Source organism: Myzus persicae, unplaced genomic scaffold (genome assembly GCF_001856785.1).
Source record: "Myzus persicae strain clone G006 unplaced genomic scaffold, MPER_G0061.0, whole genome shotgun sequence".
Classification (NCBI taxonomy): domain Eukaryota; kingdom Metazoa; phylum Arthropoda; class Insecta; order Hemiptera; family Aphididae; genus Myzus; species Myzus persicae.
The window spans coordinates 288654-360742 of record NW_019102150.1 but is presented as its reverse complement, the minus strand read 5'-3'; the positions used below and the strand labels follow the sequence as shown (position 1 = coordinate 360742).

The window sequence follows — 72089 nt, the reverse complement described above, 5'->3', positions numbered from 1 at the left end:
TGTACCATAATAATAATATTATATCACATACGGATACCATATTTATTATGGTAGGTATGTGTACAGTTTAATTATTTTAAAGTCGTACTTGGCTTACGTGACTTACAGCATATCATGTCATAATTATTACGTTGAGTTCTAAACTTAAAATATAACATTTTTCATCGATCCATATAATGCACTTAAACACCCCCAACTTCTCCTTCCATCCTTTGAGATTTATATCGGGTGTTATATTAAATTAACAACTATATACTGCAACAGGCTTTTTTCATAATTTTAGATTATATAAATCTGCTACTGGCCATTGTTTTAGTACGTATTGACAAATGACCGGAAACGGCTTTTATAAATATTGGATGCCATACAAGATAATATAAATGTATTGTCAATACAATCCACTCTTTCAATATTTAAATTGTATGAATTGACACAATTTATTGATGGTTATAACGTTATGTACATATAGTTTGTATTCAACTATCTATTCATATAAGTTTCGATAGGTACGAATGAAATAATTTTATATCTACCTTCTATACGCGTTTTATATCACGACTCCCGCTTTTGTAATCTTGAAATGATATTAATAGTTATAATAATAAACTTTTTGTTTAATACTTATCCATGAATATAGCAGTGCTTCCTAAAAAAAGTGCCATGAAAACTTAAACTTTTTATTTTAACACTGTCATGACAGGTTTTAATGTTACTTTTAATTGGATAAAATATTATTCGATATTGAAAGAAAAATAACATATAAATATAATACTACTAGATAATATAAAGTTAATGATATCTGCGTTTATTTACGTATGTGTTTCGTAGTGTCCTACTAAGTACTTAGGTTTTTTCAAATAGTCAATGCTTATTCAAAATGTGCCGCGATTTAAAATAACTAATAATAATGTGCCTCTATGGAAAAAGTTAAAGAACCACGGATGTATAGTCGTGTAGATAATATCGTAATGATATTAAACATCAGAAATTTAAAAGAAATAGGAGGAAATTTTTAATTAGGTAATGTGTAACATTCGAAAAAATAAGCTGTTTTGAAAACATAGGAAGTTCCAGTATATTACACTCAATACTTATATTGTGTTTAAGGATATTAAACATTAATATTATATTGTGTTAGAAAATGCATATAATGATCATTCACACGGTGTTGCGAATTAATTTAAATAATTTTAACCTATAATTTTATAGAACTAGGAAAATACATTTTATAATGGTCATACTTTATAATTTTGTCTACATATTAATACGTAGGTATATATGTGCATAAGATTGAAGAGGAGAACTACAACGACCTCTACTCTTTAATCTTTATATATGCGTATATAGCAAATAATTAGTTACTTTAATTATGTTTGTTATTATATTTTATTTTAATCACGTAACTTTTTTCATGCCGATAAAGTACATCCATGTTTTCTAACAGCATTATAGTTCAGAACCTTTGACTTAAAATAGTTACAGATGATTTGGTGATAACTACTGTTATCAATATGTAATAGATTTAATTATCTATGACACGGGGTTGTGTGCAAGGATAAACCACAGTATCGCACAAAATGAATCGCAGTGAAGTAGTAGAACCTAACCTAGTACCTACTGCCCAAAAATGATTGAGATATTATGTTATCGGTATCCATAATTCAAGTGTTTTTTTAAGTTTCTACAACATTCAATAAGTTTATATCGTAGAAAATGTTGTAGGCAGGTATTTTTTTTTATTATTATTATTATTTTAAAGCCCATAGGTATAACAAGATCATTGCTTGTTGTGGTTTATTTTTTTCTAAATTATTAATTATATATTTTTTTCAACTATAAAAATGTTAGTTATTAAATATATATGAATCAAATTTAAACTAATTTGTACTAGTTATAATATATTTATTTAATAACATCACTTTTTATAAGTTCGTAGGGTCTAAGTGTGTCGTAACGGGGTTCTGGTTTGTTTTATTTTCGCCGAGTTTCTGTGTGTCTCTGTGAACCCCCATTGGGTTCCGTGAATTTATTTAATAGATATATGATACCCAAATATTTGACATATTATGAGTATTTATAATGCTATGAACAAAAAATAATATTTTCATGTGATCTCGCTGTTCTTGATTTAGATACGGATAAGCGTTTTGAAATAAAATCCATTTTAGATTGACTAAGTTTAAAAAAAAATACAGTACACTAGTTAAAAAATAATTATTTTTGTTTTTATATTAAATATGCATGATAGAATTGATAAGGATAACGTATATTATAATATATTTACATTTGATTTTTAAATTTAGATAACATTTTTTAATATATGTATAGGTACAGTTTTTCCAGTTAATAGATATTTTTGAGTACAAAGAAAAATAAAAACCGGCAAAAAACTATTCAAACGTGTTTTTTTCCGGTCCTTCGTATACTCTGTCTTGTGATTTCTTTTTTTTGTGCTTTGAAAAAATCTGATTTTGTTCCTTTTATGCTCAACAAATTTACTAATGCGTATGTTAAAATAAGTAGGTTGCGTTATGACTATACACGCGGGTCCTCGTTCTGTTCGTCGTTTGTATGTAGCCCATTTCACTTAGATAATATGCAAGTTTTTTTATACATAATTTACAATATTTGTTTGAAATGTTGAATTTCAATGAAATACAATACGAGTAATTTTATATAAAAATAAAATGAAACTGATAAATGCTTGAAGATATTCTCTTAAAAATGGGACAAATGAGTAGATACTGAAAAAATTATACACCCCTTCAGGCAACGTCTAGGGATCAAAGAAACATAAGTTTTCTCTTTTTTCTGCGATCGTTAATTTCACGGGCGGTCAATTTTATTATTTCATTAAGAAAAAAAAACGAAATACATACAGGAAAATGTAGAAACCATACAATCAAAATAAAAGGTTGGTGTAACCACCATCAATAATTATCCAGGGACCAAGGACTTCGAAACCTTTATCAGAATTTATTTTTTGTAACATTGGCTATGCCTGAAAATTACAGTTCATTTATGTAATAACTTTATTATTCATAAATTGAATATTATATTTTCAATAGATATTTCATATCATAGGAAACTACTATCATCGTAATAAAGATAATAATAATTTATTTTTACACATACTGCTGACCTAAATTATTGTATTATTCGATCGTTAATATTATATTGCTATAGTCCGGCTTAGTGCATACAAGTACAAAATATATAGATTTTCCGGATTCTCTTATGTGTTTGTTTTTTGTGTCGTCGGGAACTAAACATGTTTTTAGTGGGTTACTGTTGGCGAGGTCGTATAATATATATTTAAGTCTGCAGAGCTTTGCGAATTTGTTTACTTTAAATGTTTGGTTACATGTGGCGCTATAAGTTCTCCGTATATAATATCTCCGGCTGTCTATTGCGTCTACATCGGATAATACGCAAACTGCCCTTAGGCTGTACGTAGCAAACGGTTGTTTGCAAATGTCTACTAGCTGTATATTCTATTAAGCAAATTAATATTTTAGTACTTAATGTATTGGAATTGAGAGAAACATAATCTAGAAGAAATCAATTTATTTCACAGTTTTCATAAAAGCCGTTCTATATATTCCATCCAGCCGTTTGATTATATTTATATGTTGGTATGTACTATATATATAAAATAAAATATATACCTACTGGATCGGTGGCGAGCAACCGCCCTCGTACACGGCTTTATATGCGAGTATTCTGGAAACATAATCCAGGCCATAAGACCCCCTGGTTGGGTTAGGTTATGTGAGGCAAGCTGAAACACAAGTTTCGTATTTCAGTTCCCACGCCCACAGAGCCAATGATGTGAGCAGACGCATTTCTTTGCCTACCAAGTTCTTTATAATAAAGTACCTATACCTGCTTATTTATCATATTAAGTCCACTGCCGATGTTGCTGGATATTTTCGTCAACGATTGAATCCCGTATTTTGAATCTTGACCTAATATTATTTGTGTATTATTTTTCTTTTTCAAAACTAGTAACGAAAAATATAATACTTACTTTATATGTAGTGTCGTATTCCGTGGATACACTTATGTTGTTTTAAATAATGTGATTACACGTTTGTGGTAGTAACACAAACTAAAATTGTCCTGTAAATACGGTGTGTCTACTTTTTACTAGTTTACTCTTTCTGCAGTATACTATACCAACACTGATTTGCTGATCACTGCGATATTATCGTGTTCTGCTGTAGGCGAAGACAGAATCAAACAGACGTGTTTATTGTTCGAATGTTGTAATCTTATATATAGTGGCAATTGAGTATAATATTATATTATAACCCAACCAAATGCCCTCCTTATTTTCAACGAAATTCTATTGATTTAACTCTGTAGTTTTAATAATAATATATAGATACTATATATTATTTTCTTACATTAATTATTTTGCTTTTGTACCTTCTTTCTAATATATTTTTTTCAAATTGCAATCAATGATTTTTTCATATTGTGTTTATCCTATTTCGTATGTACATATAATAATATACAGATATGCATGTATGTTAGTGCGCATATAGGCGAAGTTAATATGTAGGCATATTTAATGTTGTGTTTAAATAATCCCACCTACCTATGTATTTGTGTTCACGGCGATCGACTTGAATGTGTGTTCAGTGATGTCATCCACATACTCTGTGCATACATTATGCTAATACTCGGCCAAATGTCATCATGGAGTCCATTGTGCAGAGTGCGGAGTTCGGAAATTCACCAGAACATAGACTGCGGCGTACATGTATGTGTATTCAATCAGTGTTTCTTTGCCCCATCTCGAGTCAATAAACCTTTCATTGTTATTTCCAAAAATGTATTTTAATGTTACAATCGCATCCGCTAGACATCATAATTACCATTATAACTAATACTGTAAGAATTAACAAATCCGCTTTATCGACAAAAAAAATTAGCTTCTTAGTCTCAGAAGACGCTCCTATTATGTATGTATGCAAGGCATACGTAGGGTAAAAGTGGTAAAAACATTAGTATAGTTATAGAAGAATAATCAATTTATTGCCTAGCGTATAAACTATTAAGTACTAATAACCATTCAGCCAGTGTCCGTGATATTTAGAGTAATTTTACATAAATTTACTGAAAACTGTATTTACTTATTCCATTTTCTATACTGTGCCCACTTGACTACTTGGTATAGTTAAGGTATTTTTAAGATACTATAAATACTCAAATAAATATTCTTGTGCACAATATGTACCCTCATTAGAATGTTTCAGAGTAGTTTTAAACTGTTTTTTTTTTTTTTTGAAATTCATTAATGGACGCAAAAACTTTCGAGTACCGTAGAAAGGTTTTTACTCTCAATATTTTAGTACTTAACCACTCAGGATACCAGTATACTTATACAATATACACAACCATGTACAAGGGTGTAATATACAATATCATCTTCAAAAACTATATATATTTCCTTTATATTTGTAAGCATAATATGTATAATATAATATATATTTAAATCGAGTGCTAATTATCTCAACACAATAAAGATTCCCACACAGTGTTGATAAAACTACGGATCGTAATATGTAACTTAATAAAATGCAATTATAATTTATTTCATAAAGATAGTTTTAAGTTTGGATTGTATGTACTCATAATAATTGTACCAATCAGGATTTTAAGTTAAAAAATACTTCAAACTTGAAAGTAATTTAATTAATAAAGTAATTTTATTTTAAACATACATAATTCGTTAAATTTTACATTTTTTCTCCGAAATTTATTTATGCTACATTCTCGAGATTTTCAGCATGAATTGAAGTATTAATTTAAAAATTAAAACAATCATGTGTCATTTATTTAATTATTTTATACTTGATAAATTTTACAAATCAGTGCCTGATACGTCTCTTTCCTTATAAAGCATTATTAAATAGAATTCTTATCTATGAAACAAATGCGTATTTTTTTTTTTAAATATATATACTAAAACAACCAGATACGAAGTCGTACATTTTGGTATTTTATTGCTCTGTTTAAATCTTTCTTATCCTTATTAAACACAATGCCACAAATTCATTATGCCTGCCACAATAAATACATTCCCACTACACAAGGGGACTGCTTGTTTGCTAGTTTGTTGTTTTTAGAATACTTTTTGGACTTAGTCATTTGCCATTGTATTTGTATACTGATATAATATTTATCTAGGTTCATTTGTATTAATAATTTTTAAATACGTAATTTTCAAACTCTTGGGCGTTCGAATTCAAATTTTACTTATTTAATATTATAGAAAACTACTTGCTTAGGTAATATATATATTATGTATTATCAAAAATCGTATGAACAAAAATTCTTTATTTTTATATTCATTTTCAAATGTATCATGAAAGTGAAATGAACTATTTTCTGTTACATAACATAATACACATCAAACGGATCTTTATGGAACATAAATGTCTTCTTTCGGCATTATACGAGTAGAAACTAACGAATTGATTAAATATCTAACTTTTAATTGAATTTAGTCGAATATTGTATATTAGTACATTGCATATGCTATAGCCATATTATAATTTATATTTATATATAGTATCTCTTATCGTATCGAGATTCGGTTTTACATACTCCGCTTTATTCCTATAATTTTATTTTATAATAAAAAAAAAAATGTTAAGTCTCAACTCGATGTATTGTTACATATATGTGGCCTATATAATATACATATGCAAATATACGTATATATCATATTATATGGTGGTGTGTAAACTATCAAGAGACATAGTGGGTGGGTGTACCTAAGCATATATATTTCGTGTTTCGTAACTCATCATAACTCTTCGGCAAACGAATGGAAACATTCGCGAATATAAATATTGATGTTATTTAACTTTGGATAATTGGATACTGTTATACATCGGCGCTCTTGCGTGTTGAGGGCGTTCAATTGGCCATCGCGAGCTTGACATGTTACTGAGAATCCCTTGTGCACACATTCATATAAATTTGTACCTACCTCCACAGGTATATTATGTATACACCGGTGAAGAAATGTATTACACGCAGTAAACCCATCACCCACGCAGCGTGCGTGTATCATATTATTTTCGGATAATATGTCATAAGTTTAGTTGACGGTGGAAAAAAGAAGAGAAAAATCGCGTGATTTTTCAGCTTGCTATGAATATTGTAATAATTCACAGTGAATGCGCCAGGAGGTACGTTGAACATTGTATGAGCGTTTAAGACGAGTTAATTCAGATTTTTCGTCGGGAAAACAAAAAGACGTTCGACGAGGACGACACGCGCGTGTATCTCTGTTGCGTTTGACACGCACATCATCAATCCGTCCTGGTTGAAATTGTTATTCGGATGACTGTTTGTGCTGGAAATATAAATCGAAATATTTCGCATATCATATTATTTCATGTACAATTAAACCGCTCGTTTATTCCACTCAGCGCAAATATACTACACAACGTCAAATTCGACACGGCCCGATGTGATCTTTTTTTTTTTTATTCCTCGCGATCGGCAGTCGACCATATTGTATTATATTGGTATGCATTATAGTAGGATAACAAAATAATAATATATTTATCGTTGTACAGAGGACATACAAACACATGGTATCTTAGGTACAATACATATTATTATAAATTATATTGTATTAACTTCATAGTGTAATTCTTCTTGGCGTCTCCCCTCGTACATATGCGAGCACACATTATCGTCTTCGATCGCCGGTTCTATCTCAACATTTTCTTTACAACGATTCTCGAGGCCCGTCCGAGATTCGGTTCAACGCACATCATTTGAGTGCCTGCAGTTGCTTAGAATATTATCATTGTGCCTGTACCTACCGTGAAATCGAAATATATATATTTTTTTTATTATAAGAACACCATGGTGTACCTGTGTACTAATGAGAAAATATACGAATGGGCAAACAATAGATAGGTAGACTAAATATATGCCTATAATTCTAGATGGGGCGGAAACAAGGATGATCCCTAATATTATATTCGTTTTCTGTACACTTAGTTACTGTAGTATTATTTGTTTTTCTTAATATTTTACATATCATCGTTGCATTATAAATTAAGACTTACACGGCCCTGATTTACACACCGAGAGCAATAAGGTCATAACTTATAAAAGAAATATTCTTTTGTAAAACGATTTAAAGTTGTTATATAACACAAACGAATTATATTTAAATGTGTGTTAGAAATTTTAACACGTCCCAACAAATTCACAATAGAAGAACAAGTAAGAAATGTTCTATTTGATTGATTTGTGAATTTTGTGAGAGTCTTAAAAAACATCAAATTATATATAAACTATAATACTTTATTGAGCTATGAGTTCACGGCCTAAATAATAACGAATAAACATATTATTCATAATTATTAAGCATTATTATTATTATTAATTAATTGTATTTAATTATTTTTTACTCTCGCGACTCGTGATTGGCATTGGGTAGTTATTCTCGCCTTGGAACTGATGATTGTAATATATTTTGTTAGTCGGTTTAAAGTTCGTTTGGTTTTCTGTCGAATGTAGAAAATAGTTTTATATAATATGAACGTTTTCTCGGAACCTATTATTTAAAATGTATTGTTATTTTTGTAGCATAAATTATGGTTATATACGAACCATTTGTATTAATGATTAATCAGTTGATGATATTTTCTCATAAATTCAACCTAGCTCTACACGTGTATATTTTTTTGACAATAATTCTTCCATATCTATTGCAAAATCGTAACATTAACTTCAAAACAAAATCGAATTCCTTCGGTTGTTGTAACATCCCTTAGCGTTTTCTTATAAACGTATAAAACCACTGTTTAATGGCGGTCAGCCAACTTTTATTTCCTTTGCCATGTTTCTTCGATTATTACAGTTATATATAGACCATATTAGATTGTAATGAAATGTCTTGATTGGTTATTTTCTGCCCAAAAATATTATACACTCGCGTTGATTGCATTACATCAATATTGAACAATATTAAAATTGTTTACAACAGCGTGCTTGTTAAATGTTAATTTCAATGTTTCATTAATTTTACCGAGAAGGTTGCATATTACTCTCCTATTAGATTATAACGAATAATGACTAGAGTAAATACATAATTTAATTTCAGCGTTTAAATCTCGCCGGAAGGTTTGCCGTGCTCTTATGTGTCAGATGGAAAATTTGATTTGTCAAGAAATGAATTGTATTTCTCCTATAATAATATTCGAAGTGTTATATTATATATTAATATATTATACACTGCAATATGATGCACGCGTGTGTTCGTTTTATTCGTATTATTCGTATTATTGTTATAATTATTATTATTATTATTATTATTATTATTACTATTATTATTACTATTATTATGTTTTCATGACTCGAATATCGCATGATGTAACATAATAATATGACCTGACAAAACCCTCGCAAATTGTTTAATGTTTTGTCACTGATAGGTTAGTTGATATACTCGTAATATCCTCGCTGTAATTAAGTTTACGTGGATATATATATTTATATAGAGTCATACGCTAGCTGGTAGCTATATCATATATTATCATATCTGCCAGAAATGGAGAGGGTCGCCACGAGATGTGTTTGGCCACACGGTAATAATAGAATTTTCGTACGCGTTGTTTGTACAGTTTTCTTCCCACCACCTGCAACCCCTCCGAGAATACGCTCACCCCCGTCCCGACGCTTTTATTGCGGACAAGCCGGTCACGTTTGTCGTTCAGGAAAAAAAAATGTGCGCCGTGAATATCGATGAGTTCCGGGGGAAATTCCGGAGCGTTTCAATTTGACGTATCAGACGTTTTTATCGAGACCGGCGGACTTTTGGGTACACACATCATATATATTTTAATACACATACATGGTCGCGTACAGTGTTCCGAAATGACCTTGTTATGTTCTGCATCGGTATGAGCGATTATTATTATATTACCCTTCCACCTATATACGCAAGTTCGGAGGATCGACGGAAATTCGGCCGCCCGCTATCTGTAATTTTTTACACTTAATATCTGCATTTTTATTTTACGCTTCTCTTTTAACTGGGTTTTAATTTTTATTGGTTAAAATGTTTTTTATACCACCGAGTTGTACAACAGAATCAATTCGTTTGTATACCAAAAAATCCATGTTATAAACCCGTCACCCATCTTACCTGCTTTTTCGTTCAACAGCTTTCATTGGTCCTGTTTATAAATAAATCATTTATTACAGAGAAACGCTAATATTTTAGTATACAATATTATGTTCTTGCGTAATATTTAAAACTAGGGAAGATACCTTTAGTGAAACATAAATTAGAGAATTTTTGTACGTAAATGATTTTGTAAATTCAGCGAGAAATGTACAAAAGTTCTGAGAAAAAGATTTTATAAAAACTATTTTATTGGTAAAACTTTAAATGTTAATACAAAATAAAAAACAAAAAGCGGTCTTGCGAATTATTAAAACCAACCACTTTTAAACGTGTATTGGTACATTTCACGAAACTATTAGCAAAATTATAAAGTCGTAAAATTTAATATCTTGTGATCAGCGCGTTCGGCTCGAGATTTCGTACGAATATCAAATGAAAAATGCACCACATCATTGTAACAACCAGTGTTTTATGGACCGTGTGGAGTTTTCCGGGACTAGTCTGGTGGCGTAGTCTGAAAACAAACGAAACGACGCTGTTCCGTGTCGGCTGTTTTTACGATTTTCATTTATGCATCATCTATTACACATTTACACCTATATATTATAATATTATCGTATTGTGTATAGCGTATATAATATTATTTCATGTGTGTGTCTCGTGTAGTAGTGCAGTCTGAACTTGGCCATAGAGTAATAGACACAGGCTGACGGACGGATAAATAATGTTTACTGTTCGTCCACGCCTATTTCCCGGATATCTGTTTACAGCCGCGCGTGTTCTGGCCCGATGTGGTGTCGCACGTCAGACAATCATATTATTATGTATGATAGTAAAATTATAATAGTTTCGTTGTCGCAGTAATACAATCCGGCGGACTTGTGTTTATGCATTTGGTTACGCGACATCGCCCCACAAATATAAATAACATTATTCATTATTATCGACGACCGTTCATATCAACCGTACGTTGTTCGTGGTAAACATATAATACCTTATGTCCTTATACCTATTGCCTGTAGAAGTAGGCACATCACGCGATATACAATTCTATATAAGGCGAATTCGAACGGATTTGGAGCGATTCTATATCAATATGTATATTACACAATGACACACTTAATACATTGTATTAACGATAAAAGCATAACGGAAAGATGTATTTTTGCAGACTTTCGTGACTTTTTTAACGCATGGAAAATAAACTATATCGGTAATAATCAATGATGAATAGATCAATAACCACCATTTTAAATTCTTAATATGCCAATATTATATAGAAATGTTCAATAATAATTGTCAAAACTTGGTAAGAAGATGGTACGGTGTGTGTGTTCATGTAACTCAATGAATAAAAATAAAATAAATAAAAACTATTTGATTTGTATGTAACTTCTGACGTAGAATACCATGCACATGCGTATGTAAAGACTTGGGAAAGATAAACATCAAACATTTTTTTACATTTTTTTTGTGTATAAAATATAATATACGTACATTTATAAGTATTTATTTAGTTTTTTTTATTAGGGATAGTTATATTCCAATATCTGCTTAGAAGTCGTACAAATATTATTATTATTAACCCTCTGGGTGCTGTAACTAGTGAGATATTACGACTAATAGTGAATTTCTGCTTCTGCGTTTACCCTGCATTGAGTATAGTCGATAGAGGGGATACATATATGAAAAACGAATGGTGAGTTAGGTTAGGTCGTATTGTGTTAGAATGGCGAACACAAAATAAATGCTATAGCCAGGCGTGGAATAAAGAGTGAATATATACGTCTTAATGGTTTTCGGCTTTTTGTCACACAAATATATATATATGATATGATCGGTAGGTACCTATTATACAATATTATATAAGACCATCTGCCTTGTATTTTCGGGCTACTGGGAGGAATCCGCTCTTCACAATAGAAATACCTTAAATATTTTTTTTTTTATACATTTTGTTAAGTGAAAAATGTTTTCCAGCAAATTTCAAGAATAAGAATATGAAAGAAGGTACCTAGATATTTAATTTTATTGTATTCAACACTGAACATTTTGTGTTTTTTCTATATATTTTACAATCAATGATGGTTATATGTATATTTTTGTGTAAGATTTAACTGCATGCTAAATGCTAAATTATTTTTTTTAGTCTTTTACTTTTTTGTTTATATATATATTGTTTTGGTATTCTACCCAAATGCATCCAACTAAGTTAATTTGATTTTGAGAGGTAAATTGGTGAATATTATATTATACTAAGTGAAATTTTGGCATCGATATTATGAAAGGTAGGCGTACAAACTAAAAACTAATGTAGGAATTAGTCCTAAGATAAATAATACAAGTATTTCCCCGTAGACTACACCAAATCGATAAATATGCGCTGGGGTAATAGCATTATTAAAATATTTTATTTATAATTCAAAAATCATTTTAAATATATAGGTAAATACAACAAAGAGGTTGTTATAATTTTTTTTTTTATATATATATATTTTTTATATTTTATTTTAAATGCAATTGTATAATATAGTGTACCGTGGTTGATATTCTATAATATGCTTTCGTTTTTTTATTTTTATTTTATAACTTATTATTTAAATACAAATATAATATTATGTTTTTTTTTTAAATACCCATGAATAATTTTGAGTACCTCCATGTAGTAAAAACTTGTGTGTTTCACTCGAATTCATTCTTTATATTAAAATAAAAAAATCTTATTTTTAAATATTTTTTATTTTCAATGTTTTGAATTGATCAGTAAAAGCTAAAATCTATTTTCTGTAATCAAGTATACCTTTTACCCAGTCATAATTTGTCTTGCACTTTGTGTATATAGCTCAGGGTTTATGGTTGTAGGTTGTAATATTTTACTATTTTATTAAGAAATCTGCAGTATAATATAGTTTTAGTAAAATTAATTTATTGTTAGAAACTATAATGCAGTTGGCGTGAAAATATTATGAAATATAAATAAATATTGCACTTTACACTTTACACTTTTTAACGGGTATTGGTATAGTCAATGAGAAAGTCAAAATATCATCGCGCGTTCTCATTTTGTCCCGTAACATTGATATCCACCAATTTAAATATCCGAAAAAAAATCTGTGACCCCTTCGTTGGATAAACCTAAATGTAATGATTCCCCAGAGAGTAAGAGCATATCGCTTTATAAACACGAGACGAGTTTGGAATTTTGTGGAAATAGTTTCATTCCCCGTTATCTCGATGAATAATTCCTAAAAAAGACCGAAGTTGGACAGTATTTCTCTACAATCTGTGTTAGTGCTTTCTTAATTAAAAACCATCGTTCTGTAATAAGTTTACAACTCGATCCAAGCTGTGACGGAAAACTGTCTTTAAGGCCGTAGGTATATATGCATATTTTATATTATGTCCCATGAATGCATACAACATCATGATTTCTTCAAAATATTGAAAATTCTAAACTGATTAGATTTTATAAACTAGCCATTAATCATTAAGCAAGTCATTTCCAGGCACTCATAATGTTTAATCATATTATATTCGTACTTTCTATAGACCAACACATTTTCATAAACAAATACTCATTTATTAATCTGCAAATCAACGAGTTTATACCCTTATTTGGATTACATTTACATACCTATAATATAATTTTAAAAACTACAAAAACTTTTAATTTGATTTTTCTCATTTATTATCTTTTTCGTAAAATTGTTATTTATTGACATTTAATTCCAAAACGCAAATAATAAACAGTTCATAAAAACTTAATTTAATTATTAAAAAAAATCAGCAGCAGCTGTAGGTAAAAATTATTAAAATGTGTTACATACGCATGATAATCGTCATTAATGCAATTATGTTTTTAGTATTATATTATTTTATCTTGGATAACGTTTATAGTTTTGTAACTCATTGATCATAATTGACAGCAATTGCATATCGTAAATTAAATAATGTTCGAGTGCAACCGGCTTAAAAACAAATGGACTTTTACGCAAAGATTTCTAAAAACTATTATCTTGCAATCCGTTTAAAAACCTTATAATAACTTAGTAAATGTAGAATCACGCACATCTGGAGTTGAAATTACTTGGTTTAAATTTAAACTTAAGAAAATGATAGTATATCTCCTACATATGCTTCGATTGATATATTTTTTAAGACGATGCTACCTATATATTTTACTAATCGTATAGTATAACGAAGCGTGCCTATGTCGTCTTGGTAACGTCGTTTCGAATGAATATCCACGAAAATATACATTTTTATATTGCTATAGTATAATATATTATACAGTATAATATATTTATTTTATATCATATTGGTTTAGGTATAAGATACGATGTTTACTCCTTTATCGTATCTCCTTGTTGTTTTTCTATTATACGCCGGGAGGAGAGCAGTATTTTTTCGACGGGTGTACACACGCACTAACGACTTTATAGTAGGTAAATATACAATAAGTTTATTCCAAATAACACGATGTACGTACCATATTGTAACATGTGTGCGCGTGCTTCAATAATTTTAAACGATTTTAACATCATACAGTGAGTATAATGTAATTTAAACAGTCATAATATTATTTCGAGACACCACAGCGTTGGTATTATTAATAACAAAAGCTGCACAGGAATTATACTCGTCGAGTATAAAGCTGAAAATCCTGGCAGTGAGAAACAATGGAAAAATATTATGGTATTATTTGATAACAACCCTAAGTGTTTATAGTATATATATACTATACACGGGTACTTACTACTTACCGCCAACTTATCAATTCTGAATTCATTAACCGATATAGTTGATTTCGTTAAAACATTTTACGACCATTGTACAATAGTTTTAAATCGTAATTTTCAGCATAATATGTGCTTCATACGTATTAACATCTGTGGTGTGTGTCTACTTATAATTTTGTACACACTTCGATGTCTTGCTGATTAATTTGAATATAAATTATTGACCAAGCGTGTTTGAGTTGACATGTTGTTAATTGGTGTATTAACATATTATATATTATATGAGTATACATATATTACTTAAGAATATGTTTCTTAAACAATATTCGTTTTCAATAATAATATTACGATGTCGCTTAAAATTGGATTTGACATATTGCACATTTTAAATATAAATTATCTTCAAATTGTTCTCGCTAAGCAGTAAAATTTATAATATATTGTACCTACTCTTTTTTTTAGTTCTTTTTCGTAATTTATACATTAAACAGCATTTAAACATTTTAAATTGTTAAATATACTTTGTAGGGAAATGTCGTATTTCGTTTTGTTTAGTTGCTTTTCTTATACAAAACATTATACTTAACATGAGATCATTAATTTTATGATCCTATAGAAAATACACAAATACTCTTAAAAGTTTGGGACTTGAAAACTTAAATATTTTGTACGAGTGTATTGATAATCACACAAACACACACAATCGTACTCGATCAACGATACATACTTAAAACAAATCAAAACAAAAAACACGCGGCATTTGCACAGAATTCAAGATTATAATTATTTACTAGTCGTTTAAATGATTTAGATTGATTCGATGTTGTGTCGAGTTTGCGTAAAATATTAAAATTAATTACGCCGATGTACTAAGTGCAAAATGTTGATGAAGGGGTCAAAATTACTTTTTTGTGTAAACGCGAGAACTGAAATATTATTAGAGTTTTTGGTTGGAGAGATTGCTTTGTATAATCTGTACATGTGTACATATTAAATAATATGAATCACAACTGGGACGAACTTTATGTGTTTTAAATTACCTCGATGAACGGCTGCTATGGCTGGTACACCGAAGAAACACGCATGACAAATGTTAAAAGTTTGACAACAACGATTTTACATGAATACAAATCATAAATGTGTCTTGTACAGTGCAATTAACGGTTTTCTTATTTTCAATAATATACACACGTTCTATTGAAACAACTGATGAATAATAATCTAAACAACTATTACCTATAGTTTTTGTACACTGCGTATACAATTATTTAACAATTTGAACAGTTGTCAATCGCAATCAAAAAAATACCACCTATATATGCGATTCTCTCACTTTATTTACAATCTATACGTTTGTACATGTGTTGTTTATTCGGATAATAACGCATCAAAACGGTGAACAGTGCGATGAATGTAATATGAACGGTCATCAGTGCCATTGCACTGACGAACTCAATACTTAAACGAAAACAATTATAGAGGAATGTCAGCGTACACCGTGTACGCCGTTTTTGCGGTAAGCTTATACGAAATCTATTGTTGATGATGATGATGATTATTATTATATTATTTTATTGTACGATATTACATTTCATTTTAAACAGATTTGAAAATAAAACGGACAAATTATTAACACCACGATTAAATATCCCTGATATTTTCTTGAGCCACAGTTTTACTTTTATAATAATATGTCTAAAACTTTAGTCTCGCAATAGGCTTGCCCCAAATTTCATGTTTTCAAATAGGTGATAAATAATACTATTACTTGATAATATTATCTCGTAATATTTAATTGTATTGGTAAATATAACTAAAATATAAAATTTATCCAATTAATGTTATCATGCATCAATAACATTAATTTTTATCAGACTACCCATATCAGTTTAGAGATATATTTTATTGGTTACATGATTATAATATATTACGTCTGGTTTAAATTGCTTCTGCCGTCAGATTAATGTTTTTACCATACCTATAGTTATATTAAATTTTTAATACGTTAAAGGTTAAATTTCAGGAAAAACTTGCTTATGTGACTTAATTCAATTGTGGGTTCCTTTCAATTTTTTCCTTCCTGATTAAAGTCTTCGAACTTGTGTTATATTTTTTTTGGCATAATAATTATCATTATTTTGTATAATTGACACACTAACCAATTCAAACAATATCAATTATAAAATATTTTAAAATGTTTTTTGTACCTACTCAATCGGGGTTTTTGTTTTTTTGAGAGGTAGATGGTCAATTTTAGGTATGACTTATTATCATCAAAATGCCTATAGGTGTATGATATATTAGATTTTAAATGTTTTATTAAAAAAAAAAAATATTTATATCTTCTCTTAAGTTTTTATTATTATTATGTATTACCTTCTACTCGTCAAGTAGCATATTTATGCAGAATTATGAGTATCTATTATTTTTTGCTCACTACATCATAATTGTTTAAACATGAAAAATATATCATACAATATCAATATCACATCAAGCACCTTTTATTATTTCCAGTTTCATGTGGTGTTTTAATTTAATTAATTAACTAATATGAGTTAAGTACGCTTTTGGTATAACCATTATCCGTGTTGCACTATAATTTTCTTTTGCATAATATGTCCTTATGTATAATAAGATAGAGTCTAAAGTGCTTATATACTAACGAATGTACCTAATGGGAATTTAAAATTTTCATTTTTTTTTTATAAATTTAAAAAGTCTGTTTAACGAGTCGAACGTATTAACATAAACCTCAAGAAAAAATTTTTAATGTATTTTCGGAAAATAAAATCAATATAGCCATATTTTGCTGCCCTGAATCTATAATATTATATTATACGCCTAAGGAGAAAGGCATGTCCTTCAGGATTATCATATTGATAATCTTGCCGTAACTTGTTTTCAAACATGTCATAAAATATCAATATTGATGATAAACAAATGCATTATGTTATACATTCATTAATATTCTCATCATTACGAATAATTTCTTGTCCCTTCTGGTTTTTCCCTTTTTTTTAATAAAAGTTTTCATTGCTTCATTTTACCTACAGCCTTATGTTTTTTTCAGTGAATAAATAAACTTACAATGTTTTTTTTATTTTTTGTCTTTGATTATTGGAATATATTATGTATTACGCTGTATGCGACTCTCCGCCTTCTCTATTTTTATGGCTCTTTTATTGTCGTATAATAAACTTTTCGAGACTTAAATTGCGGGACTTGTTCCCTTACCACATGAATTATGTTTACAAATTTATGATTATAAACTCTAATTAATGTAAACATTGTTATGGTACATACTATACATAAGGTATATCTTATATAGAAATTATTATTCAACAGATAAGTTGTCACGGAATTTTTTTTCGAAATGGTCCACTATAATAATCTACTGAATCTACTTGTAGTGTACAAGTCTACTTACAATATTAATACATTATTTATTTAGGTAACACATTTAATTTGTAGTGGTGTATGCAGAAAATATTATACATCCTTCAATTTCTCTATTATAATTAATTTTATTTCAAGTTAAATAAATAATCTAAAAATTAATTCTAACGATTGACGAAATTACCAACACTGATGTGCATACACTTGCGGACTATACCGATAGTTACCGCCCGTACTATATAAAGCCGATAAAATAAGTTATCCATACCGTAGTAACAGCTGATCCATTAAATAATTTTAATAATAATCATAATAATTTTAAAAACCATCAACATCATCATATCATACCATACCAAACCAAACCATATCATAATAATGAAACAATAAAAAAACAAACCTCCCCGTCGCCGGTGGTGCGATCACGGTCGTGTTGTTGTAGGTGGCGGCGGCTGTGACTGTGACCGCATTAATACAACCGGACGAGGTCGGTCCCGAGGGGGTGTTCGAGCAATCCGTTTCGGAGATGATGGACCACGACAAGGAAATGACCAAGGACGTTGCGGAGATGTTGGTGGCGGCCGAGTCGCTGGGTTGTGCGAAGGCGGAGGACGACGTGGACCCCGCCGCTGCGAAGGCTCAGACCGAGAAGCTCAAAAGGGCGCTGGCGGCCATGGACGAAGTGCAGAGAACCGCGGCCGACGTGTTCGACCGGTGCTACGACGATTTCCTGGACCTGTATCCTGCGTGGCGCATGTACCTGCTTTGCAAGGACCCCGAGCACAAGAAAGCCCTGTTCAAGACTTACAGGACGTTGTTGGGCCGATACAATACGGGCCGAAAGGCGCTCATCCGGGACCTGGGAGTGCTCATGGCCCTCGAGAAGGCACTGTTGCCGTCCAACGTGTACGCCGACCCCGACCACCGGATCAAGCAGTCGGCCGACACGGCCGCGGTGCTCGACAACTTTTGACCCGGTCTCGTTTTGTTCTGATTTTTTTTTTTTTTTTGTGTGTGTGTACCTATATACTATAAATTTGCAGTACTTCCGTCATAATCGATGTACGCCAATAATTTACGTAACACTGTTATGATTTTATGTAGACCCCGAACGTCGTGTGTAAACTGATATTGTAACATTATATTATGTATACATAAATATTGAGCGTAACATAATACTCATCGCCGGTACTTATCTAATAATAATATTATATTTATATTTAGCAGTACTATGTATATGTATATATATGTAATATGTATGTATGGGATATCGTCTTTATCATTTGTCCGGTTCACCTATTGTTTTCGCCATCTCATTCCCCTCTTCCACCCGCACCATTGCGCACAGTCCCTGGTCCGGATGTACTTAAGTCTTTTTTTCCTTTCTCACTTTTTTCGTCATTTCGCCGAACTCTTTGAATTTTTCATCGGACCTTCAGCGATACGCCGATAATTATTATTTACTACCTTCGCCGTATATAGGTATATATATACCGCGTTGGTACTATATTCTTTTCTTTTTTTAATGACTTTAAACTTTTATAAACTTTTCCGTGCACCGTGGCGTGGCGTGGCGGCATAAAGAATATAGTTTAAGCAATTCAATTCGCCGAGAAGATTTACGACAGACGCTGTGCCGACAAGAGCAAATAAAAAAAAAAAAATGAAAATACGGCAATATTTCGTTATCATTAGTTACAAATTGTATTCGTAGGGTATACTGTAAGTAACGATTTAATACACTATACCTATGTAAGTCTCCGACGACGTACAAACGTTAAATATTAAGCCCGCCGAATGTATGATGTCTTATAGATTTCTTTATACCTAGCTAGGATTGCAGTGTATTGATTTTACTATGATGGTTTTTTTTTTTATCCGAACACTTTTTATTTCTGATGGACGCTAGGTTTGCTGTATACAGAGAAGATTCACTCGGCGTGTTCGGACAGTGTACTTTTAGGATGTAATTTTTCGATTTCCTCTATAGTTTTCCCTGGGACCATGAAGATATGTCGGCGACCAACCATTAATCGTATTTCGATTGCCACGATTTTTTTTTCAGAATTGTATATCACATTACACCCAGTATAATATATAGAAACAGGCGGCGTTATGCGTAGTGCCCGACTCTTCCGGTTCTGTATCCTGCTCTGTTTTTTTTCTCTCCCACTTTTCCGGACTTTTTTATACCACGCTCGATATGGAAAAAAAACAACATGTATATATATATATTTATATTTAACATTTAATCCGATTCCTAGTGTAATGCACACAGGTAAGTACGCTAGTCGTTCGCATATAATACGTGCATGCGCTCTTCACAACAACTTGACGTGCCGGAGCGTTTTTCCGCCAATTTACCTAATTGTTACGCGCATTAAACAAACGCGCGCCCGTCCCGTATTCGCCGTACCGTAAATAATACAGGACAAGTTAAATAATACGCGCAACCCGCGTGAACGTCAGAGAAAGAGGAACGTCTGCGACTAGAAATCCCGAGTGCAGGTCGATCCGGTTAGCGTGTTTCGACTCTGTCGGCCTTTTTTTTTGGGGGGGGGGGGGGGGGTTTCGTAGTAATGTTTTTTTTTTTCACAACCTTATGAGTGCAGCCGTCACCCGAGCCGCTATTCTATAATAAAATATTATCTATGTACATCGTGTGTGCACGCGTAATATATTATTAAAAACGGTGTCCAATAAATGTCTAACCCGGATTCCTCCGAATATATATGTGTAATATGTGTAGGTAATGTGTATACGGAATGGTAAACGTTTTGCGAATATTTCTCGTTATCCGTCTCCATCGGCGTGTAAAATACCTACTCGTAATTCGATGCGTGATATGCACCCATCATGATATTGAAATCGAGTTGTCGACCATTTAACGGCGTGTTGTTATCGAGATTCAACTCGAGTAGCTTCTAAATTAATACACTTTTGTATACTTATGATAGTGTGGGGTTTAAATGATGTGGGGGTATGATGATTTGAAAATTATACATAACATATTAATATTATGGTTATCAAGGTGAATTCATTGAAACTTTATAAATTGTGAAAATTGTAGTAGTTAGTACTATTATCCTACGAAGGTTAATTATATTGATTTAGATGCGTCAACATTTTCAAAAAATTAATTGTATGCCTCCATCACTAGGTAATCCTTAATTGAATAAAAATCTTATATATTTGAAAATATGGTCCTTTTATTTAGGTATTATACGCACATAAGTTTTAAATGGAATACATTTGGGTGAACACCGATTATGCTCGATGAATCATCCTGTATATTATATAATATATGCACTTCCACTTGATAACTTGTCTGTTATTTGGTTCTTCGTGACATGCGATACCTACGTCAGCAAAACAGATGACGGCTCGCGCACTATCTAGATCTACTCGACGTCGTTGATGTATATTTACATTTATGTACGTAATATGAACAGAAAACGACTGTGTGCTTATTATTTTTTTTATAATTACAATCACTGCTCCACTAACACGGGGTTTCTATATTATGTTCTGCTGTTGAGACTTTTTTTTTCGTAATTTTGTTTGTCTGACAGTGGTTGTATTGGTTTTGTTATCTGCCTGTCGTGTATTCAATATTATAAAGCCAAAGCCCAAAAAAAAAAAAAAAAAACGGTTTGTGTGCGCAAGTATTTTATTGAAATAATAATAATACAGTGACATGGCCCGTGTATACCTATGTATTTTAGTTTTCGTTTTACGTTCAAATCGTTTGTCATACTTTTGAACACTACTTGTAAATATTGGTATTTCGAAATATTGTTCTCTCCCTCACACTGTCAGTATAACAGCTTTTGTATTTTTCTTTGGATGTATTAATAACTTTAATATACTTTTATGTATTTGTGTGTGTACAGATGTTGTATAGTTGTGTATGGATTGACGGATAGAATTCCGTCAAAAAGATTGAACGTATAATTAATTTGGTATAGTATAAATGATAATTATTATTAATCCTTGAATATAATATGGATGAGATAAGAATTTTTTTTGTTTTGTTTCCGTGTGGCTCTCGACTCTGGAGAAGTATAATTTAATATGCCACCCACTTAAGACTCCATCTCGTCATTTTTTTTATCACTTGATGGCATTTAATAAACTATACCGAGAACCGTGGTCTGTGATCAAGTTGGTTGCAGCTACCAACAATTTAAAATCAAAAATCAACCAATAAAGCTTATTTTAAGAAGTAACTATAAATAATTATCAGTGACTGTGGCCACTTGTAGCCTCGATTGTGCATTCAACACGACTTATACTACATTACTTACGAATACGTAAAGCTGCAGTTAGCCTACACGGATATTTTGTTCGATTTTCGCATACCGCAAGCCCGTTCGTCTAATAAAAATATATTGCGGTGCGTGGTGTGGGTGACGATTTTTTGCTCCGCACATTTTGCAGTGGGCGAATATCATTATCACAATGACGTCAAAATCCGACACTTTCAACTATATACGGTATAACTAGGTTTTACGATAAGAGTTTTGCGGTGAACCCGGCCGAGTAGGTAGGCATGAGCGGTTGCGGACGACTTAAATGTACCACCTACCACACGCATACATTTTCCACGCCGTATAGTCTGGGGGAAACGCCAGTTTTCCGCCAAAGTCCACGCTCTCTTGCAATCGTTATTATACGTCGCCGTGCAGAATAATATTATAATATATAATATACCGCCTTGACAATTATTATGATTCTGCGCCGGACCCGGGCGGAATACCAATAAGTGTATATCATTATTGTGCAGCGCGTTTTATCTCCGTACCTACCTACATTTTATATGTATAATATTATATACGCATCTCGACAGTAACATATATGTATCGTAATCGTGTGCTACATACGCCGTGTGTCTAGTCTTCTATAAACGATATATAATAATACGTGTACACACGCCTATCCACCACATAGATACGGCCGTGATGCGTATATGGCGAACACACCTACATATGTGGACGACACGAATAAAGTTTATTCCCTTTAGCGTACATGTAGTGTGTAATATTATTTAATTTTTTAAGCATATCATATTTTATAATAATGTTATGCATACGGTGTGGTATGTTAAACGCACCGTAATATCACGGTAAAACTATTTTATCATCATCTCGTGGGTTTATTATAAGAGTATAATAATATTATGCATGCTCAATATCCGTAACGGTGTCCGAATGCCGATTTAGCCTCACTTGCATGCATTCAACGTTTAAAATTGCATTTCGACGATTACAACTTGACGGTGCGCGGGCAAAGCACAACATTACGCTCTCGGGAAACGAAAAATACGCCTCATTTCTGCGTGTCGACCGTAAACGATTTTTCATTCTTCATAATCAACTATACCAAGTTAGATACCTAGTAAATTATACAACAATAATTTATCCATTTGGCGGTATGGCATACTTATATGTGCAAACGTGGTATTGAAACATACAGTATACAGTGTAATAATCGAAAACTTACCGAAATCGATTTATTCCTTTTTTCCTTTGTTTTTACCCGCGCTACGTCCATACAATCGTCCTAATAATAATATTATATCGTATACCTATTACGTTATTGTATGCAAATACACTAATTATCCATAGATTCAAGTCAAAAACAGTTTTGTACCGAATATATACTTAAAAACCCCGCCGAACGTGCGGTACCTCGAACAAAATATACAAATCTCTGTCAGAGTGATTTCTCATTTTTAACAAAACTTTTAATTTAATTTTTTTTTTGTAACTTACGGTTTTCGAATTATAAAAACAAAGTTAATGGTTTTATTGAAAAGTCTAACTAAAAGTTCTAGCTATACTAGAATAGCGCCGGCAGGATACTATAATTATTTTGTTGCGTATCGTTTTTATTTACATTTTTAACTAATTTCGTCGGCAAAAAAACTGAGTTTTCCGTGAGATCGATACACACTTGCGGCGTTGCTCCCGATTTGTCCCTGCCGGCACGGCATTGGCGTGTAACGACTATTATTTATTACCTAGTTCAAAAGTACAGAACTCGGCGCAGTCGCTTATTTTTCGCTTTTTTCTCTCTGAAATATTAATATTACTTTTTTTTGCAGACATTTACGATTAATGCAAATTGTGTATTTACATTTAACGGTAAGTTAATTGTCGATAAATTTCGTTCGTTTGGGTTATTTTTTAACGTTTAAATTATTGTAAAAGTATATATTGATGTATTTCTACAAGCAATAATAATTTTAGTACTGTTTATACGCTTCCCATTCATGGTTGTCTATTTGACTCTTATTTCGCAATACTTCAAGATAATTTTGTCTGCGAATTCGTGATTATTTTATGTTCGTACCTAATGTATTGTGGTACCTACTCTATGTATTTGCATTTCGTTTTTTATAATTTTCGGGCACCTGCAATGGTATAAACAGTTGTTATTTAAGTTTAATGTTTGTATATAGACATAATATTATGGCGAATAAAAGGTACATACAACTACCCGCATATAAAAATTATCATCCATAGCGGTCGTATTTGTACGTACATGTTGGATATAACGATGAATTAACATGTGTTTTATAAAAAAAATAGTATGGAATATAAAAGATTCGATTATTATTATTATAACGCCCGGACCGGACCGGTGCTTGGAATACGCCGTAATAGTTTAACCGTTCGGCCCGAAACAAAAAGCAATTATTATTAGCGGTGGACTTACCGTCACCCCCTCCCCCCACCCCACCGCCACGACTCACCGCCGCATTATTATTACACAACCCCTCGAGGACAGCGGGTCGCGCCGAGCAGTCGGTCGGCAACTGTACTGTAATATAATATAGTATAATGCCGTCGTCGAAAAAGCGCAGTAAAGTTATGTACACGTTATTATAATGGTACCCCGTGTACGGCGTGCGTCTTGTATAAGTAATAATAATAATTATACGACGAAAATAATAAAAAATAAATTTAACAACGATTAATTATATCGTAGAAAGCGTAGTGTGTACTATAATAATAGCTGATATTTTGTTGACGAGACGCGCTATTGTTGACAACTCGTGCTTGCTCCTCGGGATGTGGCGTCCGGAGGCCGGGTGATGTTTTTTAAAATCATTTCGGTTTTCGACCCACCTCTGCCATACCAGTTACAGTAAGTGTTTGTTGTATGACAAACACATTGTAATAATAATTATGTGACCATTCGAAAACATTTTTTTTCTAGATTGTTGTTTCTTGAAATCCGATTTTTTGGGAAAAATTTTTATTTTGCAACAAATAAATGGACATCGGTTCACTTTTTAATTTCGAAAAACAAAAAGTGGAAAAAAGTTTATTTGCTGGGACAAACGTTGCGAGCGAGATACACGCCCATACAAGTATATGTAGCAGCAGTGAATTCAAACAATCTATTTTTATTATATTGTGCTCTATATAATATCGCGTATTTGCAGTGTCACGACGAGACTTGAAACGAACTGGCGTGTTATAAGTGGATTCGACCCTTTCATTCAGGTTCAAGCAAGCAAGGGCCCTTTATATATGATATTTTGTTCAAAGTAATTTCGACTCGACTGTTTGAATACAAATTGAACAGCTATATAATAGGAAAACTGAGATATTAATATAAGCGTATAACGATTCTATAAAATAGTTATAGGTACCAACGGATGATTTTACAACATTATAATGACCACTGTTCGGTGGTTAATTTATTTTGATTAATTTGAGAAGCATCCGATTTTCTATGTCAAAACGAGTATAGTTCCGCTGCGAGAAAAATGCGTAAGGTTATCGAGCGGGTCAAGTGCACTTGGACGTGTCACTGCGAGACCTAATTTCTGTATAAGATAAATATTGTGTTATTGTACACGCATACCACAATAGTAATTGTCACGGGAAATACAATATAATAGTATAAATAAATCGGAAACACTGCTTGCACGCGACCACTGGGGCATTATAACAGAGGAAAAGCTTTGGAGCGTCAGAATAATGATTATTGTTATTAATTGCACTCAAATACGTATTTTGTATCAACGGTTGAGCCATTTGAGATACTTTTAGGTTCTGTAACTTCGGACTACTTAAGTTTGTGGCTGCCAGTTTTCGATTTCACTAGAGATACTCGCGACTGGGTCGTTGAAATCTGTTTCAACTACACAAAACTTGGTGGCGACAACAATATTCATTCGATCGCTGTTAGGAAGGGAGAGTAGTCCGTTTTTTGTATGTCCAGGGCTTGACGTTTATTTTCCGTGACCGTTCAGAGTAGCATTTACTGCGAACGGCTGCTGCAGCCTTTGTAAACGATATAATACGCGTGTTTGAATCGTCCGGTATAAAGAGGACGTCGTACCCGCATATTTCGTATCCGCCGTATACGGTTATATTTTACACTACAAGGGGCTCGTAAAGTCGTTATATAACATATTAAACGCCTGAATGATTTTAAAAATTTAAATTAACTCTTCTCATAACTTCAAAATTAAAATATCCCTAACTATAAAAAAAACTTAGTGAAATTCAAAGCTGGATTATACTGAACTTAAAATTTGGAATTATAAATATTCGAATTTATCACTATCGAACCGAATGCATTTTCCGTGTAAATTAAATACGAGAACGCGGTTCCAATAACTGACACGTGACACGTTACCGTCAGTCTCGCCCAAATCGAGTCCTCGTCAAGTTACAATCTAGAAAACAAACCCAATGTCCTTTCTTATCTGCAGTCTCTTCTACGCATCATACAGTAATATAGCTATAGTATTAGAAAATATGGCAGGTAAATTTGCTCAAAATGAATTCAGTGTTTAAAGTATATGCATACCAAATATTACCCGTGCTATATTAAGATGCGATTTCGTTTTGATTTCGAAAAATATGCCGGCAGACACGACGTACCTCTATATATTCGACCACCTGTCCTACTAAAACTGTAGTACTTGCGAGTGTACCAACGACGACAGTAAATTGTATGTTTTAATATTATGCAGTACAAAACGATACGAATAGATACGCATTTTGTTGTGGGGCGAATGTTCGAATTTATGTATGCGAGCGGCGGACGGACGGGACGTGGACGATTGAATATCTGTCCGTTTTCTGCCGTCCGTATAATTTCGTTTAATTCGACGTATTACAATATCGTAAGCCTTCGTCAAGCCGGAGGTCTCTCCGGGTTTAATGCTCGGAAAAGGGACACACGACCCGGACACTATTTATACATACATGCTTATATATATATATATATGTTTGTATCTATAATATCCAACTGTAATTGTATAATGTCCTATAACGGCGTTACGAGAGTTTATTGACGAAAACGTACTTTTTGCGCCGACGATTATATTAATCATCGATACGCATTCCACCCGCGTGCAGCGTGTGTATACATACTATAAAATAATATGACATCAGGATGTTTATTGATTGTGTATAATATTATATAGTAATTAAATCGTTGAAAATGTTTTTTTCTTTTTTATTCGTGTAGACTAATGTACCTACATCATAATAAATATATAACGGTATACGTGGCCTCGGAATTTCCACGGTTCATATTTTTGTTTTTTTTTTGTTTATGTCTTCCGCGTTAACACCCCTACAAAAATATTATATTTTATAATACCGCAATCGGTATATAAATGTGTTGCACTGTCGTATATGATATATTACGACTAATATGTCCCACTCGTATAATATGAGATCTGTGTTTCGCGAATGCGTTTCACCTACGGCGGTTGAATTATTATCATTGTGTGCACCTACTTACTAACTATATTTATTACATTATACTCATGGGCATTTCGATTTTGTTTTTGTCTACAGGTATTGTTTCGTCCAATAACTTGTGGAGCGCAAGACTGAGACACCAAAGACATCTGTTGGACAAGACGCCGATCGCAGAACCGTACATATCCAATGAATACACCACGAATCCGGTGAGTGTTCGAATCTGTTGCGTTCTTTTTGATCTCGAAATCAAATTTATATTATATTATAATGTGTGTGTAAGAGCCCCGAGTGGTTTGTATATCGGGATTGGGACGAGAATAAGTTCTGGGAAAAGTTATTATAATACAACCCGTTCCGTACAGAAACTCTCAAAACCCTTCAATTTTCTTCTATGACAGCTGTATGCATAGGTATTAGTATTAATATAATTGTACAATTTCGAGCAAGGACTCGTGTTATGGTATTTTAATCATAAAATTTACACGTCGATTCGTTCGCTCAAAGTGCATTTAAATATATTATACATTTATATATCACGTCATTTCGTTCATTGCGTCGATTGTTGATTAATTTTGGGCACTCGATACAATTCTCAGTGGATTAGTATATGTTACCATCATTACATATAATCGTGTATGCTTTGGGCTCGTTCCAGACATTTAAACGTTATCATTTTCAACAATGAATAGGGGATGAAATATGACACTGATTTTTATTCGATGCTAACAACAATAGAGGCTTATTTTCATTGATATAGTAAATGTGCTCGTCGTTTGTGCTGCGTTGAAATGAAACTTGTTTAAAACTTGGCAACGCACGGACGTATACAATACATGCTATATAAGACAGTATATCGACTGTTCGCTGCCTTCTTCAAAAACCCCACAACAATGTATTATTATCTTACTCACAAAATTAACAAAGAATAATAATATTTTGTTTTTCGTGTATTTGGATTAATGCCAAAGCTGACAGTTGTGTTATCGATGAGAAAAGAATTAACGTTTCTATATGACGAATTCGGACTTAGTGCACGATATAAACTATTCGGATTTCGAAATGGTTATTTATCTTTATTACAATGTTATTATTTCCGTTCAAATGAATTCATAACGTTCGGAAAATCAGTTGGTTTAAAATATCTGAGAGTGAGTACCTACTACCTATACAAGTAGTAATATTCAAACCATGTATTAACACAATAACTATCGCCAAAAACGTTTTTGTTCACCTTAATGTATACCTTTAAAATAATTCTACCCCCTCCCCCATATTATATTATTATTACGCTCATGTAAAATTCTTCGTATCAATTAACTTGACGTTATGACTTCCCTCGCAATGATGCTATTATGTTTTGAATAGTGTTTAATTCCGTTGAAATACAAAAGACGGATTTTGATTCCGTTTTGAAACAACAGACCTTGTTGAGTTTTATTTATATAAAACGTGTTATGCATACACATTTCCATTGTAACCCAAGAATGTATACTATTCCCCAAGTCCCGCTCGGAACGATAATAATATGAATGATACTTAAAACAATATCGTACGAGGAAATATTAAAATGCATTTTTGAAAATCGGTACACAATACTCAACCACATATTGTTGTTGTCGGTGGTTTGCAATGTCTAAATATAATAGTGTGGATTGTCGTACTAAATTAGTTGTTGAAAAATAATACCATTTAATTGTATACGCGTTGGCCGCTGATTAATTTTGTTGGAAAGTCTGAGTAAAGGAGTTATGACAAAATGTAATAACAATAAGAGTTTGACTGTACCGGATAAGTACTTGGTTGTACATTCGAAAAAAATCGTACGAATTCGTTTCGATTTCGACCATACTATCTGTGTATAACGATCTGCTGCAGTATATTATGTGTATTATTATTGCTTTAGCGTATGATAATAAAACTACGTGTACCAGTGGCTTTCTTAAATTGAAAAACATTGCCAAGTCGTCATCGATTCAACACATTTCCATTGGTAAAAATGTTTTTTTATTATTATTATTATTATGTGAGAATGCATTTCGAGTAGTGTAATACAGTGGCGCATATACATATAAATTTATCCATCTATGTATAGTGTGTGTGTGTGTGTGTGTGTGTGTGTGTGTGTGTGTGTGTGTGTGTGTGTGTGTGTGTGTGTGTGTGTATGGAGAGAGAGAGAGAGAACGCGAGGTACCCGTGTGAGCATATATCATTTTTTTATTTTATTTTTTACTCGACAGACTCGCGTATATTATATATATTTATTACACGTGCGTGCGTGTGTATTTTCTGTTTGGGGTTTGTTTTGTATATAATATGATACAACGACGAAGATAGTATAATATTGTATACGTGTATAATACGCTGTGTGTGGACGGCACCGGCAGCGTGCCCGTACGAGTTGAACAGAAGTTTTTTTCCACTTATTCGATTTACTGCAACGCGCGTATGCTGCACACCAGCTTTACGGATATCGTTTTACGTTCATAATAGGATTTGTGGCGGACGCGTAGATATAGATATGACGATGCCGAGAGATAGTAAAATTGAGAGAGAGAGAGAAAGGCGAAACTTTTCACGCGCATATACCGTCGGCTGCAGTGGCGCGTTAGTGGAATTAGAATTAAAAAAATGTATATATATATATTATATATACATAAATAGAAGTTGATAACCATGTTCTGCAAATGACGGGAGAAGTGCCCATCTACCGCATATATACGTATTTTCTTTTTTCGCGTGACCGGCCGAACCGTTTTCTATAGACACACACATACACACACATATATATATATTATATATTGTTTTTCCTCCTATACAATATAATAACACGTAGGTAGGTATGTGTTTAATATATGTATATATATAACAATAATACACCATTTGATGCGGTGTGTTCATTTTATAATTTTTTTTTGTGCCCCCGAGTACATTCTGTTGGCGCAAAATGACGGTATTAATTACGAAAATTACCCAGAGGATTGCGTGTCACTTTTGGTATTATATGTATGCCGTCGTGGTTGTACGCAGTAGTGTCGTACACACCATTTATGTATGTGCTCGCCAAATCAAAATAATAACACGGGGAACAATCTCATCGCCACCATACATATATGCATACCTTCGTGTGTCTGTTTGGTGACGGGTTTAATAATAATGATAATAATAACAACAAGCGTGTAATGGTGTGCCCACGCGCTCACGAGAACCGCGACTGAAATAATACAACAATAATGGTCTTATATTTTAGATTTAAAAGTATTTTTGTTCGCCTGTGTATTTTTTCCTGTCAATTGTTGTTTTAATATACTGTTGATGTTGTTTTTGTGTCGTCTGGCGCCCGATCGAATCGAGCACGACGGTTGACGATATTATTACGAATGTCAGTATAGAAAGAATCTGAACTATAAAACTATCGTTAGTGCTCGTACGGCTCACTTCATCGGCATTCCTCGCTATATGTACAATTGTACGACCATCATGAGTCATGGCATTCAGAAAACGCCCGAACTGCAGTCGTCAATCGGTGTTATAGAATTTAGCCTGTTGGGTACGTTGATAACGTTTTAAGAGGCCAAATAATATTCAATTATATACTATTTTTGATCTTTTCTTTTTTTTTTATTCGTATGGTTGTAGTACCACACACATTTACTTGGTGTACCAGTTGAAATTCAAAATTTAACCTTTTGTGAATTCTTTGCTTACTTTGGAGCACAAAATGATCATTGCAATTTATAGTGAACATCATAGTGTTTAATATCATAACATTTATAGTGCATATTTTCTAATCTAAAATTATAAAATGTTTCGTGATGTTGATACGACTGAAGTAACGATTTTCAAATGGGTTATCTCGGTCTCCCAGAAAATGTCATACCCGAGCAACCTGATGCCGTCTCAGTACTTTGAAGTATTTAATATCATCAATATTGTACTTGCTGTCTAATACCAGTGTTGCATTTCTGATCTTATTTATTATCACTCTTCTTGCCCAGATACGTGGGATTATAACGTAACGATCGTATGGTCCAAAAAATTGGGCATGAGCAAATAATAGCGCGTGGTGATTATTAATAATGTAATACGTATAGTGACCACTGATAACATATAAATACATTCAATGGATGAACAGATTCTACCAATAATAACGGGATGCAGGAGGATCAGAACATTTCCCTTGGCATAGAAAGTCTCTTTATAGTATTTAATTCGACTCGCGTACTTATATAGTAGGATTTACAGCGATATAATATGTGTGGTGCCATCGAAGGACGTTCGTCTCTTCGACTTTTTAGCTTTTATTAGGTATATATTTTACGGCACGCTTTGAGGACATCAAAACAATATAATAATATATAATGTATTGATGAAGACGCGTTTTCTTATGGTAGCGTGTACTCGTTATTTGTTGTGTTATTGTTTATGATGTATTGTCTGCTGTGTATAACATTCACCGAAAAAGATTCGGAATCGATCGGATGCTGAGCAGCTCGCCCGCCGTTTCTGCGTGTCTCTATATATATATAAATATGTATACGAACGGGCAGAGGTTCGTTCCAGTTCGTTACGTTCTTTTCCGGCGTGTACGTTCGACTCGTGGGTTCAAGGATTACCCGTTTAATCAGCTGCTTTATAGTCTGTCAAAATGTCTATCTCCGCTACAGTCGGGTTGTTACATGCTATATATACACAATTCGTCGTAGTATATCCGTCGCGTAAACATTGTTGATGGAATTTTTTTTATTATTATTTATTGTGCAACGTATGTGTAGGGGGATACGATATTTGTTGTACACAATCGATAGAACGAAAAAATAAAAAAAACTATAATATTATATTATATACATCTGCAGATAATAGTCGAGAAACAAAATTTCAACAAAATATGCTGTCCGATTTTCCTGATGCTATCTAGCGTACTTATTTTACCATAACATTCGATCGTGAACTTAACCTAATCTATTATACCATTACATTCCATCGCGAACTTATAAGCGCGTTTTGTTTTTAGTCATTGTCACAGTTGACAAACTCAATAGATATAGTCTTGTATAATATATAATATCGTTATAGAGATGGAATATGAATTGTCTTACAAGCGGCGTAAGGTACGATTTTTCAAATTTTAGGAAATAACGCAAATCCCCGGGTTAGTTTAATTTTCCAGGTATATAATTTGTTTACTATAATATAAAATATATAATTATAATAATTTACCTACGGGTGTAATTAAATACATAGTTATACATTATAATAGCGGTTTAAAATTTTAATTGAAGACGGTTATTGTGTGTATAATTTTTCGTCTATTGTATTACGTAATTCTTAGAGACCGGTCAACCATTAAAATTCCATTTAGGACTTAAAATCCCTTTTAAGCCCAAGTCGTACATTTAAAATGCACTTGGTATATATAATAGTATATTAAAAAAAAAAAAAAAACACTCATTAAAAATCGTTTAAAATCAGTAGACGGTCGCTGCTTTAATATTCTTTCCGCCGACTTTCCCGACAGATGACTAATTGCTTTAGAAGACTTTTTTCGCTTCTTATTCACACCTCGGGACACTGCTATTATTTATTCGTTATTATTACTTTTAATCTTGCTGTGCGCCGTGACTCTTGCAGTGGTATTAGTGAATATTTAATTACAATCCGACGAAAATCGTTGCATTCTAGGATTTTTCATCGATTCGTCTGCATCCGTCACAATGCGAAATATGTAGGGTATATAACATGTAATTTCCGTCTTTATGAGTTTAGTGGTTCGCAGCGGACGTTCCGTTTTAATTGATCTATAAACGAGTGCTCTTGGACTGCTGCATCCTGCGTGTACGTCCTATTCGCTCAACTCGCCTCGCTCTTCTGTTCCGAACGCCACCATTAATCCTTCGCCCACCTGATCTACGACCCGCACAGTAATTATACGCGTGACCCAGCAGGGCCGTTTGCATTTTAACCCACAAAGATCGAGCCGAGTATAGGTACCGCATTGGAGCGTAGTCCGTCTAGGTCGTCACATAGTGTATCCATATAATATTCAAAAGCTCATCCGCGTAATTGATATCGGCAAATGTTCGACAAAAGCTGCACGGCACGTGTCTCGGCACGATGCACCACGCTGCAGGTTTTTGTGTGTAAACATATAATTACGTGTTTAAATGCCTATAATAATATGCATTGTTGTGTAGCGGCTTAATCTGCTGCAGCAGTACGCAGGAAATCGTAGCGTATATATATATCATATAATATGAAGCAGATCTCTTTCCTGTCCATGATTTCCCGCAACATGAAAACATTTTATAATTATTTTTCGTGTTATATTTTCAGGACAACCGAGGATTTGGTCCAAAACTTGGATTGACGGTACAGGACAACCACAAGCCGGTGTTTACGAGCTGTTTGAATTACCAGCCCAGCGTCAAGGAAGAACAACCGACCAACACTTATGTGTTCACCGTGAGTATAATAATATCTTAATATGTTTTATTTTCGTCTGTGTTTTGTTTGTTGACAAAAATACAACAAAATCGAACAGTTGTTATAACTCCAGTTATACATGAAAACCTATATTTCAAAACTTCGTCTGATATAATCACGTGCCATTAATACAATGGGTAGCCCTTCGCTTAATAGTCTTGATTTTATACAATTATGACAACATTATGGTATTACTGTATATTATATCCGTAGACCCGTCTGCAGCGCTGCCTAACTACATAACCTAAGTATACATTAATATTGCAGCCGGATCCGCCCGACTAACCTATACATTATTATATTAAATCCGCCTTCTTACTATATACCTATACGTGCTACTTCTATGCTTTTGGAGACTACACGCAAAGTACAAAACCGTACTGAATAAAATATTTACCCGAGCGATTTGTGGACGTAAATAATACGTCCGTGTGTCGTGTGTTGCCCGGCATCGACGCCGTGGTTACATAATAAATAGGTAGGTATGCCATATTTGGCGTGTAAATTATTACGTAACGCAACTCAAAATATAACAATTAATCCTTTAGAAAGCAACTCTATTGTTATAGACTTTAAAGTCTATTATATTGCAATTAATTAACAATTCATTTACCGAGTTATTTTCGTGATGTGTTTACTTGTTTACGTAGATATAAATTCGTTGTAAAAATAAACATCGAATTGTAGCGTTTCCGTCCAATGCATCCAATACACTTCTCTTCTTATTAATTACTAAAATAATAATATTATAATACAGCTATTGTTCCTATTGGAGTATAATCATTCAAAAGTGTATGTATAACAATATATATTATGATGACAATATTTAAACAACTGCTGTGATATAGCCGATATAGGACAACGCTCGACGAATCCAATTTTGTTGTAATACGCATTTCGCTTTACCTACGCACTCAGTGATCTGCGCTGACTCATTTGGTGCACTAATGTCTTCGGGTATTGAGTATTTTTTGTTTTTGTATATAAATTATAAACTTAAAAAATAGGAACTATTCGTTGATAGTGTAGCTAAATTGCCTAACCAAAACGCCGCGCCGCCATAATAATATTGTTATATTGAATGAAATACATAAGAATATGATTACAAGATCAAAAAAGAAACTATCAACTTTCTACGACATTGGCTTATGTGAATTTATAACACCGTTTTATAGTAATTATTACCCGCCTATCTGGTATAAAGTTTTAAATTTAAAAAATAATGATATCAATAACATAATATTTATAGAAACTTAATTTTTTATACAGCGATTGCAATAATGTCTATAGGTATATAATTCGTATAGCTATCCACCTACCTACCTAACCAATGTTAAGTTTGAACAATACTTCATTGTTCTTTAAATTAATTGATTAAATTGCTATATTATTATTGAAAAATACATCTTTTTGGAACCATTTAGGCGGTATTAAAATCCGTTTACCATTTGTTTTTGTACATCACTGTTATTACACTCTTTGAACTATATATGAGTACGCTTTAAAATAATAATCAACACTTTTAAGATGTCAATTAATTTTATATCCACCAGGCGTCCTTTTACACCGAATGAAAATTTGAAAAGATCACTAATTTGACGACAAAACAATCTAAATTAATTTATAAATCACCGCCGGGTAAATAATTGAACTACTGCTGCAGCCTTGAAATATAACAATAATACACCCCACGAAGAAGAAATTCATAGATCGATATTGTTACTACTACTAACAAGATATCTATTGTAGCTATAAATTATAATGCTATATATATATTGTAGTAATGTACTAGTCAGAAACTTATTCTAAAAATGTAAACTGTTTCATATTTTTGTCCATCGATGTATAATTAAAAGACATGGCTCTTCGGATAATATATATTTATACATATATCGGTGCGCACGAGAATATTAAATAATCGGATTAAAAATTGACTTGCGATGTCAATAATAGAGAACAATCCGACTTTAATAATTAAATAGACACGCTGTGCGTCTACCATTTATACATTAAACAAACGGTTATAAAATATTTCACAGCGTGTAGGTTGTGGTCTATATAGGTACTACACATATACAACCGCCACTACGACCTATACCTCTGCTATTATATATTATCACTACTACAACGGCAACTGTATTTAAAAGGTTCAAAAACTGCACGTGGGTCGGCATCGTGGGTAAACATATTATAATAATTGTTGTTGAATTGAATTATTTTACATACTATACCGGACCCCGATTGTTATGCGTTTGCGTCAAGTCAGCTTTATGTGGTGAAAACCCGGTGACCGTCGATACTCGATCGATTATTTTACGTAGGTTCTTATACATATATGAAGAAAAAAATGACATTATTGTAAAACCGCGTGAAATCGAAAAAAAAAATATATATATATATAGTATTATAAACTCTGTCGGACGGCATAATTTGGTTTACTATACGTTAACTGTTATTTGGCGCTAATCACGTGGTGTCCGACGAAAATTATCGACGGTTTATTTTATATTTTTAGATTGGCTTTCAATAATTGCTAGCGCGTAAGTACACGGTACACTTAAAAAAAACAATGATGCAAATAAAAAAACTACCAACACTAGTTATAACAATTATGATGTATTATCGGTGCCACCATGGTGGTTTTATTATATTAAATACTTATATTGATCACTACTGCATGTGTTGTACTGAGAATATTTTCGAATCGATTCATTTGATTAGGTTAGGTTAGGTTAGGGAAATAGAGATGATTACATTTTTTTATTGTATATAGTATTCCGACTTAAACAAAATTAATGTTTTTTCTACTCCATCACATATATTTATGTATAAAAATTTAAACCGTAGTTGAATACGATAATTTAGTTTTTAGAATTATTACAATTTGACTATACCTAACCGTATTTTTATATTATATTATTGTAGTATCGAATAAGAGCAGCGTATAAAATGTATAATTATTCTTTACTAATCTCCAAATATCAGTTTTAACTATTTGAATTAAAAATACATGTAACGCGTGTATAAAAATCTTTGTATACCTATTATAATATTATACGCATGCACTATGTATATAATTTTACCAATTTCATTTTACCCTTTCGAATGTGTAAAAAAGTAATAATATATTACCTATAATATCCAAATCGATTTCGATTAGGCAACCGTATTGTTTGGCGTACCCGTCCCAATTCGCTTTGCTCATACAATGATTATTCGTGCGAATTATAATGATAATGATCTTCAAAAATCGGTTAGGTTATTCGGTTAGGACCATAAAAACAGTTCACTATAATAATGATGATTATGTCGACGATAATAATAATAATGATAATAGTGATAAAAATGTGCGTTTCACGCTCCGATAAATCTCACACGTGTTCGTTTTCTCGTTGTCAGGTCAAAGCGTTCGACAAGGACCCACCGGACAATGGAGGTACAATCACGTACACATTTGTCAGCGCGCCCGGCGAACGTCCAAAGTTCTCCATCGACGCACAGACCGGGGAGATCACCACCCGACACGTAAGTATAACATTTATATTATGCGCTTATAGATGTACAGACGATCGGTGGCGTATTTTTCGACGTTTGGAGGGGAGGGGAAACTTTCTGTAATTTTTAGAATTCCGTTCTCGTTGCCACCAAACTATGTATTATACGTCACTGCATACCCGTTAGTCCGTAGTTGATACACCCCTTCTGGAGACCAGCGCCACAAGAGAACGAGTAGAAGGGTATGGGAAAACTTTGTACGATCAATTAATGATCCTATTTATTTATGATTAAACTAACTTGTAAAGGGATATTTGAAAACTATATCAAACACTAATAATAAATGAAAAAAATTGATGTGGGATACGTGTTTTTTTTCTTTATAGACCATAATGTTATTAAATATTAATCACGATAATAATATATATTAAACAATTTATTCTATAGATACACGGTGGTGTATTGATTACCTATTAAAAATGCTTTTGGTTGCCGTAAAAAAAAATTTAACTTTTCGGGGAACGTAAAAAATCACCGCGATCGTCTGTGCCGAGCAAGTGATAATGTTATGTCACCGATCAGGCCCCTGATCTAACCATTTCTGCGATGTTTGTTGTTCGCAGATGTTCGACCGAGACGAACCGACTCGCGAGAAAGAAGTGTACCTGTCTGTGAGAGCCACGGACAACGGGAAACCGCACCTGGACGACGTGTGCACCATCAAAGTGACCATTCAGGACGAGAACGACAACTCACCGGTTTTCGACAAAGTGGTGAGCATATTGTTATTCGCATAAAATGATGTGATATCGTGCGGTCGCATACATTCGCGTGATCGTGCAGTGGGTGGTGCGGTAATCGGTGCGATTATAACAACAACTACCCTCCGTCCGTCCGCACCCCTCATCGCTGCAACCGCAAACCGTATGCGCTTCTGTCTGTATTAATACCGTCCGGATGCAGTTCGCCAACTGCAACCGTGTATTACATACAAACGAATCACCAACACGATATGATGACATTATTACTACTACTACCACTGTTATTATTACTGTTTTTATAACATATTGCCTGTATTGTACATACATCGAATCCAGGTCTATCGAGGATTCAACTACAAGGTACGACGTGCTTTTGCATGCGCCCCGCCGAATATAATAATCATTAATTCGCCGTGTTTCTTTTATTTTTTTATTTTTTATTTTTTATTTTCTTCTGCATGGATTTCGTTCAGATACAGACTTGTGTTTTCTATTACTTATGTATTCGATATCCAACATAATATTATGTATTGGAAATTGTTATCGTGTTTTTTTTCTATCAATACGTATGACGTGATCGTCTCCATCGTTCAAGATCAATTTTTTTTTTTAAACTTTGCTGAACGTAATTTTACAAAATACGTTTGGAATGCATGCCGCATGTTATTTTGTTTTTATAATATTTTATTTACTATCAGTTTGTTGCTTTAAAACGGCTGTTACAGTCATATTATATGATGTATGTGCAGTAGTTGATAAATTGTTTTTTTTTTTTTAAGAACTACGTTGAATCCGTACCCCAAGACTTGCTGTCCAAAAGCGAAGTGATGAGGATATCGGCTACGGATATTGACGATGGTATAAACAGTGCCATACAATACGATCTGTCGCCCAGAATGCCTCAGGACTCGAATTATTTCCGAATCGATCAAAACACAGGAGTCATCTACTTGGATCGCGCAATCGACGTACGTATAATTATATCATATTATTGTGCACCGCAATCGAATCGATTTTATCTTATTTTTTATTTTTTTACCTGATATTATATGTAATATATATTAATATAATTTTAAATTTAAATTTATAATTAATATAATTTTTATATTAATATTATTTTAGCGAGATCCTGGCTACAAGTTCAAGATGCGGGCCACAGCCACAGATCAAGGTTTGGTTCCCAAGTCGGCCACGATGGATCTAGAGATCTTGGTGGTCGAATCGCACAAAAAAGCACCGACTTTCATATCCGTTCAACCCGACGGAATCATTTATCTACCGGAAAATCTGACTAATTTCAGTTTTGACATTGCCACCATCATCGCAGCGTAAGTTGTGTCTCGCTCCATGTAATAATTTATGAGCCAATTCCATAAGAAAAAAACAATTTTCGTGACTGTGAAACGATGCTATAATTTATTGTCGGGTTTTGCCCGGCCTCTTTATATGCAGATCGAACACTGATGAAAAATCGCCGGTTTTCGAATTGGTGCCTGGCCGGACGGAACAATCAAATAAATTGAACACTTTCCGATTGGAATCCGAAGGCAACACCGCTCATATCAGATTATCGAGACACATGGACTACGAATCGATATCCGAGTACATTCTTAACATTCGAATACAGGTAAAACGTTTGTGTTGGTTACATAATATTATATTTCGCTGCATATTATAATCTACGTTAATATTATATATATAGTATATACATACGTCGACCGACAACCCATGAGTGTATATATAGCTGTTTTAATAATAACAAAAGATTTTAATGTATGTGTGTATTATACCGCAGCCCTGTCTGGCGTCTACAGTATATTTTAAGAGGACGTTCCCCTCGCATAATATGTGTGTGTTGTCTGTTTCTGTCTTATAAATACGTAAAACACAGCAAATTTGTGTTCAGCTGAATCTGTCAAGCGTCGTTAATTTTAATTTAAGGATGATTTATTGACTTTCTATAATATATACTATTATCTAAATTTTTAATCGATATTTCAATTGTAAAGCGAGTGAGTAACATAAAAAAATTATTACATTTTACATAAAAAAAAAATAACAAAAGCTCGTAGAGATCCTCAAGATTATATAAATTAGGTTTACCTTTAAGTTTCATAATTATAGGCCAATTCATTATAATATTGAAACTAACAAGACAAAATGGATTCTTGTGAACGTAAATTTGATGAGTTCTTCGTTGGTAAGACGGAGATAATACATAATGCGAGTATACAGATTGCAGTCTCATCGTGTTTGTCCTTGTGCTGAAACAATTTTAATTACTATTTGAATACTATTAATTAAAATTAATGATACTACTTTTAAAATGTTATTGACTTAAATCAAATTAGCTCCGTAAACCGGCCATTTCAGATTAAAAAGTAACCCGATAGCCCAAATTATTTTTCATCGTTTCGTCGGAGAAAATATATGAGATAACAATACAATTTGTTTTTGTATATTATAATTATAATATAAGAAACGATTGAATTGAGTTTTATTTAAAAAAAAAAAATAAATACCATTGAAAGATACCCGTGAAAGATAAATTTGTCAATAAATCTGAAAATTATCATACTTATGCCTCCTCCCCTCCCCTAAAAAAAATATTTTTTCTATTTATAAGTAGGTACACCGCTATAAACGCTATAGCGTTTCTATATTATCGTGTATTGTTTACATATTTAATACTCGTGATTATTTCATCAGAACAAGCACAATCTGGCGGCGGAACACCAGTTGAACATCCAAGTGGAAGACGTAAACGACAACATACCGGTGTTTACCGAGGTCGTGTCGGGTTCCGTTTTGGAGAACGAACCGGCCGGCACAGCCGTAATGCAGGTCCGAGCGATCGACGCCGACTCGAGCATGGCCAACAACCGCGTCACTTACGAGTTGGCCGACAACCGTGATTACTTCGCCATCGACCCGTACACCGGTAACATAACCACGGTTGTGATGTTCGACCGCGAGAAACAAGACGTGTACAACGTCAAGGTGATCGCTACGGACAACGCGCCCTCTGCGCTGTACTCGACCGGTGAACACAACAAGGGTGAGTACAAGGGCGCGACGAATGTCGTCGTCTCTCTTTTGGTAGAATGCTAATAATTATAATTAACTGAAGATGACAGGGTTGGTGACTATTGGGAACACCCTCCAAGATCGATCTTAATAAACCTCAATTTTGGTATAAACAAGTTTTTGATAGGTACTTAAAGTAACCATAATATATTATGGTGGACGGTGCAGTGTTTTCTGCTGCCATGAGAATTATATTCTTCTCAATAATAAAAACAAATTATATTGTCAAATCGATTGGTCTAAAAATAAACTGTTCACCCAATTTCGTATTATATGTTATAATCGTTGAGAAAACGTAGAAAGATGTGTATGAAATGATGCATCGGGAAAAAATTATTGAGAATATTGTATTTAAATTGAATTGCTTGAGAATGAAAATACAGAAAATATTAATAAAAGATTTTTGAAGCGTCTCATTTTCTAACATCGAAACTTAATTAAAAACCATACGCTTGTTTTGCACGCCGAATGTTGTATTTGAAATTATTTGAATACCAACCCAAATAGTGGGAGGAGTTGTAGACATAGGATCTAGGCCACGAATGCGTGATCATAATATGTTTGCAGAAAAACGATGAAGATATAATCCCTCCCCGAAACATATTTATAATTACGGCCACTGGCTTGATTTAACTGTTATAAACGTAGAGTCGTATTAGTATAACGATAATTAGTAACCCTCTTTGCAGACGTTCGACCAAATAAACAACTCTTACCGTCACGCCCACGCCTTTACTAAAGCTCCACAACTATATATTATTCACTGTGGTGTTATGTATTTATTTACTTCTATATATGAAATGTTGTTGAGCAGGCGAACAAGTGTTCCGGATCGAAATCGCCGACAAAAACGACCATCCCCCTCATTTCACGCAGTCCGTCTACGAAGCCGAAGAAATACCGGAAGACGCCAACTTGAATGCTCTGGTCACGGAAGTAAAGGCCTTAGATGACGACACCGCGTCCCCAGTCACTTACAGCATCGTGGATGGCAACATCTACAACGCGTTCCTGATCGAAAACACGACCGGAAAAATCAAAGTTAACAGTCAGCTGGACTACGAAAACATCACTAACGTAAGGAACCTCCCACTTATCGCACAATCGAATCACACTCGCTTACAGCGTTTGCCGAAGTCTGTATAATAATGTGTGTATTGTATGAAATCCCGCAGTATGTATTGAAAGTGAGAGCTTTTGATGGAGCTTACGAGGACTACTGCACTGTAGAGATAAAAATATCTAACGTCAATGACAACCCTCCAGTGTTCCAGCCGTACGAAGGGAACATCACAATCACTGAAGAAGAACTCGTGCCGGGTTGCATTACTACGGTAAGTGTTTACAAAATATTATTTTGTGAAATGAAAAGTATTAATTTGACTACAATTGTAATGTATATCCTCTTGTAGTTGGAAGCATACGATCCAGATATTCAGGACCGATCCATGGATCAGCGTATCGTGTACTCTGTAGTCAAAGATGACCAACGAAAGTTAATGACCATCAACAAAAACGGATGTCTATCACTCATAAAACCCCTTGACCGTGATCCTCCAAATGGTTATGCTACGTGGCAAGTGATCATACAAGCTAGCGATGAAGGTGGTGGTCCAAAGAGCTTGCAACAAACCACAGAAGTCATCATTGCACTCAGAGACATTAACGACAATGCACCATATTTGGATATGGTAAGTTATTGGACAGTACTAATAACTGAACAGTGTATAAATCCTTGTTCAAGATAACTGCAGGCTAGGTTAACGTAAAACAAATAACCATCAGATTGATTCAAACTACAATTATATAATATAATTGTTTTTGTGGTACACTTTTAGTCCAATGAAACCGAATTGATTCGGATAACGAATAAGTGCAACGTTAATTGAATTGCTCCTTAAAAGATATCAAACTATAATTTTAAAAATGTATTCATTTAACTTATTTATAAAAAAAATCTTTGTGAAAGGTAGTTCAAATTATGGAAATAACTGTTTTTGTAATACATTATTTGTTTGTTTTTTTTTCAGCCCCAACCAGTAGTTTGGCGTGAGAATCAATTATCCGGAACAATTACACGACTGGCCGCCAAAGATAATGATGGACCTGAAAATGGTGCTCCATTTGATTTTGCCATCTCTAATGATGCCTCGTACGAAATTAAGACAAAATTCGGAATTTCAGGTTTGTCAAATTATAAATTAATCCTTCCTAAAATGTTACTAATTTACTCTTAATATCATGTACAGGCGTTGAACTACAGGCGTTAACCACGTTTGATCGTGAAGAGAAAAAGTTTTACAATATACCCATAACAATAACTGATAGTGGAATACCTAGTTTAACGGGGACGAGTACACTCCAAGTGGTAATAGGTGATGAGAACGACAATGCCATGAAGCCTGGAAGGAGCTCCATATTTGTTTACACATATAAAGGTGAATCTCCTGACATGGAAATTGGACGTGTGTATGTTGATGACTTGGACGACTGGGATTTGCCTGACAAAAAGTTCAAGTGGCTACATGGACCGCATGAACGCTTTGACCTTAAATCAGAAACTGGAATGATTACTATGCTACAAAATACCAAAGAACAGACTTTTGTTTTGGAGTTTGAAATCACAGAACAAGGAATAAAGATCCCCAGACATACAGTAAATTCGACTGTTGTTGTAACTGTTAAGGAGATACCTGAAGAAGCTGTTGATAAGTCAGGATCAGTTAGGTTAGCCGGAATTTCAGCTGAAGAGTTTATTACCCCTGGTCCGGTATGTATTATTTTATTGAAACCCTGCCATTTGTATGTTAGCGATTAATAATAATATTTTTTATGTTAATTTAGGACAACATAAGTAAAGCAACTATCTTAAAGAAACGGTTGGCTTCAATTTTAAATGCCACTGTTGAAAATGTTGATGTATTTACTATTTTGCATTCTCCTCACAATCCCAACACTACCCAATTGGATGTACGTTTTTCTGCTCATGGTTCCCCATATTATCAACCTGAAAGGATCAATGCTGCTATTGATAAACATCAAGTAGAGGTAAGTAACAAAAAAGATTTAACTTATTACAAAACTAATTAATTATTATCAAATATAATATTTTATAGCTTGAAAAAGAGTTAGGTGTCACTTTTCTCATGGTCAACATTGATGAGTGTCTTGTTGAAAAACTTTATTGTGAATCATCTTGCACAAATTTCTTAAACAAAAGCAACGAACCAGCCGCTGTATACACAAATACCACATCTTTTGTTGGGATACGAGCTGTGATAGATCCATTTTGCCAGTGTGAACAGAGGGCAACCACTAAAATCACATGTCATAACGGTGGTACTCCATCATCAGATGGGTAAGTTATTCACATACATTTTTCATTGATATTAAACAGTTAAGTTAATGACACTGTCTTTATACTTTTAGTACCGCCTGTCAGTGTCCTTCTGGTTTTGAAGGACCTCGGTGTGAAATACTCAGCATTGGTTTTTACGGTGAAGGTTATGCCTTGTATCCATCCTTACAATCCTGTATGGAGTCCCACATGTCATTGGAAGTGCGCACCTCTGTTGACAACGGTCTATTATTTTATGCTGGGCCCAGCAGCGTCAAACCTTCTCCACTGTCTGTACAAGGTATTTGAAACAAATTAAATGAAACATTTATTGTATTTTATTAAACATAATTATATTTTGCAGATTTCATGTCACTGGAGCTCAAAGATGGTTACCCCGTACTTTTGGTAGACTATGGCTCGGGCACACTCAAAATTGGACAAAAACAAATTAAAATATCTGACGGAGAACCACATCGCATCGAAATTATTTGGACCAAAACTGTACTTATAATTACACAAACATTATTATTTATGTGTTATCTTTATATATATAATTGTTAATATGTTTCAGAGCATTGAAATGAAAGTGGACAGCTGTAATCTTCCATCATGCTTAAGCCTTAGCCCTCCAATAGGAATCAATGAATATTTAAACGTCAATGGGCCTTTACAACTTGGTGGATCGTTTGTTGACCTTAAATCAATCGCAGCCACGCGCAATTGGACTCATAAACCTTTAAGCAATGGATTCAATGGTTGCATACGTAATTTAACTTTCAACGGTCATCTATACAATTTGGGCGCTCCTAGTATGTCTCGCAATGTTGATTTTTCGTGCACACACGGTACTGCAGTTGCTGTGTCATTTGGTATTGACGCTAGCTTCTTGATAGCCATTTTTGTGTGTCTAGCTGTCTTGTTGAGTAAGTTAATGCTCAGAAATACAAAACTTCGGCATTTCTAAATAAACATTTTATTTCTTTAGTATTGCTGCTAGCAGTAGTGGTGCATAGAAGAAAGTCTGATGATTTATACAAAGACACCGATGACATTAGAGAAAACATAATCAACTATGAAGATGAAGGTGGCGGCGAAGGAGACATGACCGGTTATGACTTAAACGTTTTGCGGCTTATGTATGATGGCTCAGAACCTGTACAAGGATTTGATGATGCTGGAAACTTATTACAAAAACGTGGTAAGCCTTTTTAATATTCACATTAAATAGTAATATATTAAAATTTGAAAATTGTGTTTGATCACAAATTATTCTTGTGAAACCAAATTAATAATTTGTTTACATTTTATTTTCATGTTGAATTCTATTTGTTTAATATGTGTAACACTTGGATAAATATATTTAAAAATTAAGAACACATTAAAATTACTCCAAAATTATACATCTATTAAGCCGTGTCCAGACATAGGATACATTTGTCAGAAACATATGTTTCCTGAATGCAAATGTACTTAGATTTCGATGCACCTTTAGTTTTACACTAAACCACTTGTTTATAATAATGTTTAAGATTTTTCAACATAATATAACAATATGTTAGAATGATATTGGAGTAGACTAATATTTATTGGTGGTAGTAGTAGGTAATACAAATGAGGAGCAGTCCTCTAGTTCTAATATATGTTTGTGTTACAATTAATTTCAAAGCTGAACAAGATTTTCAATGTACTTATACATTATAATATTATCATTTTTATTTATAATAATAATTATAATTATTTTACTTTTCAGCTCCAGATGAAGTTCCTGATATTTGTGGTTTCCTTGGTGACAAACTGAACTCCGTAGATAATGATCCAGATTTAGGTCCGTATGATGATGTCCGCAATTATATGTATGAAGGTGAAGGCAATTCAGTTGGATCACTTTCATCATTAGCTTCAGGTTAGTTCAAGTGTTTTTCATTCAACACAAATATTCAAAAGATGACTTTTTCTGAATGTTAAATTAATATTTTTATTTAAATATGTCTATAGGAACAGATGATGGAGACTTAAACTTTGATTACCTTTCTAACTTTGGACCTCGATTCCGCAAACTGGCTGATATGTATGGCGAAGATCCAAGTGATGAAGAAAGTGAAACGTACCGCAATACTCATCCCGAGTCGTGGTGCTAACACGCATTTGAAATTCGCTCTGAATAATCAGTTACCGGTGCATATGTTATCTGTAAGGTTATATAGCGAGTACATACCTAGACTTAAGTACCGACTATATAAAATATTTAAAAATGAATCATTTGTACAGAGAGTTGACTGTGCTCTAATGACAATTATCTAATAATAATATTTACTATAAATATTTTTATTTTCATTTTACTATTAATTGTTTTGTGTATTATTGACAGTAACGAAGTCAAATTTTTGTGTATGAATTCAAAAATTGATTCGTGATCTCAACAACAGACTGCTTTAGTCTAATTATATTATTTTCTCTTTTTTTTTTTTTTTTGTAACAAAATCACAAATCTTTGTAGGCGTCAACATTAAACTATGTATAATATTTGTTTCGCTTATGCAATGTTTACAATTTAAGTTAAATTGCTTCCCAGTAATTACTTGCATATTTTTCTATAGAATTTTATGAAATTCTCAGATTTCTAATTTTCCAGGGAACGGGTTTTTCCCCTGTGATTGTGGTTTCGAAAAATTTGATCCTAAAATATTGTTACTCAATGTGTTATTGGCGATTGATGTTTATTTTTTTAGGTACTTAAATGTTTTTAATAATATTTGTATACTGCCATTGGATCATTTTGAACTAAGAACTTTTTACACGCATTGTACTTATTTGTAAATATATGAAAAATCAATCAGGGTTAATTATTATGCACACATCGGCATACAGAATTCAATTGACTAAGAGATAACCGTAAAATATGATGTCTAAAAATCAAAATATTTTTAACTCCATTCCATATTATTTTAATCATAGTTTATATTTTACTACTATACTTTTTGCTTGAACACTGTAATACTTAATATTATTATATTATTATTACAACATTCGACTATGGTACATATAAAACTTAGGAGATACCCACGTGTTAATTATATACAATATTCAATTTTTTATTATTTTTATTATTGTAGATTATTACTTCGTTAAATCAAAGATTTTGTTGATTTTTTTTTTATGTGTTTTTGTATCCTCAACAAAGAACTATATTATTATTTTATATTTATATACTATAAAAACTTGGTTATTAGAATGTATTTTCTTTTATCCTCATAGGAAGTTTGTAGTAAGTTCATTAAAATTATTTTTTTTTCCTCTAAAATTATTTGTTAGTTTGTATGAATTATTATTTTGTATTGTTGCCATTTGTGATATGTACTTTATTATTTTGAAAACCTTGTAAAGGATGGACAAACATTTTATTTATATTATATTAAAAAAAAAAAAAGAAAAAACATTCCATTTGAAAATAATGTTGTCGATGCGCATATCTGTGCAGATAAACGACTGAAAACTTATAAGATAATATTAGTTTTAAACTAAGAATTTTTTTTATTAAATTTATCATATTATGTCTTATATAAACTATACATATTGTATTTGTTAAGTTGTATTAATTAAGGTGTACATTTAGGGTAAACAAATTAAATCCATATAATTTAATCACCCTTTTTTTTTTGTACCTACCGTCATGTATTATTTATACACCTATACGTTTATAAATGACATTGATCAAGAACTATGCATTTTAGTACCTTCTGTATTATTTCTTTAATAAATGTATTTTGCCTAAGTTCTTCCAATTCCTATATCATATATTTTCAATTTAAATTGTTAAGTTTACCTTTATAATTATTTTTAATTATAGCTACAGTGTACTGTGCTAATTGGGTTTTTCTCTAAGATAACAAATTGTGGATTTGAAGCTGATAATATAAAGTTAAGAATGTCTCATAGAATGTGCAGCTTATACCTTCAATTCACTGTTTTGTTACTTTTTTGCAATGGAAAGTTCTATATTTTATTAGGTTGTTAATTTTACTGATCTTTAACTAGCAGCATTTATTTTACACAGAAATTTGCAGTCGAGAAACAAAAATGTTTCTCATTATACCTTATTTGTTTTAAATAACAAAAAAATTCAGTGGTGAGTAATGGAACTATGGGGGTTAAGTACAGCGGTAAATATATTGGTTTTTACAATAGGTTTTTGTGTGCATGTGTTACATTACCTATTTAAATGTAAACCCAATATTTTGAAAATAGGTACAACTTTATTTAGTATGCATTTCATGTAAATTAGAACAAATTATGTGATGTATAAAAGATATTTTTAAATTTTAAAAAATGTCTGATTTCATATACTAAAAAATTATTTAATGCTGTTTATGGAGTTGACACTGACGCACTGCGTCCTTGAAAGTTGGGAAACTTTAAAAATTGCTGTTGAACAAATTCCAAAAAGTCCTAGAGGAGTTTGTTCAAATGGTTTTTAGTATTATGTGGCAGCTTCACAAAGGTTAATATGGTAAGAACAATTTTGGAATTTAATGATTTCGTTTCGTGGTGAGGACACGTGCAAATTAGGCAAATGATTTTTGTGAGAAAACATTACCCAATACAGTATAATATTACTAATGATTAATTATTATGAAATTCTAGTGCCATTGTTTAAAAAAAATGTCAACACCGTTTATTTTTAATAATTTTCCAAGTATACAATTGAAATTCAAAAAATCAAAAAACATGTGAAATTGTGAACTGATAATTCATTTTTTAAATAATAAAATTACATTTGTTAACTCTTTTTAGGAATTAATCTAAAAATTGGTAAAAATATTTCCATGTATCTCGTTATTACTTTCTTTCATTAATTGAGCATAAAAATGATAAAATACGTTTTAAGTGGTAATATATATTACTGTCTTCTTTAAACTCGTAAAACATATTTTGCTGTTTTGGTAGTGGTATAATTGAATTTACCACTTAAAATTGTTATATTTCAAAACTGCACATTCCTAATATCACATGTGTGACTGTGTGAAAATTTTCTAAAATTTGTATGTACTTATTTAGTTTTTACCACACAGTGAAAAGAAAACACTCAACAACCGGGCGCAGTCATGTTAAATATAATATTTATCGCATCAATACATTTACCAACGTAGCGACAAAATCAGAATTATAATAGGTAATGGTGCTCATTCAGCATGACCAACGAAGTGATTTTCAATTTCAATAATTGCCGAAATAGTTAAACGCAAATCGTGGGAAAATTAATATGAAAACACTTTGGTAAATCATCGTATACCGTGTATCTATAAAAGGTCCTCTATGTCTATATAGGCGGGTATTTGAAATTACAAGGCGCTTGGGATGCCTAAATTAAGGTCAGGGATGCTTCGGTGAGCACTCGTGTAGTTGGTGTATACATGCAGTTGGTAAAAATTATTAAGTACCTGCACAGTTCAACTTCAATTGAAAATAAGGAAACAATTAAAATTATTAATTGTATGGGTATAATACGACGCTTAGCGACGAGCAGGATTTCGAACGAGAAGCTTAGCATAATCACGAGGTGGGCAATTAATATCCAAAAAACAGCTGTCGAATCACACGAACTTACCGTGCACCCTCCGTATAGTTGAAGAGCTTTATTTGCAGTATGCGGATGCCCGTGGCTTAGGCAAGGCTGCACATCCCGAAATTGGCCGAACTACAGAGCAATATAATAAAAGTTTATTGTTATCATAATGATATTATCTCGTATTAATAAGATGATATCGAATAGAATAATTGATGGAACCACATGATCGCGACAAACGTATGTTTTCTAATCTTAATGAGGTTGGCACAGTTATTAGTTCTCAGGTCTACACGCGGATCGTGCGTTTGAGTTAAATACATATATTTTTTTTCAAGTGTAAGACACTTACTTATTTTCATATTTTTTTTATGACGTACAATTTAACCGTACATTTTTCGAAAATTAAAAATACGGTGACGAACTGTCGATTTTGGCGTTATTTCATGCATCATTGCGCTATACTCTTGCGCTTATTGACCGCACCTACATGAGTCGTAGTCAAAATAAAATTGTCTGTGTAACAAGCGACTCTGCGACTCCATCATGACGACACCGGAATACCGTACCTGGCCATATTATGGTTCAAAGACTAATTAAAAAAAATATCATATACAACTATGCAAGACTAATCTCAACTGAAGGAGCCTTCCACTATATAAAACAAGGGGAAAAAGCAAGTAACTGAAGACTGAAACCACGCGTTCCTCGAGATGTCCTTATTATCGTCCTTTTATCTCTGCAATCATCATCATCGTAACCGTTCACTCAGATACGTTTCACATGCTCTCCAAGTGTCAAACATGCTCGTATATCTCAATTCTATGGTAAAATTTTTATTTTTTTCTGCGGTTCATTCTTTTTTTTCTTCTATTGTGGGCAATGGTAAAACAAACACGGTCTTTGAGAAGAAAATGCTTCTCGGGTTTTTTTTTTATATTTAACGGTGGGTGGGTGGGTACTCAATATCCAATCAAAAACAATTGCCTACTGAATAATTATACTAGGTAAATAGCAAAAGTAATGATAATTTATTACACTTGTGTTTATTATAAACTGTTGGCAGGAGGGTGATGGGTGGTTGGTGAGTCGATTTGGGGTTGCTGGTTATGGGTTATTTTAGATTCGTTTCGCCACTGGTGGCAGGTACATAATAATAATAATTAAATTTGAATTTTAAAACCACTGTAAAAATAACAATTTGCCGAAACATTTTATTCAATAGTTATAAACAAAATAATACAAACAAAGCAACATTTTGCAAGGTTCCCCGCCATTTCCACAGCCATTTGTTCTAAATCTAAATAGTCGATCGTAGTCGCTAACAGTTTTGATTGCGAACCGAGAACTCACTCGGGCTGTGAAAAATGTCCACAGAAAAAACGAGACGCACTCGCGGGTCACCCTCCTAATATTTTTCCACTATTTTAACGTCAAAATTTACGGTTGTAGTATATATTTCTCTATAACAACGAAATTTATTTAATGACTAATGACTATATATATTCATGGCACAATAATATATAATTAGTGTTTTATTGTTTCGTAATCGTGTATGTTGCACAATATTTTCAATTTTGGCGTGGTCAAAGCTTGTGGAAAATGAAAAACTGTTAGATTTTGCGAAGAACTTGGCCCTTATTTAAACTTTTGTGGAAAGTGAAAACGGCTTGAATTCAAAATTATTTTGAACTTTGCTAGCTCATATCGTGGACATTTTCCTATAATATACGTATTGTATAAGCCAAAAATGACGAACGCGGCTACTCAAGGGAATTTTGTTTACATATTCTATCGCTGCGGTACCCGCACCTACTTACAAAAAAGATTTTTAAAAAAATCACCGATAGAATATAAAATATTTATAAAAAATACCACTCAACCAAAACCGAAATAGCTTTTAGACATTGGATGGTTATTATTCGCGATTATGTATTCTCGTTAAGTATTTTATTTTTCGAAAAAATCGAAATAAATCTAATAATTTAAACGCCTGTTGAAATCGTGATGAAATTACAAAATCGGCAAACGCATAATTTGATTACAATATGAATGTATCCGCCTCTATAATTATTATAGTTGATACATAAATGTATACATATTTTAATGGCAGTTCGTCGAAAATGATAAAAATTTAAAAAATCTAAATGGATTAAAAACGATCAGGTGCCTATGAAATCGATCATACGGGGTTTACAGGTTGGTGTTATTTTCTGTTTCCTGAAACGTATCTGACGATCGACAATACGTGCCTAATCAATTTAAGTACTTAATATATTAATGTGTCAGGTACTGATAGGTATAATATATTGTTATACTCGCGCGTAGATAATTTAAATGCGTGACGAATATTTGTTCACTTTTTTCTATATTATAATATTACTGGCACAGTTGCACTCTATAATATACTAACTATACTGAGTGGTGTAAACCAGCCTACATTTTAGAGGTCACAAAAGTGGTCATAGCTAGGGTGGTATAGCTAAGAGGGTCCTATAACTATAAGGCCGTATAACCTGTTGATGTGTCGATGTGTGTGTGTGGATATGGGAAGCTAAAAAGTGTTAGGTAACAGATCATGATGGTAATAATAATAATAATTATAATATTAATAGAAAAAACATTCGATCCAATGTACAAGACTTAATAATCAGAGATAGGTATATTCAAAATAAACAATTATAATTATCTTTGTCTGTTGCATGTATTTTAGTGCGGCCGTTTGAAATCAAGACTCGCTGTTATACCTATGAATTATAACATAAATTACTATTATAAATAGATACCAAAATTATGACAAGGTCTGTTTTCGTGTGCGGGTCTAAATACGAAATTCGTCATAGGTATAATACGATTGTACGAATAATTGTTTGTAACGTTTGTTTTACGACGGTTATTTCGATTCGTTAATATTGTAATTACAATTTGTTTGATTTGCAATTGTTTGTAATCTGTGAGCAATATTTCATGATCTTTGTCGTTTTTCGATAATTGTGACAACTCAACAGTATTGGAGTATTGTGGTGTTGAGACTTAAAACCACGGCACGCCGGATATTCGCAAACAAATGACCTACCTAGATTAAATTATTTGAAAATTCAAACAAAGCCGTAGACTGTACAAGTTAAACAACATAAGTACGTAGAAACCATCGATAATTTCGATTTAAATGAAAAGGGAAAAGCCCCCCCCCCCCCCCGTAGTGTTTGTGTGCTGTTATAAAATATTGTGAGAATACGAAGAATCACAAAAATTATAACCCCCAGCTATTCCCCAATTATATATTTAATTTTTAATTTATTTACTCGACGAATATTCATCACGAGGAAAACTGATAAATTTGCAATTTACAAACAGTATAATTATCATGTTTTTTTTATCTATTCAAACGAAGCCACAAAAGTGTTTACATCAAAATTAATTGTCAGCGTCACAAGGCAATACAACATTATTATGACGCGCTGGACGCACACCGTTACTTAACATACGTCATACACTCATGCATGAGAGTGAGTAAGTAAGAAATATTTAATGAAACTACTATTCTGAAAATAATTTTCTAATAATATACGATTATAATAGCGTTTCTTTTTATATTATATTTATTGACGTTTTTGCAAACAGCCATTGCAACGTAGAAACATTAGAACTAACAGAATTATACAGAAATACACACAACGCGATTTGCAAAAACACTTTATTTTAGCAGCTACTTGTGTATTAAAATGTCAAGGTGTTGAACTGCCGAGCTATTGAATTAGTAATTATTACCGACGCGTTAGATGGTAGGTATATAATTTTCATATTTTTGTCGTATAAACATCGTCGTTGTGATAATGAAATATAACAACCAATTAATATTTAATGACAATCTGACTGTTGATTTGTTATTGTATAATTTTTATTTTACAACGATTATAATAGTTACCTATATTTGAAATAAAGATATCCAAGAAAAAAAGGAAAATACAAACTAATAATTCAAAGCTAAGTTTGTGACTATAAAGCATAAAGAAAAGCGTAATGCAAATAATAAACAACTTGAAATATAATAGTTTATTATTGTATTGACCTTAATATGTTTGTAGTTAACATTAATATACAATATATAAATATAAAATAATGGCATAGGTATAAAATATGTTTAATTATTATAAAAGCACAGCAGCATAGGTTATTATTTAAGCGGATATCTCCGTTGCTTCATAATATCTGAAAATGCATCTACAGCTTTATATAAATCTACGCACTTAGCTTCTTCTTTCTCTGCATTTAAAACCATAAGATCACTCAGTCTGTCAGGTACTTCCCATCGTAGTACGTAAGAAAGTTTTAACATTTTTAAGGGATGAAAAGAATCGTTCATTTGAAGCAGTAGTAATTGGAAAAATCTTTAGTATAGAAATAATTTTTAAAGTTTCAGAAAAGGCTGTAGGAAGTTGTGATAAAGAGGACGCAATAGAATCAAAGTTTAGTTGAACATTTGTATTGCTTTGAAGCAATGATTTGGCGGATGGAAATTGATTTACTATTGATTTACTGCAATATTTGTCTTGGCTTTGATTTCATTTTTAGAAAACACGTCGTCAATTTTTTTTACAAGAAGTGGAGATTTTAAATAATTTTTTTTTATTCGCATCTTTCATCCTAGCTGCACCACTTTTCCTTTTATTATTGGTATCCATTTTCACTACAGTGTAGTGTGTAGATATAATTTATAGAACTGTAGTGTGTAGAATTAGTAATATTCTAATATATAACTATAGAAGTATATAACTCATGAAATAATTAGTAAATATATATTTAATTTAATCAAAAATCGAAAATAATGAACGATATAAACGTAAACCATAAGATAAGCCCATATCTGCCTTATCCAGAGTCACAGTTTCATCACAGAACAATAATTAACGATCATTTGATATAGAATGAAATACGATAACAACTAATCGATTTCAGCGCCCGATTCTTGTAACAAGCTCCACCCACTTGCACGCATTATCATACCTAATGTTTCGTCTATGAATATAATAGTATTATAACCACGGACTAAGTTATCACCGAACATTGACGAGGCATTTTAAAATCAGATGATCCACAAACCAACGTCACGACGTCTGATGATATGTCTACAAAATATAATAGCCAGTAACCACTAAGATTAGGTTTCATAAATACAATTTCAATAATTATATTAATATATTATTATTTCAAAAATAATTATTTTAGTACGTTGCCGATATACGCTACTAGGGTGCGCTAGTAACCACACCTGTACCATTAGAAACATTTGAGGACCGGCCTTCTACAACTACCCCCCGGCCATGTCGATTCCAGTCCTGTATGTCTTAGTCCGTGATTATAACATTATCTATAAACCTAGGATTTACACGCCGGTGGATAAAGAGATACTGATATCAAATTATCAACTATCGAATTAAAGGACCCAATAATATTATAATATTATTTATGATTAGCCGTGAATAGCAGTGCATATACAATTAAATATTGGCAAATTGAAGGCCATAGTATAAACGATGTCTAGGCCAGGCCAATAGTAGACAACAAAATTACAGGGTGTGCAGGTGCACACCCTGCCCCCCCCCCCCCAATGGCGCCCCTGGTTGAAAGTATATAATATATTACATTAGGTACTTATGTATATGTCTGAGTGTAACAAAAAAAAATATATATATATATATTTGCAAAACATACGTATGAAACATTGCAGTACAGCCCATTTACGGAAAGATGGGTAACAACTGTTAGCATATAATATAATGTATTAATGTACATATTATTATTATACCGACGACTGCAGTCTGCAATACATAATACAGTGAATAACCTCTCTTAACGGACAAAATTTCCGGTCCCGGCATAGTCCCGTTGAAAATAATAGATAATGCTCCTCTAAATAGCGGACACCTCTGAATAACGGACGCGGACAGGCTAGGTAGTCCGAAGTGTTTAAATATATCTAAATAACGGACAGCTGTCCAAGAAATACGAACTTATTGTGTAGGTATACAATACAATAATATGTAATATACAATATATTTTACCGATAGAGACATTTATCTAAATCGTAATTTAATGAATACGATAAGGTATGAAAAATTACAAAATTTAATAAGAACCTATACGAACGATAGTAATGTCAATACATTGGGGAATAGTAAGTTCCTACACGAGAGTAGCAGGCAGTGGCGTATATACGAATTATTTTCACTATGGGCCGATTTATCAATTATCACTAGTCAAGCAGCATAGCCATAATTATACATTTTTAAGGGAGCAGCTGTTATATAATTAAGAATTATGACATATTATACAGTTCAAATAAAAATTGCGCAATTCAATTTTATGATTATTATGTAAAATTAATTTTTTGTTTCTTTTTTTAAAAATATTGACAGTGTCGTTTGTATATTTTAATGTTATCTTACTATGAATTTAACATCAAAGTCAATAAGTCATTAAAGCAAGTCCCGTCAATATATCTAACATTTCCTTGTAGATTACTCAAAAATGATTTTAATCAACCGGCTAACTTAATCATGGTGAAAAACTGTTAACAGTGTAAATATACATGCAATGCTTTAATTGAACCTGCAATTTCACTATGGGCTCTGGCCTAGGGGGCCTCCCCCCTATATACGCCACTGGTAGCAGGTAAACAGTTACATACGTTAGTTCCTACATGGACATTATATAAGTTCCTACACGGTAAAAACCAGGTACGTATGTTATTAGTTCCAACACTGCGGAAAGGGTTAAATATGTATATTATACACAGACGGAATCATTGAAATTCTCAAACTTTTTCAAGTCAATACATAATATATTAAAATAAGAACCACAATTAGTAACGAAAAACCAAAAATCAGTAAAAAATACGCCGAAAAAAAAAATGTCATGAATAAACAAATTTCAGATTATACAACGAACAAAATTAATCAATATACGAATATGTCAAGATTTTAAGTTATAGAAATAAACCTCATAAAATATAAAATTTCGTATTTTATGTATTTTTTTAATTTTTACTATATTTTTTAATCACCATATTGTAACAATATTTATTTGTGAAAAGGCACTATGACGATTTTTTTAAAAATTTTTAATCATCATAATATATTTGTTTTTTTAAATTCGTATACACATATTATTTAATCGTGTATAATATACATATTTAACTATTTCCGCAGTAACTAACATACGTACCTGGTTTTTACCTTGTAGGAACTTACATATTATGTACTTTTTTCCGTCGTGTAGGAACTAACGTATGTATTTTGTGTACCCGTTACTCTCGTGTAGGAACTTACATTCGCCCAATAAATTACGGAAGTTTGGCCTTCAAGTCATACAATTAATTGTAGATTTCACCTCGCGCAGTTATACGGTGGTGAAGCACACAAAAATTCACCGTTGGCCAACGTCTCTGCAGACGGATACCTACACAACTCACAAACACCATGGGCGACCGCGTCCGATGGATACGCATCCATCAAACACATTTTTTGCTAATATATATGTTTATATATATTTTTTTAAGGCATCCGAGACCATCTTGCCATAGAACAAATCCTCCCCCATTCTTCTCCACATTCTCCTCCGCCTCCTTCCAATCCACGCGTTCGCAATCTACTCCTCTAGCACTTGGGAAGTCTTTTTTGATTCCATCTTTCCCATTTTTTGCTAATACGACGACCCAAAAACGACTACTACAGCAGGACGCGTAGTAAATGATCGCTTCTTCAAACGAAATCTGTCCTCCGAATGAATCTGTTCACAATCGCGCGAAGTACCGAGCACGGGCCGACCGGTACTATATATGTATAATAATATACTAATACAGTGGTTTTCAACCTTTTTTGGGTCGCGACCCCCCATTTTTATTTTTTTTGTACTGCGACCACCTTCAAAAAAAAAAAATGTTGTTTTATTCATCAAAATTTGATTTAATTACTGAAAAAATATTTATATGTTATACGATTTTGATTAATTTACACTTAAAAATGTAATTAATTCATAATACGCAACATTATTTTAAAACACTACAAGCATATACAACAAATTTAAATGTAAAAAAAAATACATAATTGACTTTGTTTTATTTTTAAATAAAATGGAAAAATCATTTCATCTATTATTTTTGGCAACCCCCAGGTTGAAAACCACTGTACTAATATATGATCTAATCGCAGTCGTTCAGGTTTAAGGTGCAGGTAGGTAGGTACTACGGATTTTTCGGTGTTGGTGAGTTGCGGCCCGATCCCTAAATAACGTACGAATTGCGGCCCGTGTTTATAAAACAGACGTACGAGTTGCGGCCACATTTTACATTTTATTTATCACTTCATATCAGCCTATTAGCGTTACCTAGAAGACACCACGAGGAGGTTGGCTGAGTCGTCTCCCAAAAATTTGTTTTTTTTTTGTAAAAATGGCAAAAATGGAAAATGGAAAAATGGAAAAACGGCAAAATGTATGGTAATTTATGGTAAAATTAATTTTAATATTTATATAAAATATGTAAAAATGTAAAAATATTTATTGGTTGGGCAAAAACTTAAAACTTAATGATTTGACGAAATCAAACTGCTCTATTTCTTTTTGTGCTAGCTTTGTCATCTGTTGTCTTATAAATGCTTCTTTTTCGCATATTTTCTTCGTTTTTATTCCATTGCTTCTACATTTGATATACGTTTCTGATTGAATTTCTACTAACACATCAATAAAATTATAGATGTTAGGATGACTAGAGTAGAACGATGAATTTAGGTTTGAATGAAAACTTTCACAGCCGTTAGTGGTACGGTTACAGCTAGCAGAGAACTGTGAAAATAAATACATTTCCCGGGCCGCAATTAACTTATTGATAAAATATGACCGGGCCGCAATTCACCGGTCTTCAACACGTAAATGACATGTCGGGCCGCAACTCACCTATAGCCGGATTTTTTGTGCGATCACAATGCAGTGTCGCGTCTGTCTTACACTTTTGTGCGAGTAATACCTACCTATAAATAAATGACATTGTGGCAGGGTATAACACGTATCATGCATAGCCATATATTATTACGACTCGCTGCACGACGAGAAGCGTAGGTGCGATATGTAATATGTATGAATCTGTATGCAAAAAAAAAAAAAACCGTCTTTGTGTAAATATAATATATTTGTGCATAATAGGAACGCCTAAACATTGTAAATTGTTTTGCATCTTAAAGAGACGACATATTTTTATCGCGACGTCTCCGCCCGCCGCCGCGTGCATCATTGTTGCGTCGATCATCGTAATTGTTAAATATTTTTTACTTCTTTTTCTCTCACTCGAAAATCGACGATATTCGAGTTTTCTAGTCAACATTCGTCGACACTCGTCATCTGCACTCATCCCGAACGTCATGATTACAGTCATAATAATATAGTCACATGAGTTCGTAACACTCAAAACTGACCTAAATATCATTATTGTATAATATAGCGATCGTGCAACGTCAATGATTGTGTCAACTCTGTGAATAAGTGTACATATATAATAAGTAATAAAAACTTAAAATGATTTGATTTTTTAACACTCGTCAATAACAAAACAATTATTTATCCCCTGTGTGTGTATGTTAATGCGTAATATTTCGAACTTTCAATAATTATTAACATCGACACCGGTTTTACACATGTATTATCAACTTTGCGAAAACACGCGTACGAAATGTGACAAATGTGCATATTGTATAACTGTCGTCACGTTTTTGGCTTACGAAAAACTTTGGTTTTATTGCGAAACAATATTTTCGTTTGATAATTCAATAATTATATGCTTACCGTGTTCATAGATTGTTTTTAAGTATTAATAGCTTTTACCAACAACTATACCGTTAAACTACTTCCAGTGATGTGCATTGTGGTTTCGTTGTACAATAATATTAATGATATTAATAATGTTATATCGTTTATTACATTTTGCTTACAATAGATGCTATCAAAACACTACCTAGCTGTGTTTAAAATTAAAACAAAGTCACCGTTATTACCGTTGCCGATTACCTTCGCTGGTTGTCACTCGCAGGCACGTAATACAATTTGATAAAATTATTGTTGATTATTGGCTACGCATATTATAATATAATATTATACAGTTAAAATAGTAAGCAAGTAGGACGGTTCATTTTTCCACTGAAATAACGTCGACGGGGTGGTCGCTGTACATCATCATGACGTAGACTTTTTGGTTTTTCGTAACAATAATTAGTGTTTCCAGTGTGCGAAACCTTTCAAGAATGAAAGCTATAACCGTGCCAATACGGTTGTACATATTATAATCAAGTGCGGCCCGAAACCATTGTCAACCGGTCGAGAGATTGTAAACGAATAAAATAGAATAATATGTGCCCGGCCGTGGACGAGATTTTTTAAGTTTTCCCTATTTCAGCAATTCATTAGAGCTGCGTTGAAAACTTTTTTTTTCTCAAACATTTTACATTAAGACAATTGCTACCAAAATGACGATAATTTGAATTATTGATTCACATAGATTGGCTATAATATATTAGGTACGTTTTATATTTCTTAATTTCTTTCTTAATTGTTTGTTTTGACGCCTAAGCCACTTGATCACATCAGTCATTTAAATAATATTATCATAAATCAGGTAAACTTGCACACACAATAGCCTCTGAAGATTATTACGACGTTTATACTTTACATTCGGAATTCGAATGTTGGTACAAAAAAATGATACTTGTATTCAATTTACTTTCATTTAATTCCATTATGTTTTTAATTTAACATTAATTGTTTATTTCGTATGATATATCTTACATTTTTAACTCAACGATATATTATTTAATACACATAAATTGTATTTCATCACTTACGTCATATAATCCACCACTTGTATACTGTCGATTAATCATAATTTATTTCGGTGAATAATAATAATTATTATTATTATTATTTCTACACGGTACCTACGTCATGAAATAATATTTGTTATCAATTTAACTCGATATCTACCTACTTTATACGGTTTAATATTACTATAATGCCTAATACAAATAGGTATGCAAAGACTATACTCTACAGAGACTTGAATGAAATCGTATAATATGCATCATAATATGGGTTAAACGCGTTTACATTAGTCGCGTTTGAACTTTATCGCTTTCAAATTATTAGGAATACGATGATTTGTTTAAGGTAGGTAGTTACTGCCAAAAGTTATGAATTTAGTTTATAACGACGACGACGTGTGGGATTTTAAAGCCGTTATCTCTTTGATAGATTTGAGCGAAATATCTCAATTCGTATGAATTCGCGGACCAAATGTCTTTAATATCGTCCAGACGAAAACTCAAAGCGCATAATAAATATACGCGTAATATATGTTAAGTAGACTAACATATTATTATTATTTAGCATGACGTAATAATTATACGTATGGCCTATTTTTGGGTATAATATAAATCTTCTGAATGATTTTAAACGGTTTTTGTCATTAATGAACTCGATGTCAGTAAATTTATTTTTCAACCAATATAGCCTCAGAAATAGACATCGAAGAAGTTGTACAATGGGCGACTTCAAAACCATTTTACTGGTTTATCGTCGATTTTAATTCCTATTATTCGTTCTATGTGTTGAGTAAGAAAATAGCGAAAATAGGAAATTTATGAACGAGCGGACGGAACTATATTGATTCGTATTGCCCGAAAGGGTTGGAGCCATTCCAGTCTGTTTAATTTGCGATTCAACTGTCGCTGTTATTCAAAGCGGAAATTTCAAACGGCATTATCATTTTGATACTGCTATTTTTCAAATATAAAGATTTGAAAAAGATTTTCTTCGCTGGACCACATTGATTTATTGTTTTAATCCTTAGGACTCCGATAGAAATTACTTGCCGACCTCTGATTTGATGTAGGTATACGTCTATTTATAGTGTTCTCTCATATTGTCTTGGTAAAAATATTGATGCTTATAAACCTAAACATCACTATCGTACAAGATTAGAGGGTGGAGTAGACCTTAATACACCGGTCAATAAGAAATTGTTTGGTGAAATAAAATATTTCTTGTACATATATTATGTCAGTCTCTCGAGAAGATTGAGTCTTGACGTATCTATACTTGTTATATGGTAAGAAAATATTTTTAAACTATGTTAATAGTTTAGATTTAAACAATTTCAATGAACCTATAGGTCACACTGAACTCTTGACATTTAGTAATATATTTATTATTTAATTTTCGGATCGCATGTATTTTTTAATACGTACTGTTTTAAATTATGTTTTAATTTATATTGTATAACTGTTTTGTTAGCTCGCTGCTACCTTTCACAAGCTTGCTTTTGGTACAGCCTCATCAAAATACCTATTATTGTGTATTGTGCGATTGAATATTGCGTGGCGTGTACCTGCCCGCAAGTAATTGATGATGATTCAATGAGCTGGAACTTCACCAATGTCACAATAATTCACATTTAACAAACCAACAAACACAAGATGAACAAGACTGACTAAAAATATACTGTAGGTAAACCGTTTCGGTTTCCCCGCGTAAGTTCGCATCACATTATTATTATTATTATTATTATTATTATTTTTTTTTTTTTAATCGATCAATTTCCTTGGACGACGTTAAAGGTTATCATTTTAGAGCGGGGTGCGTTTGAGTTTTTTTTTTTTTACAAATTTTTTATAATTTTTTTTTTTTTTTTTAATATATTATAATTACTAAATTAGTTTATACGACATTATAAATCCGATTTCTTTAAAAAAAATGTATGGTTTCGTGGTTTATTCCCGTCTGTAGCCCTAGCCCCCGGGATTTTGAATATAGGTGTTCTGGTAAATTGTATTCTTTCCTTACATTATTATTAGTGTTTGGATTAGGCGTTCGCGCGTGTTTCGTGGGCTCATCGCGTGTGCATAGATTATAATAAATGATATACAATACGCAAATTATTATTTATTGTATAATATATAGACACGCCGCGGGTGCGTAAATGTTTGGTGTACACTCATGTCATATTCTCACAAAATATATAGCTATACCGTACAGGTACATCGTTCGTGCATTTATATATATATGTATAATGCACATACACTGTTTTTTTTTTTTTGTAAACGGCAAAAATTTCCCGAGAAGAACGGAAAAACGACAAGGCGCACCTGGGGTATTTGACGCCGTGGTTACGATAAAATATATCGGCCGTCATGATATTTTTTTAAGTATACGTACGACGGACGCACTTCTCATGTGGGCGGGGGGGGGGGGGGGGGNGGGGGTAGGTAAATAAAATATTTTGCTCGTACAACACGGTGTTTCCGCGTATTACATTATTATATACTATTATTATTCATCGAGCGTTTACAACGTAAAGTATGTTCACACGAAAAATACGATATATACATACACCTACCGTGTAACTGTAAAATTATTAATGCGATGCACTTGCACGTCGTATATATATATATACACACAGACATTATATGCTGTCGAAGGGACTCGGAAATAATCGTATTCATCGCGTCCCCGATTCGATAAGACAGATTCTAAACGTATACACTAATTCACGCGTCTGTTTATTTATTTGACACTTTGTTTGCTGGCATAAAAACATTTTAAATTAAATTCGCGACAAAATTTAGTACGCTATCATAGGTGTTTTTCCATCACTGCACTATACCCGAAACGACGATATTATTGTCTATGAGACCCCGTCGATTTTCTCTGAAAGAGGAAAAATATCTGCAGGTATAGTATTATGTCACACTGCAGATTAAAACATATATTATACAAACTGCATTTTTTTTTTGCACATTTGTGCGCGCACAATATATCTACAAAACGACTACTATTTATCACTCGTGTTCATATTATAAATTGTGCCGGTATACACGAAAAATATGATTTATTTTAATATAAGTGTAATAAGAGATACCCCGCGGGCCGCACTAGAATAGCACAACGCGAAACATTATAAACTAACTTTATATTATTATGCTTTTAAAGAGATTTTTAGGAATGGTCACACACGCCCGTTTGGATATGTATAACAGATTCTGAACATATTTCACCTAACCTATTCACATTTTTTTAAAAATATTATTTTCTTGTCGTGATCAATATTTCGTGTGATCGCGGACCGAGCAGACGTATTATGCCTATACATAATGATCATTTTTGGTGACCTGTGCGAATCCTTCAAATTTATTCATGTTGTGAAATAATATCAATCCTCGCATTGGATATTATGTAGTCTGCACCTTCGGCTAAACGTCGTATTCTCGTATGAATTACGTTGTTGCGATTGCTGTGAGGTCCGTCGCATTAATATGGGTAGCACCCCAACTTGCAAAAAAAAAAAACGAATTTTGCACGTTTAGGGCGGTGTAAACGTTTTTATTTTGCTATTGCAATTCACTTTAAGGCTGTTGGTAATATTATTTAAGTCGGAGATGATACAGACGTTACATATCGAAGATGGCACCCCATTATAGGTATGTATAGCGTCAGCAAATTAGCGATTTGCTCCCTCTTGCAAAAACAAATAGTTTCGGAGGTTTTGAGACGGTGTACTCGTTTTTATTTTGCGATCATTTAAGGGATGAAATAACATTTTTTTTTTTTTGGTGGGGGACATTTTTGTGAAACCTATATTTTATATTGTGTGTGTGTAATAATATTAATAAGAAAGATATGATAAAACCCTAGATATGCAGCCGCTACACTATCTAATTTATTGGACACGTTAATGCGCACATTATACCTATCGACCGTCGAAAGTCTATACCTATATAATTATATCACTAAAAATTACAGTGGCACAAAAACTATTCGCCCGTATTTCATTTTTTATCTTATTTGATTTGAATTCGGTCTGTAGATAATAAAAATAGGTATTGACGTTCATTTCCTGCAGTGCATCGGTGACATTCTATACGTAAAAACAAAAAAAAATGTTTAATGAGTTGCAAGACGCGCACTCGTACGAAAAACAGTATAACACGTACATGCATGTAGGTAATTGATATTACAGTCGACTCTCGGTAACTCGAACCTCGATAACTTCGAAATTCTTGATATCTCGAATAAATAAAATTCCCCTTCAAATAACAATAACGCTTAATGTTTAATAAATAATCTTGTTAATTAATTTGACAAGTTTTTGATATCTCGAATTTTCTTATCCAAATTTAGTACTAAAAATAGTTTATCAAGGCGATTATTTTTCGTAAGACCCGACCGTAATTCAACCATAGAACAATTTAAATCTTGATAACTTTGATACAATCAGTTTTAGTTCTGCCGTCTGTTCGTTCGTTTAATCGTTTATCGTGTGAGTGTGAAAGTGTAATCAGCGGTTATTATGGCTCAAAAAAGAAAATTAACAACATTATCACACTTGCAGAAAAAGTGAATTTGCTTTAAATTACTGAAAAAGGCGAAAAAAAAAACAAGACATAGCCAAAGATTTTGGAATTCCGGCGAGTACATTATCTACAATAATAAAAAATAAAGATCTAATTTTAAAAACCTCTAACGAAAAGTTTTTGATAACTCGAAATTTTTAGTAAGTCGAATTTTTTTTTTCCCCCTTGAACTTCGCGTTACCTAGAGTCGACTGTATTATTATTATTATTATTCGCAATCAAATGAAGCTGCGTGCGTGCGCCGGCCGAACCGAGTGAAAAGTACCCACACACACACACACTCGCATATCGCTGTGTTGTAGGGTGCGCTCCGAGTGCGTGAGTCGCCGTTGGGTTTCTTCGGGGGGGGGGGGGGGCGTAGGCGTCTAGGGGTGGGTATATAAGCCGGAGACTTTGCGGGTGTTGGCCATCACTTTTGACTCTCGACTTTCCGCGGTCACACCACGTCATTTCGGCACGCTGCGACCACTCTGCACAGCCGAAACCTTATAGCGTAGTAATATCGTTATTTCATCGCAATAACACATATTTCATCGTACCGGAGAGTCCAGAGAACTCCTCGTCCACGACCTCCTCCGCGCACAAGACATCGTACATTGCGTATAATATCGTACCCCGACCGTTTCCGGATCGCCGCACAGACGATCACTGCAGCGAATAACGATATAATATTTTCATATATATATATATTATTACATCGGTCCCGTCGCCACGTCGTCTCCCGTCGCCACCATGCGCACCCTGTTGCTGTTGGCCGTGTTCATGTTGTGCGCTTGCATCGCAGTCGGCCAGGTGAACTTCACGCCGACGTGGGGCCAGGGCAAGAGGAACGCGCCCGCTTCGGACGAGTGCAAGTCCATGGACACGCTCATCTACATCTACAAGCTGGTGCAGGTAAACAAAGTTTTTCGTTCGTTCCCGCCTCCCCCCCCCCCATTTTTTTCCGCACTCGGATGCCGTACTGCACGTATTGTGTCCCATCTCTATACCCATACACACTGATCGAACGACTTCATTATTTTCCCGGTTAATAATAATTATTATTCTCAGTGCGCCGTATATATACCAGGGGTGACCAACATTTTTTTGATTAAGATCTACTGAGCGTATACATCGTGTTCCTCTGAGGATCGCCCGACGTAAGAAAAAATCGTTTTTGTATTTTTAAGTCTGCATCGCTGCGACATTCGCAATAAACGTACTCGTATAAAAACAATACAATATTATAAAGTGTAGGTCAAGTGTAACGTTTTTTGAACACGAGTGTCCGCCATTCAATTTCCGTAAACAATTTCAAAACAAATGGACGTTATGCCCGGGCAGTCGGCGTAGACAGTATAATATAGAAGTGTGCCATTGCATATCGTTGCCCAGCAGTTAATATTACAGTGGACGCCACTATTATAATACTCACTTTGGGACCAGCATAAAGTGAGTCTTATAACCGAATGAATCTTATAGGCGAAGTGGGAAAAAAATTAATTACACATCTAAGGATTTTATTTTATTACATATTTTTCTTTAATTTTAATATTCTAATACATATTACATATGACATACGTAATATTGAATAAATTAAAAGAATTCTGATAAAAAATTTAAATTACAATACATGTAAAAAAATGATTATATGCATTAATAAAAATTATAAAAGATGTATGTATAATGTACGTATTTATTATTTATGAAAAAAATTGTGATTTTGTTTTTTTTTTTAGTTATAAACTAATATTCCGGAAATATATTGGAAAATGTGAAAGAGATACAATTTGTTGTAGGCACATGCACACATAATAAAGCAAAAAACATTAATTTATTTCTAAATTTTGACCAAAAATGTTTATTTTTTACCATTTTTTTTTTTACAAAATTTGAGTCCTATAAACGAATCGTTGAGTCTTATAACCGAATTTTTTATAACGTATTTGGACCGTTTCAGACAATTTTGAGTCGAATAAGCGACTGAACCTTATATCCGCGAGTCTTATAAGCGGTGTCCACTGTATATTATAAACTGGGGAACGGTCGCTAATTGCTGTTCTACACGAAGGCGCCGCTCTGAATTATCGTTGGAAAAATGTAGTTCGGTGTTATACCTATGACTTGCGAGAGGAAAAAAAAATGTCATTTCACGCGAACGGGGTCACCCGAAATATATGTGCAGTGTAACTATGTGTCCGCTAAACAGTATATAATATATAGTATACAATAATAATTGGTCTGGACGAGTAGAAAAATAATATCGACTCCGAAGTCGTCCGAACCCAACCGTTTGGGGCCGCCCCCGCTGTACTATATTATAATAGCATATAGAATACTGTCCCGTCTGCGGCTTAAACACGCCGTCCTGACATAATAATAATAATACCGAAAACGGTATAATAAATCAGACGACTCCTGCAAGTGCATTATAATATGTGTTATTATTTATATTTTCCCGGAACCTGCGAGAAAAATGCGTTTGTTTTCGTTGACTCGCGACGTATGTGTGGGTGCATTTTATTTTATTCCATCGCGTCGGGTACTGTCATTTAATTGTTACGCTCAAACGTTTCGGAAAAAAATTAATGTTTCGCTGTTTTCCAATATTCCGCGTGTCACTATATCTTTCAGCGTACACAATATACACACATATATATGTGTGTGTGTGTGTGTGTGTGTGTGTGTGTATCGGTGCTGCTATTTTTCTCGTAAAGTCTCACAAATGAGCGCCAATGAAAAGTAATAGTTCAAAATTGAATGTTACTGCGCGATATTATTTTTCGCCGTTTGAATCAGACGCAAAACGTATATTATTTTGTTTCGATTTCATATTGAATAATATTATTATACTACTGCACGACTACACGAAACAGAAAAATGTCATGAAGTCGTGCGTACGCGATAACAATTTTTGTTCGATGTTTCTTTTGATGCATCGCTCGAGAGTGATGGTTGCGATTCTATAGCAGCCGAGAGCCCTGATATAGCGAATTCGAATCATTAATTCAACGAAATATTATGATGTGCCATATAAATACGTCACAACAATAATATGGCCGTCTGACAAGGAGTGTCCGTCACATTTCACTACATGTCCAATGCCCGTAAACGATTTATTATAAAATAAAAATGCCGTCCTGCCCCGAATAAGTCGCCACGAAAAAAAAATGAACCCGCTCACCACTCATCCGCAGACCGCCGAACGGGCGGGAGCACGTTCACGTTTCTACACCTTACTGCGGCTCGTATCCGAAAATTAAATATTAATTAAATATTATGTGCGCTAATTATTGTGCACGGACGGTCGGTCTGAAATAACGGGTTGCCAAACAAAAATGATAATTTAATTAATGACATGTCTGGATAAACGTAATCTGACGCATGACTGACAAATTTCGAAAGATATTATATGTATATTGCCTGTGCGTAGTATCGCCGGAATTTTTTCACGTTAATTATATCGTTGGCTCCACTAAAACAAACAATCGACGTCCAGGCCGCTTGGCCCTCAGACATTAACATAATTTTTTAATCCGTGACTTAAGACTTTTTCGGCAGACGCTGATATTTATCTGAATGTTAATTATTATCATTTTTGATGTAAGATAAATTATAATATGATGAAGTAATTAAGCCAAATAAAACACCGGCCCGACATTATCGGAATTGCGTGCACAAACGAGTATTCCTCTAAAAATCAAATCGTTTTAGTCTTCTAAATTTCGTTTTGGGTACATTACATTATAAATTCTTACCTTTGCCATTCGATCGATTGAAACTATTCGCTGCAAACGTCTAGTACGATTCTGTTTCGACAGAACAGTCGAGAAAAGCGAAGATGGTAAAAAAAATATTTTTTTAGAATGCTGAAAAACACCGGTTGAAAGAAAACCGTTTGACGATTATTAATTCACGGCAATTATTATATTACATATTTCCATATTATTTTACGAACTCGGCTGATTCGCATACAAGCGTATATAGGATGAGATCGCATCTTTTGTGCGCACTAAATACCTACTTGTTAGACATTTATGCACTTTTTTTTTTTTGTGGTTGCGATAATATTTATTTGTTTACGATCTACTCGCGGTACTAAAATTTCGTTTGTTTTTCTTTTTCATTTCCACAGAACGAAGCGCAGCGGATTGCGATGTGCGAACGCATGTCCATCACGTCTTGAACAACCACCGGTTGCGAGAGATGACCGCCACCATTACACCGTACGCCAGCCATAGATGAATAACAACACGGGACTATACCTTATACCACGACACTCTGCCAGCTGCAGTGTTACATTTTTACTTTTAGCCACATCACTAAGATGGTCATAATTATAATAAAATAAAACACAATAACATTATTAATGACGATTATATAAAAAATTCAACCGTTTGCAGTTATTATTACATCCACAGAACTATTATAATATAATATTATTACCTATAAACCGCTGTGTTGTTTATTTCCCATATGTTTTAGACGATATTTTAGTTTTCTTGTTAATAATTTATTCGAAAAAATGCATTGCTTTCACTATTAAAAAAAAAAAAAACCACCACATTCATTACACGCCGTTATTCGTTTGTACATTTTATGTGTTTATTCGCTACTCTGGTAATTTTGAACAGCAACAATACATGTTGACAAAATATTTGTAATTGGTATTCAATGAAGTACAAGAACAGTGAACAAGTCAATCGTCGTATTATAACAACTGTTATAGTTAAATGGATTTCTTGCAGGTCGCAATAAGTAATAAGTACACTTATGTCGGTAAGCCACGTTTATTTTTAAGGTATCCCGAGAGTTCAATTTTAAAAAAATCCAGCAAATGGGTAATGCTCGGTTGTACATTAGATGTCAAGAGGAGTCACTGTAATGGATTTGTTTTTTTTTTGCAATTCGATGATAAAAAATCATTGTACACGAAAAAACATTCTCTGAGTGAATACGGTCTGTCAGCCTATAACTATACCGTCTCACAAAGGAACAACATAGGAAAAACTGTTTTGCGCGGGACAACTTTTATCTTTCTGTGTTTGTAAGTAGTGACTCCAAAATTTCTGAACATATCGAGTAGAAAATTATCTATGCAACAGCTTGCCTATATTTTAGATAACATAAATACAATAAAAGTTATTTGCTTCTAAACATTTTGTTTTTTTGTTCTTTTCATTTGCTTATAAAAAACGATTGGAAAGTGTAATCAAAAAAAAAAAAAAAGCACGCTGTTGCACAGATAAAGTTCTTCTTTACGTGTTGTGAAAATTTGGTAATTCTACAGCAAATATGGTGCGAGAAAAGTTGTCCCGCGCTAAACAGTTTTTGCTATGTTGTACATTTGTAAGACGGAGACAGCACATGCGGGTATGGCGTCATCTTAAATATTTTATGATATTATTGTGATTGGAGTAATATATTGTAGTCTACAGTACTATAGACTACACTGTAGCTTAAATTTATTTTTGTTAACAAAAAGGCATTTGGAAATGTCATTGTCTGTATAAAATAAAATAGTATACTTTAAAAGTTTCTAGTACCTACTCAGTACCCGCGAATAATATTTTTAAATTACAACAAATTAACTAAAATTGTTACACTTCATTTAAATACATAATTTCGTCAAAATTTGGACTTAAAATATATATGAACTATGAACTATTAATGAGAATCCTTGTTTTAAATTTTAAATCCTTAGCACTAATAAGTAATAATTGACATTTTTTTAACTATAAAATAATTTGCATGTTGAGTTTGATGAATTTTGTTAAAATTCCAACATAAGAAGCTCATAACAAATTACTGAGGATTTAAACTCAATATTTTTTTTTAATTTCCACTAACAACTATTTATGAGAAACCTTGTACCTATTAAATTTTTTA

General features: G+C 33.0%; 3 protein-coding genes across 3 annotated transcripts; all 3 read left to right on the top strand.

Annotated features, from left to right (window-relative positions):
* The first annotated feature begins 16242 nt into the window (after positions 1 to 16242).
* LOC111031391 lies at positions 16243 to 19571 on the top strand. Its single transcript, XM_022311304.1, has 2 exons — positions 16243 to 16426; positions 18746 to 19571. Exons 1-2 carry the CDS (start codon positions 16394 to 16396, stop codon positions 19274 to 19276), a joined length of 564 nt encoding a protein of 187 aa, XP_022166996.1. The 5' UTR covers positions 16243 to 16393; the 3' UTR covers positions 19277 to 19571.
* An 8519-nt stretch (positions 19572 to 28090) lies between these two features.
* Positions 28091 to 48925, top strand: LOC111031377 (DE-cadherin). Its single transcript, XM_022311285.1, has 21 exons — positions 28091 to 28249; positions 34374 to 34502; positions 37923 to 38048; positions 38642 to 38791; positions 39559 to 39747; positions 39902 to 40107; positions 40232 to 40406; positions 41489 to 41837; positions 42681 to 42943; positions 43042 to 43200; positions 43279 to 43557; positions 43897 to 44050; positions 44116 to 44636; positions 44711 to 44914; positions 44983 to 45224; positions 45296 to 45504; positions 45568 to 45707; positions 45778 to 46129; positions 46192 to 46404; positions 46957 to 47109; positions 47202 to 48925. Exons 1-21 carry the CDS (start codon positions 28106 to 28108, stop codon positions 47342 to 47344), a joined length of 4500 nt encoding a protein of 1499 aa, XP_022166977.1. The 5' UTR covers positions 28091 to 28105; the 3' UTR covers positions 47345 to 48925.
* Positions 48926 to 66609: 17684 nt separating this feature from the next.
* On the top strand, positions 66610 to 70538 carry LOC111031392 (hypertrehalosaemic prohormone-like). The gene is made up of 2 exons (XM_022311305.1): positions 66610 to 67115; positions 70336 to 70538. Exons 1-2 carry the CDS (start codon positions 66954 to 66956, stop codon positions 70384 to 70386), a joined length of 213 nt encoding a protein of 70 aa, XP_022166997.1. The 5' UTR covers positions 66610 to 66953; the 3' UTR covers positions 70387 to 70538.
* Positions 70539 to 72089: the final 1551 nt, after the last annotated feature.

Coding starts and splice junctions, on each gene's coding strand:
- LOC111031391 (XM_022311304.1), top strand. CDS start 16,394: ATGTCAGCGTACACCGTGTACGCCGTTTTTGCG. Junction 16,427..18,745: donor CCGTGTACGCCGTTTTTGCG/GTAAGCTTATAC, acceptor GTGTTGTTGTAG/GTGGCGGCGGCTGTGACTGT.
- LOC111031377 (XM_022311285.1), top strand. CDS start 28,106: ATGGGCATTTCGATTTTGTTTTTGTCTACAGGTATTGTTTCGTCCAAT. Junction 40,407..41,488: donor TTCTTAACATTCGAATACAG/GTAAAACGTTTG, acceptor TTATTTCATCAG/AACAAGCACAATCTGGCGGC. Junction 44,637..44,710: donor AGTTTATTACCCCTGGTCCG/GTATGTATTATT, acceptor ATGTTAATTTAG/GACAACATAAGTAAAGCAAC.
- LOC111031392 (XM_022311305.1), top strand. CDS start 66,954: ATGCGCACCCTGTTGCTGTTGGCCGTGTTCATGTTGTGCGCTTGCATC. Junction 67,116..70,335: donor ACATCTACAAGCTGGTGCAG/GTAAACAAAGTT, acceptor TCATTTCCACAG/AACGAAGCGCAGCGGATTGC.